The sequence below is a fragment of the Bacillus rossius genome, chromosome 7 (genome assembly GCF_032445375.1).
Source record: "Bacillus rossius redtenbacheri isolate Brsri chromosome 7, Brsri_v3, whole genome shotgun sequence".
Lineage (NCBI taxonomy): Eukaryota > Metazoa > Arthropoda > Insecta > Phasmatodea > Bacillidae > Bacillus > Bacillus rossius.
In genome coordinates, this window is record NC_086335.1 from 36,372,676 (window position 1) to 36,444,764 (window position 72,089).

General features: G+C 37.3%; 1 protein-coding gene across 1 annotated transcript; it reads left to right on the forward strand.

Annotated features, from left to right (window-relative positions):
* The first annotated feature begins 14,666 nt into the window (after positions 1-14,666).
* On the forward strand, positions 14,667-57,925 carry LOC134534444 (octopamine receptor 1-like). The gene is made up of 8 exons (XM_063372910.1): positions 14,667-14,748; positions 22,023-22,155; positions 32,919-33,063; positions 41,771-42,002; positions 46,657-46,840; positions 51,919-52,013; positions 53,514-53,848; positions 57,418-57,925. Exons 2-8 carry the CDS (start codon positions 22,033-22,035, stop codon positions 57,555-57,557), a joined length of 1,254 nt encoding a protein of 417 aa, XP_063228980.1. The 5' UTR covers positions 14,667-14,748; positions 22,023-22,032; the 3' UTR covers positions 57,558-57,925.
* The last annotated feature ends 14,164 nt before the right edge of the window (positions 57,926-72,089 follow it).

The following is a 72,089-nucleotide window of genomic DNA, read 5'->3' on the forward strand; positions in this document are numbered from 1 at the left end:
AGACTGATTTCGGATCCCCCATTGGACAGCCCGGGTTGTCAGTGACGCATCTGTGTGCGTGTGTGTGTGTCGGTTAGCCGCGAACTGGCGGATTTTCTTATCTCATCTCGCTCAGGCTTCGCGCTCCTTGTTCCGTTGCGCCCTTACCTCGATGGACGTCCGTAAATCCCTGGAAGAAAAAAAAAAGGCCGGGTTATATAAAGCTCGCCGTAACCATTTTTAATGGCAAAGTGGTCCGTTCGCGAGATTTAAAAAAAAATGGAGGCTGCTTGCACTGCTATAGAATCTAGTACCTAATTATGCTCTACATTTTTAACATTTCGTGCTGAAAATTTAGCGTGCATTCTTTGAGAAGAGGTTTTTTTTTTTGCCCAAACATAATACACGTTTGTATTCGTCGAAGTAAATATTGCATAAACAGTTGTTTTAAAAAAACATATTCTATAGCCTAGTAGAAAATATTTTTTTTTTCGCCCACAAATTTGTTTTGTAAAATCAGCTTCATACATATTTTGTTTGGGGTACCAAACCAATTTTGTTACACGTAAATTTAGTTAGAAAGTAAATAGGTGTTTTGCCTACACAAACAAATATTTGTTTTCATAGATTAACTCTTTTTCTCAGTGTAGACGTATTATTTTTACTCTATTTTTATTTGCAAAGAGTGTACTATAATGCCACCCGGGACGAAGGCATCAGACCTGTGAAGGCATCACGAAAATTAACCTCCGTGAATGGGGTTGGTAAATATTTTTTTCCCCCCGGTCTCTCTTTGAAATCAACAGAGGACCTTCAGACTGAGGACTGCTTTGTGGGTTTGTTTGTTTGTTTGTTTGTTTGGTGCGTCTGGAAGCACGTCAAAGCTCCTCCGTGTCAAACGCAGAGGAAAACATATTCTTGCCACGACAGCTCGCTCCGTCTGGCGCTAGACGCGTCTGGTGGTAGAGAACCAGTCAAGGGAGGGGGGGGGGGGGTTGACACTGCTGAAAAGAGTTTGAATGATGGCCTCCCCCCTCGCCATCTACAGTTCTGGATGCTATGTTTCGGTCTGAAATAATCCTCCGCCAACAACACTCCGTTCAAGTATCGACTGGTTACGGGTGATCTTCCAGACTTAACCTGCCAGCGTTCCATCATCGCTTGTGTCTGAGCGAACCCATTATTCAGCTTCCCCTGATCTGTACCGCTTTTTTCATCTCCTCGCGAGACTGTCAAGTCCTTTAGTTCTACAGCGAGACGCAACCGACATAATACTCGGTGCGTGTGCGCATGACCACGTAAGGAAAAAATGAAAAAGTGCCACGCTCAGCAGTGGAGCGCTGAATGGTTGAGACGGGGAAGAAGAGGAGAAATCTGTAACTATAAAACAGTACCGTGACTGACTGACTTATTGCGGTGAAAGTAAGCAACATTGGACTAGCCAATGATAGACATGCCCAGGCTGGCAGCACACTGTGTTGGACATACATGGCCGCGGCGGCTGGGGCAACCTGGGTGCTGCGTTCATATAATTATGTTCTTTCAATTAACTTGGCTGGCTGGCAGCCTGGCGTGAAACGACAATAGTCGCCCCCTAACAACCAGTTATGCCCAAAACCCCCAATGCGAACAAAAATGTCTAAGTGCCCACCCTTGCTTTGTAGATATTTTCTACTCTGTCCAACTCTTCTTCCGGAAAGATCCTTCTGTTTCCTATAATCAACCTGCTTGTCAATAATGCATGAAATTTTGCATCCCGCATGTAAGTGCCCAGGGCTTTCCCTGTGTCTATGCAGGTTTTACCTGGGCTAAACATATCTAGTTTTAAGTCTAGAATAGTCAGTGAGGGGAGTTAGTCATGGCGCCAATTGCTGCCATGGCTGGCCAATCCCCCTCCTAGCACATGATGCATGCACCCTCTCCCGCATGGCTTAAACCCTGCATAATTAGAGCGTATAGGCTTCGGCCTGAGACGCACTTAGAGTCTTTCCCTAACCCAGACCCCTCCCAAATACACTTAGTTTTAATTTAGGTTAGGAAAAAAAATTACTGACTTATTGACTGGCTGACAGACAACGCACAGCCGGAACCGGTAGACCTAGAGATTTTAAAATTTGGAGGAAATATTTCTTGAGTGCACTAAGGAAGGATTTTTTTTAATTCCCTCCCTAAAGGGGTATAAAGGTGGAAAATTTTGTATGAAGAAACATTTTTTTTATTATGTTACGATGATGGAATTTTTAAAATTAGGTACTCTTCAAAAGATTAAAATAACACGTGTTTCTTTTTTTATTTTTTTATTTATCTCTTACGGAGGTGAACGGTGGTGATAAATGTCACTCACTGACACTATTCGCGGATTCTCGAAACTATACTACCTACAGAGTTGAAATTTGGCACGTGTATTTTTCTTTTGCTGTGTAGACATCCACTAGAAAGGATTTTTTTTTAAAAATCAGCTTCCAGTGGGGGTTGTGGGGGCGTTAAAAAATTTCATGTTTTTCAACAATATGTTCTACAACATTTTTTTGGGGTGCTCAAAATCAAAATTTCCCGTTTTTCAAGTATATGTCCTACAGACTTTAAACTCGGCAGAGATGTTCATTATATTACGTATTTATCAACAAAGAATGAGGTTTTCCAAAATTCAGCTCCCAAGGGTGGTTTAGCTTGGTTGGGCAACACCTGGTATTTCAGCTAGTAACGAATGAAGTAGAGAATCATACTTACAACTGGAACACTTTTTGCAGGATTTTTCGTCACCATCCATGTTATAATTGTGAACCTCCATTGTATTGTAGTTAAACTTATATCCAGCCAGTAGGGTAGGTTGGGGTGATTACATCATCTCAGCGTAACGAAAAGTGCAACTTGAATTTCTGCTTTGTTGTGTGCATTCTAGCTATAAAATTAATTGCCGAAAAAAAATGACATCAGCAGTACTTGATGGCATGTTTGTAATATAGCACACTTGCATACTTGTGTTCTTGCGCACTTACATACTTGTCTTCTTGCGCACTTAAATACTTGTATGCTTGCACACTTACGTACTTGTGTACTTGCGCACTCAAATATTTGTATACTTGCGCACATATACTTTTCTACTTGCGCATTTACATACTTGTGTACTTGCGCCGACAATAACTTGTCTTCTTGCGCACTTGCCTACTTGTTTACTTTCGCACTTGCATTTTTGTATATTTACATAAATGCTAAATTGCATAATTGTGCAAACTGCAACATAGTCCACTTGCGTACTTACGCTCTCGAATACTTGCACACATTCGTCTACATTCACTCGCATACCTAAAACACTCGCCTGTGCGCTTGTACACAGATAAATATTTTCTGTACATTTAAAAAAAAATTCATTTGAAAACCAGTTGCCAATAAATCTTTTCTAATACTACAAGAAAGATATTGTAACTTTGTACAACTCTTTGCTATGGTTATTTTTTCATACATAAAAAAATGATTTTTCTGAGATAACACCAAGTTTTTCTTACGAAAATTGGCTCATACTATTATATTTTAATCGATGTTTCGTTAAAGCATAAATGTTTGAAACCACGAAAAAGATAATCGAATATTTAATATTTGGACCATTTTGTTTTATTACGCTTATTAAAATGCGCAGTTAAAACTGAAAAGCTATTCAGGGAACGGTTCACAAATAACTATAACAACTATTGTAAGTGCTGGGACAATACAAAGCATAAATGCCCGGGTAAGAATCCGAACTCAGTATACTGCGAACAAGTGACACGTTAGAGACTTTATAAGATTTTAATTTAAGAAGTGTAAAAAAAATGCATATCGGTTTCATGACGTCGTTTCTAGGTTGTCATGTTAAAAACATTCAGTTGTTTGATTAAGACGGAGATATAGGAACCTAAAGAACGCCATCTTATTTTTAACAAGTTACCAAGGCCTTAAAAATTTTTTCTGTCGTTTGTTTTTCAAAGTGTGGCTTCGTTGAAGCAAAGTATATGATTAAATGTAAACCTTAAAGTCAATGTTGACTGGTTGCTGCAAATAGTTTCTGCTGTGAAGTCATTTGCGTTTAATATTCAAATTAGTTTTTGTGTCAAAAATTTTTGCACTATCAAAAATGTTCACATTCAATTTACGAAGAACGCTGATTAAAGATTATCCAGGGATCTTCGTATATTTACGGCTATTTTAGTCAAATACGGACACTGAGTACACTTACTTTGGACATGAATCCAAAAGAAAATTCTGAGTAAATTAACAAAACATTGAAAAAAGGGTTATGTCTACACAAGAACATTTTTCTTTTGTGGAATTTTAGATTGAAACATACAATTCTGAGGTGGAAATAAGAATTAGTTTGTACGACGATTCAGTTATTTTAAATTACGAAGAAGTGTTCGTTTATTTGATCTAAATTCTTCGTTAAAAAGTCCGTAACTGTAATTATTTCTAACTGTGGAAAACTGTAATAACCCTTTTCATAGACCCAGTATTATGGACTTTGGTAATCTCTTATTGTGTATAACATCTGCTTTGATGAAGGCAAGTATTCAATTTAAAATAATTAAAAATTATTTTTAAACTAACATTGTTGAAAGTAACATGCCACCTATGGCTGTTAAAATTCAGTCTGACGGACAAAGATGAATAATGGACTTTTTTGTAGTTAAATTCGCGTTTTCCTGCATCAACAGACATTGAAATACGACCAGTTACCATTTCATAAGCCATTGATGTCCTTCCGCCGAATACACAAGCCAACTTAATTTGTAGTGAAATATTTATAACCTACAGTTCCCCTGTGGCTATACTGTGTCCCTCGAGCTTACGCTGAAACCATTTTTCTCCATGAATGCGACATGTTTCAGACTAAATTAATGGCATTCCCTTGCTTTCAGTGATGCTTCGAAGCTGAAACAACTACTATTTACACTCGTTTTTCTCCTCAGTTAGCTACAGTGATTAATTGTCACTGCTTATTCCAAAGACTGCGTAAACTAAATATTCTTTATTTTATTTAAATAGTTAATATCAAATAAATAAAAAATGTAATAGATTGTCTGATTTTCTGATTATCACGTATTAAATATTTTTTTCCTGTTAGCATATCAGATACCCAAACCAAATCTAACGTAAGAAAACATTTTCTCCATCAGTCTGCTGCACAAAATTATTTAACTTTAAAACTGCTAACGCTATATTGGCTTTCAAATCACAACACTTTTTAAATAGTAACTCCGGATTAAATTAGTCTTAATTTTTTGTGATATCTCAAACTGTTCCGAATATATTATGATAAATATAAGTAGGGCTACCAAATTGTTTTATTTCCCTGCAGATTTACAACAGCGGAGTTGTTAATTCACTGCATCGTATTTTCTATACCTATAGATATAAATAGTGATTCAATTAAATTATTTTCTTCTTGCTTTTTAAAGTAAAACCAAAGTATAAATTTAGATTTAGTAAATATATTAATAAAATGATTGATCATATTTTATATTTGAATAATCTGTAAAAATTATTCTGTCCATGCGAACAAAGTAGCGGGCACAGCTTTTTATAATATTTATATTTTTTTTTGAATAATTCTTACAATGTAAAAAATTTGATTTAAAATATTATTAATGACATAAGTAGTAGAAAATAGCCGGAGCTGACACAGGGTCCAGGGTCTGGATTGTGGATTGGGTCAATGACCGACCACCATGACGTCCCGGCGAGCATTTTTGATCACATCATTCCTCAAAATCCCTCAATAATGACTCAAAATTCCTCAAAATTCATTTCAAAACATTGACTTAACAGGGAAAAATTTTTGTAATTATTTTTATTCAAAGAATCTATAATTTATTTATTCGTGTAGAAAAGAGTTATTTCAATTGAGATCATACCCGGATCCTTATTATTCTCAATTATTAGCCTATATCTTGTTCTATCAAAAAATATTAGTAATTTATAGCCCTCTTAGCTCTCGGTAGACGGCATTCGGTACGAGTAATTTCGTGAATGGAACGGGAGTCACGTGGAAAGAAAATGTGTTACCACAGTGCTGAAAAAGCGCAAAACAAAGTTCACAAAGCCGAAGGAAAACTTTAAAGTATTAACTGTTTAATGGAATTTACCAAAACCTGTAGTGTGTTAATAATATTCTTTGTCGAAAATCAGGTCCAAATCTAACGGTTAGTATTTTTTTTTTTTTTAGTCTTCTTCGCTTTTATCGGAACCGTTCCAGTAAAAAGTTTAAATACAGTCTGATAAACAAATGATTCAATAGTCAGTCGACTTAGCTGCTCCGGCAGCGAATTCTAGTGGTGGCCGCGGAAACTACGTGTGATTCACGTCCATAAATGCAGTAAAAAAATTCAAATTTTCTAATTTTTATCATGCTCGGTATTATTTTTAATGTTTCTAAGTTACATTTCGTATCCGAGTTCCGTATCACAAGTGTATTTGCAACATGAGATCACACGAATTCGCTCGTTACCGAGGTCAGATGTTACGTATCTATTGCCAGAACTGAAAATCTCGTTCGCGTATACTTTATACTGCGCGCGTCCAGTACAAAGTGCAGTTTTGGCGAAGCGCCGCTCCGATCGCCGGGGTCCGGACAATTACCGTTAACGGGGACGAAGGGAAATGAGCTCTGTGCGTCTCGCGTAAAAAAAAAACCCTCCCTTGTTGACGTATTTAGTGGCGTCGCGCGCTGGCCATTAACATGTTGATGAACTGCCCCTGGTATGTGGGGCGTATAGGGGGGACAGGGAGGATTGAAAAACACGGCCGATGACTGACAGCGATAATCGGCTGCAGATGAAAGAACGAAATCACGTGGAAATCACAGGACAAGGAGGTTGGTGGGGGGAGGAGGAGGTAACACGCCGTGTCGAGGTCATCCATGGCGCCACACAGGGAGAAAAAAATATATATCTCCAATTTATTTTGGAAACCAGTTGCCAACATATGTTATACCATAAGAAAGATACTGTAACTTTCTACAATGCCTGACATTGGTAATTTTTTTTATATTGAAAAAAACGTTTTTCGATATAATACTGAGTATTTCTTACCTAAATTGGTGCATATTTTTTTATGTTTCAATTGATATTTCATTTAAACAATTTTTTTAATCATGGAAAATATAATCGAATATCCAACAACTGGACTTAAGTTTATTATATTAAGCTTATCAATGTGACAAGGCAAGAAACTAAAACCCGTAGGGCAAAAAAGATACGAAATCAACAGATATCCTGGTTGTCAAACATATACAACACAAAAACAGATACTATCTATTAGGCAATTCAGAAAGTTTATTTAAATTTGTATGACAGTATACCATCATTATCAGCAATTGCCTTGTTAACTAAAGAAATAAAACTTGGGGTTATTAGGTTTAAAACAAATCTTACCATCGCCCAAAATTTTAATGAACTCGATATAATTTTATCAAAATTACAATTTGTATGACTTTCCAAATTTATGGATTAGTCCTCATATTAAGTAATGAAAAGAAAACCTTAGCCCAAATTTTTAATGGACCTATTGAAATATTTTAATTAATGCAATACATTAAGATTGTAAGATTGTAAGATTGTAAGATTTTCTTTTAAAATTAGTTTTCCCCGTGTTTTCTAAATAGGTTATTTCAATCATGTAAAGTAAGTAAACCTTTAAAAAGTAGTCTTCTTTAACGTTAAAGATTAGAATCTAAACTGAAAGCAACTCTAAGCTTAGCGTCGTACTTTGCACGTAGAGTTCATTTTATATTATAATATTAAATATTTATATTATATAAGATATATATTTATATAATATACAAAATATAATATATAATAAAAAATAAAATAGATAATTATCTACCACTGTAGAGACAATTCCAAACGTACCAACTGTTCGTGGTTAGCAAGGCATAATAAGCAGTGGGACAATACAATCCTCAGGCGAATATCGCAGGCTGGTGAGAAAAAACCAAGAAAAAATTAAATTTTGCTTGTTAATCATATAAAGATTTATTTTGATGTGTAACATCTTAGCTCTCAGTATACGGCATTTGGTAGGAGTGATTTCGAGAATGCAACGGAAGTCGCATGGAACGGAAATGCTTTTACCATGGTGATGCCATCTTTGAGGGATGACACGAACCAAAATTCATAGAGACAAAATAAAACTTTATATCATTAGCTATTTAGTGAAATTTAACAAATAGACAGTATTTTATTAAAATTCCTTGTTGGAAAAACAGGTCACAAGCCGGTGTTTAGTATTTTTCTCAAGTCTTTTTTCACTTTTATCCAAGCCTTTTCATTATATATTTAATCTTTCGCTCTGCAAATAGAATAATTCGATAGTTGACGTAGCTGCTCCGGCAGTGAAATCTAGCGGCGGGTGCGGAAACTACGAGCGATTCACACCAAGAAATGAAGTTTAAGAATCTTGCGTTAAATTTCGTGCCTGAGTTTCGTAATGTAAGTGTATTTGCAACATGAGAACACCTGAATTTGCTCGTTACCGAGGTTAGATGTTACACATCTCTGGCGAGTACTGAAAGACTCCTTCACATTTTTTTTTAATTTGATACTGTGCAAGGCTAAGTGTGTTGACGTAGCTCTCAGCCCATTTTCTGCAATGACGCATGAGGGTAAGATATTTACGTTTTTATCCATATGCCGATTCCAAGGTGAACGGGAATAGCAACAATCGGCAACCTATGAGATTGTTTGAAAATTTTGTGAGCAACACAAGAATTACAAAGTTTCTTGCTACTTGCTTACATGGTAATGCATTACAATATAGCGTACTGTTAAAGTTTGAAGATCAAAAATAGTTACTGAAGCTATTAAAACATCTCGAATTTTACAGTTACGAAATATTAATTTAACCGAATATTTTCATACGAGAACATAAATAATAAAAATAAATCACAAGGTAATTTTATAACACTGGTCGTGTATCAACATTCTTGTGCTTGAAAACAATTTTTAACGTAAACTTTAACAAACATGGCTACCACCGTCGTAAACTACTCGGTTTCTATTGGTCACACGGCATTACGTAAACGGAAGAGATGGGAGTTTCCCAGCTAATAATCCGTTCGCTTCCGTGCTCGCGTTCGTGCCATTGTAGGTAATCTTATTCGAGATCTACGTATCCACGTACGTCATCCGTGTCTGCTTCCGTGACATTGTGGAATGGGCTTAATTAAAATAAACGCACGTACTGGCTATACAACGCAAATTGACCGTATATGGGCTCCACCCAACACGGGAATTAACAGCAATCTTTACTTGCAGTGGCGTGCATTAAAATGGGGTCTTTACACGGGAAAGTGAAATAAAAAAAGCAATTTGTAAAGTGTTACCTCCTCAAGAATAAGTTCATTTTGTTCGTATAGTTTATTAGTGAGGCTGTATTAAATCACGAAACTTGGTACATCGAACCTGTATACGTGTTAAACATTTTCGTTGGATAGGTACCTGATTATATGCATGTTGAATTTATTACATTGTTAACTAATACTATTATAACTAACAATCTACTAGGTGACTTATTATGATTTCCTTTAAAAAAAAAAACGTTAGCCAATGTATTGTTAGACTTAAAACATAATATTTTTATTACAGGTATTTAAAACGATTTTTTTTTCTTTGTAAGACTTGAGTTTTTCAGGAAAACTGTTGGAGGTAAGATATTAATTGTACACATGTACACATTTGTAAATGAAATCATACTATATTTAATTCCGTATTCAAATGTATCAAAATCCAGAATCATAGAAGACATAGCTGTTTTTTTATTTGCATTCATTGCATTCTGAGAAATGGCTGAAGCAGGTGCATATTTATTGCGTGTGTCTTTTTTTTCTTCCGTGCGTTTTCCTTTCAAAAAGTGCACAAATGCTTCGCTCTCGTATTTCTGTCCCGTCTTTGCCATCTATTTATGAATCACGTCTTTTTTTTTTGAGGTTAAACTAAAGCTTACTTTTCATAGCTTGTTTATTTTTTGCAAAATTAATATTTTTAATTGTACCTGATAGAAAGAACAGATAATTTTAAAAAGGGATATTTTGTTACGAGAAGAAGTAATATATATATATTTATTTATTTATTTATTTATTTATTTATTTATGAAACTTTAACCAGTGTACATGCATATATTTGTGTATTTTTACCTCGGAGGCATAAGACACAATGTCACATAAACCATATTTTTCACGAAGAACTTTTTAAAGAATTTTAAAATGTATCTCACATAACTACTCAATTATTTTGAACCCAAAGTATGTGAATTTTGGACATATCGTCAACAACGTCAAGCACTGGTCAAGTTTATTGTAAAAGTGCATTTTTCCCTAAAGTGGGACATAGTGTCTTATGCCTCTGAGGTACAGATACATAGCAATGTGTTCATGCTATTGCATGAAGTAAATAAAAATTTCATAAATAAAAATTAACAGAAAATGCTAATTCTTGCTGTTTTTAATATTCTGCCACCTTTAGGCATAGTGACAAATGTTTTCATCATTATTTTATTTCTTTTTTTTTAAGATAACGCGTAGACCAATCCCCTGTTAGCAAGCAAGTCTTAGCCAAACGCGTGGTAATTTAGAGTTGACGCTTGCATTGAGTCCCGTAGCTGAAAGGGGCTGGCCTCAGTAGCGTCAAACAAATAAAATATTCAAAACGTTTGTCGAAATGACTGTAACGTTTGCATAATATCATTAACTCCAATTAAATGGTTGTATGAGTACAAACACGTTTTCCAGAGCATTATATCAGAGAGGGATGAACATAAAAAAAATTAAAGTAGATTGCGGACAATTTTTTATAAGTTGGCACGCGTTGAATTGGTATATTGCACCTATCACTTACACGCGGCTGATCCTCGAAAACCAAAATATATATTTTTAGAATTATTTTTCTCCATTCGAATCCTCTTGGTAAACGTTCACTTTTGTGTAGCATTATTTGTCATTAGCGGAGGCATGGAGAATTTGCTTTATTATTTCTAGAGAGGCTGGAGTGCTTTCCATTATTCACTTTAACGGCGTCCCCATTGGGCCATAAGCAGTATTTACCCACAACCAAGAACAAGAGACCAAAATCAACATGGCCGATTAATGGGCGGGCCACGGTGATGACAGCCGTGACGTCCCTATGCTTGCCCAGGCAGGATGATACCGCGATGGTCTTTCATCGCCTTCCGCTGGATGAAGGTGAAAGAGACATCACTGAACCCAGGGAGAAAAGGTTTTAAAAATCCCCTCAACTGCCAGGAATCGAACCCAGGCTCTTTGGCCCACAGTCACGCTAGCCACTAGACCCAGTGGGCGGACAATAGCAACATAAAAAATATTAATTTGACCCAATCGCATGCATTCCGACCGAAAGGTGGGATGTGGCAGTAGCCAGCGGACAATAGACACAGACTTATAAGTGTTCAAGTCCATGGAACTCATCCTGATTCCAGAAAATAAGAATAATTAGTCATGTCACTAGTCATTAACCAAGTTTTTTTATTGATAAATACACCGGCTGGTGTGTTGAAGTAGGGCATTTTCCGTGAATGAGAGGTGTTTTGATTTCCCTTAAATGAACAACTTTTTTTTCCTAGCGGACATCATCACTCTAGCTGCAAATTTTCCCAAAATAAAATCTTTCTCACGCACGTTTGACTATTTATTTCACCTTCTCCATTTCAGTAATATGTTGGTTACAAAATCTGTATTTGCTCGGTTCGGAACAAAATATTTCTGAGTTGTGTTGTCTTCCTTGCTTTCGATGATATGTTAATTTGAGTAAAATAAATTTAATTAAATTTCAAACGAATAAGACAACTTAAAAATATTTTTTCAAGTGTTTTCATAACCGTTTTTATCTTCAAACGATGCATTTCAATTTTTTTACTTTTATTTAAGCGACTTTTTAAAAATATATTAGTAAGAAATCTTTCAAATGTGATTTTTTTTTATTTTCAAGGTTAAATAAGTTTCAATGAGAAATAAAATATTTTTATTTCACTAACTGTGTAGGTATAATATTATAAGTGAACAATTATTAACTATAGTCAGAATAACTCACAAATTTCTCATTCTTCTATAAAACAAACAGCTTTACTGCGTATAACGTTTCCTTCACAACGTGTCTTGTTTCTTCCTGCACCCCTGTTCGTTCTTTTCTCCGATCCTCGAGAAACTTTCTTTACCCGTTGCTACCTCGTGTTCACTACTTGAGGGGAGTTTTGTTTTCACTTTTGTTCACTTTCCCACGCCCTAAAGTTCCAAAAAAAAACTTTATTGAGTTGTGCAATCTCGTGAAATGGTGTGTGTCAGCGACAGAGCTTACGAACCCCCGACCCAAGAACTAAGTTCAGCAAATTCCCCGTCCCTTGCTCCAGCTATCTCAACTTAGAGTGTATATATACCTTTGCGTGTGTTTATGTCTGTATTACAATACTTAAAAATAAGGGTTTAGGCATTGAATATGTTACACCTGTACCCTTACCCTTTTCCTAGTGCACGATATAACACTACCAGTCCACTTTTTTTTTGGGTTGGGGGGAGGGGGGGGCGGATTTCGGTTTTCCATCCGTGACCTATCTGTTGCCCAAATTCTGCGCATGCGCAGAACTCACTTTTTCGTTGATTTCTTCCAGATGGCGGACCCGCGTCTGGCTTCATTCACTAGTATATATTTGATTTCCTGAACATCGGAGGACGTACAAAACGTATTGGTGTGGCAAATGAAACTTCATGGTAGCGAAACTATCCTGGAATACATTTTGAACACTTTGATGGTCATAGAAAGAAAAACTCGCAACTTACTAGTACTCGAGAAAATTAGAATTCGCGTGACGGTGCTGCTATCTCTTGGATTTATTTTGCCGTAACAATATTATCAATGGTTGCCAACCGTCCGCTAGAATGCGTTTGTAATATTTTCTTGCCTCGTGCAGGGCACAGTGTATTAAAACGGCTGCCGAGCTGATCACTTACTGGAATATGGTTTGGACACGTTCGGGAATACGACCCGTGAGTTAGGTTACGGTTGTATCCCAATTAGGTAGTGCCTATTCGCTTTCTTGCCCGAACTTCATGGAATACCGCTACTGGTCATACTAAATTGCGCCCGTCCGTAGCGCAGTCGGACCAACCAGTGCTTACGGCGCGATAAGTTCTGGGTAAGGCACTGGTGCCTACATGTATCGTCTAAATGCATCACTAAACATGTCAGATTCAATCAAAATTGTAAGGTTAAACAAAAGAATAGCTCGTAGATGATTATCAATACGTTGGAGTTGCTTAGCTTCTGGGTTGTAGCCGCGTCTTTGGCGAAGATATCACCGACGTTTCGGTCAGCATTGCAATCGCCATCATCAGGGAGAAACTGCTCTCTGCTGATGGCAACTGCAACGCCAATCGAAACGTCGGTGATATTTTCAGTTTCGACGCGGCTACAAGCTATAAACCAAGAAACTCCAGACGATGGCTGCGAAAGCCTGCGATCTTTATTATAAATAAATTACTATATTATTTATTTTTTTTAAAAATTGGCAATAGTTTCCAATTTTTTAAGCCATGGGTACCGTGTAGTTTTACCGTTTGTGGAAAATTCCCTTCCTCTGTTCAGAACTGAATGTTGTTTTGTCCTTTTAGCCCCCATACGACAGAAGGCAATGATGAACCATTGCATAATCATCTCTCTTAGTCCGCCCAACTCACGCCATGTCAATCTCCCCTCAACGTCGTAGTCAGTCTTCTTTTTTCTTCGAGTTTTGAATGTAACAAGTTTTATTAATTTAGGATGTCTCATCCTTAGATTACAGTGTGCATTTCAATAGATATTTACTCTCTCTCTCTCTCTTTCCAATTCACGATTTCTGACATTAGCTATGTTCTTACATCGGTGTGCTTTGTTGTCATTTACACGCCATAGAGCACAAAACATTTAAACGCAAATTTATAATGTAATGTTTTTTTTATGTATCTCAGACGTTGAATTATGTAAATGAATAATTAAAATGAAAATTTTTTAAATACATATTTTGTTGTATTTTATCAAATACATCATCTGATAATTTTCAGATTTTACGTCTAAAAAAGACGTAACCAAAATCTCCCATCTTAATTGAAATGTTTTTTTTTCAACTACCCGTTTGTAATTTAATTTAATTTTAATTTTCCGCTATATTTGAGCAAAGTTCATAATTTAATGGAATTCCTTGTTTATAATAGTAACCGACTGCTACAAATAGTATCTACTGTGAAATAATAATTAGGGTTTAGAATTGATTTTTTTTTTCTTTCAGAATGAGTACAACTGCAATATTAAGAGACACTAATTTATGATCTTAAAAAAATCAACAAATAGTAAATTTAATACTGTTCAAACTCATTATAGTTAAAGATGGTAGGCATGCTAATATATTTAATGTTAAAAAGCCGGGTAGAATCAATCTGGTAGCAATGGACGCAATTTACTGTGTACTGCAAACTAGGAGTGAGACACTATATATAATATATTCACAGTAAGAAAAGTAAACTGATACATTAATTAAAAACCTTCTTATTTTGTGAAGTGTGCATTATTGCGAGTACAGGTCCTGGGACTAGAGCCAAGATTACTGATTACTTCACGAATTCATCAGCTAGCGTTAATGAAAGACACATCCATGGCGACCCTGAGCCAGTTGTGAACATAGAAAGGAAGTGGTCGCCAAATCACGTGAAACCCGCAAAGATTAGTAAATATTTTTCCTAAGATTATAATGCATGAGGTAAAATAATTTTGTAGAATATGTCGATTTTTTTTTATCAATTTGCCATGTGTTTAGGTAAATTCACAGATTTCTAATTCCTCTGTAAAAAAAAAAGTAAAACAAACAAGTTTATTGTGTATTACGTTTAACCTAAAACAATTGCAATCACTTTTTTTCCTTACTCCGCTTTATTTATATGTGCTATTTGAGTTTAACGTGGAGATAAATGAATTTGTAATATATTGTGGCTCTATACATAATTTTAGGGCATGTATTTTTCGTGGGGGGAAAAAAAATATATCTGATCGCTCTTTAGACTTCAATAAGTTATGCCCGTGGTAGAGATTGTTCCCTTGTAATAAATTGGCGGCCGTCTGCGAGAGAAGTCGTCGCCCCTGTTTGGCGCGGGCCATTCAGGACGCGTTTTCTTCCGCGCGCCGGACGGCCGTGACTGGCCTGAGGGGACCTACCATTTGTCCGAGTGTCCACTTCTCCGAATGACCACTTGTCCGAGCTCCTTTTGTTCGAATGACCACTTGTCCGAGTGACCACTTGACGGAGCGGCCAACTCCTTAAATACATCAACATTCAAAATATATATATTTTAAAAAAGCGTGAGTTAAGACACGTTTTGAAACTGAAACGTGAATTTTTATCTTAAACGGTAACGTGTCGATAATGTGCTCAGCCCGAGGATTCGTTCTCGGGGCGACTAGGGCCGTGCCTGCTCGACTTAGCCGCTTTATGTACGTAATTGTACGAGCGGTTTAAGTTTCTGTAGCCACCTCCCAGAGTGATAACTGTTATTGCTGATTGGCGGGCCTATCTGCCGTGCTGGGATTGGACGTCAAGGAGGAGGCAGGGCGGAGCAAGGTCGCGCGGGTGGGAGACACCATCCGCCCCTCAGAGCTCGGAGAGTTGGCCGCTCGGACAAGTGGTCATTCGGAGAAGTGGACACTCGGACAAATGGTATACACCTCGCGCCTGATACGAACCCAGCCAACTACGAAGCGCAGACAACGCTACGAAGTCTCAGCACGCAGCTGGCGTGGACGTCTGGCCCCCGGCCCCCGGCCCCCGGCCCCGCTGTGACGTCCTGTGGGACGACCTCTCGCGCGGCGGGAGGAACATTACAAAAACAAGCTTCTGCCAGCTCGTGAACTCCTCCGTTGTTGAGCAAAGATAATAGTTCTAGTACAAGCAACAGTTTTTTTGACGTGACAACGTCTAATAAATCGATGAACGCCGGCTGCACGCACGAAAAAGTGTCACGTAACGCACATTGTCCCGTTATCGTTGTGTCCCGTTACGCTCATGGTAGGCTTGCGCCGTATCTATCTCTCTTCCATTCGATTGGAACAACCATCGATTTTACTTTTTCGAGGCACATTAAACTTGAAACACTCCCATTCGTTTCCTACTTTTCCTAACATCGTCCTATCCTTAACAGAATAACACAGATTAAAAGAAGTTAAGTAGCAAACATGTATAAAAGTTATAGTTGAATAATTCTCTTCGTTAAAGTAATAAACATATTTGAATTAATGAGTGCAAATAAAAGTAAATTTATTAATTAAATTGTAGATTTCATTTCACTCCTTCTTTGTATCCGTACAAAATAGTGATAATTCAATAGAAATGATTCAATTTTATTCATAAAAGTATGCAATCATTTCATCAATGTTTTGTTATGACGTTGCCACGTTAAACTATCGTCCGTAAACCGACTTTACAGACAACCAATATTTTTTTTTATCTTTAATTTACTGATATTAAGGAAAACGTGCTCTAGTTTCCTCCACGTGCTCCTGATTAATTCTGACAATATTTCGATGGTTCTCTCCGTGCTCGTCGCACACGCGCGAGCGACGCGACGGCGCGATGAACGCGACGCGATGTCCCGTCCGCGCGATTAATGGCGCGACCGACCCCCTTTCCCCCGAGTGGAGATCGCGGCCGGATAAATCCACACGCAGACAACTTCCCGATCGCAAAATACTTTACGTGCTACATCCAAGATCATTTATTTCCCTACGCCATAAATCTGAGTCCGTGATTAAAAAAAAGAACTAAATGCTTTACGATGAAATGTTGGAACCAGAGGATAAAATGGGACGAGTCGAAAACATTGCACGTATGCTTTTTTTTTTTTTTTTTACTTTATGGGTTTCAGTGTAAATTACTAACACAGCCTTGAAATGAAATCGGTTAACTCAAAATAAATATTTCAAAACTTGAGTCGGCGATTTTCGCTTCGTGTTGATTAAAATATCTCCGGCTGAACACAACTTAGTTATTTCGCTTCTTTTATTTCTAGATTTTACAACGATATAATTTTCGACATAGCAACAGCTGTGTGTTTATAAATGGTTCTATCAAGTCAATATGAGTTTATAAAATGTCTTGAAAAGTTATTTGAAGATCAATCCATTTTTAAATTCAAGCATGTATTCATGATATACACAGTTTTTAATTGACCATTTCTATGTCGCTTTTGTCGTAATTAATATTATTTTTGGGAATTCATTCATAAATCTTCCCAGACTAAGGGTTTTTTTTTTTTTTCAATTTCCTGAAAACTAACGTGCTCCAGGATTTTGAAAGAGATAAAATTTCGCAAATGTATCAATGAAATGCTAAATATTAACAGTTTTGCGATAAACTTATAACAAATCATTTATTTAATAATTGTGAACCAAAATTCACACTAAAGTTTAAAAATAAGCCAATATGAAGGTTTTATAATCGTTGAATAAACACCATTGACTTCATAAAACCATTTGTAAACATCCAACCGTAGATGTATAATGAAAAAAATATTAACAATGGTCAGAAAAAAATCAAAATTAAACAAGAAAAGTAATTCATGAAACCACCCTTAAGGTTACATTCACCAGTCAATTGAACTGCGGATAGTTTGCAGATAAAGGCGGGTTCCGAAACACTCTAGCACACACTCGGTGCTCATGCAGTGAGTGGTAACAGAGGCTGGGGTAGTGACGTCATCCCCGGTGACATGGGGCTCTTAAGGTTTAAAATACCAGTGCGACAGGTGTAGCAGCCCGGTTACACACTACACACAATTTTTTGACAGATCACATCAAGAATTATGGAGGACTGGTTGCACATTCAATAGGAACATAATGTATTTTCCGTGGCTAGACGTTTGCGCACATGTCCAGTGAAAGACATATATCACATTCCGTGTACCGAAACAGAACTCTCAGCTGTGTGCTGTGTGTGGCGATCAACTTTCATGTGGAACTGTCCTGAAAACACATGCCAAGGGCATGCAAAGAACTCGCTTCGTACTTCAGGAATACTGAAGAACTCGAGAAATGCTTAGGAATGTAGTAATTTGCTTGTTTGTACTGTTAGTTGTGTAAAATTTATTTAATATATTTTTTTTATGTTTTGTTATATTTCATGTGCATCACTTTCTTGTGAAAATGTTAAATTTAGGTGATATTCAATAAAATAATCATTTTCACCGAAGATTAACTTCATTTGCATTGAAACAGAATCGAACCAAGGACAGTAATCGCTCGAATCAAACAATGTATCAATGGATGATTTATTTTATGGTTTTCGAAAAAATTTTTTAAGAATTTCTAGGTTAATAATTACAGATTTTCAAGATTTCTGCCAAGATGATAGAAAATATGGTGGATGCTAAGACATCTGACTATCTAATGATTGGCACTATTGCACTCTGGCGGAAAAAGATAAACTAATTTGGCGGCAGCGATCTCTAACTAACAAAATGTGCATTACGTGACACTAGCGCTCATAGTAACAAGATGGCACCAGCTCCCTCTAGCATACGATGTATGTACTCTACAACACTTGCGCTCCTAATAACAAGTATTTAAATTTATAAAATTGTTTTACTATACCCTTCATTTTATCAACCCCTTGCAGCAATAGTTTGTCTAATCAAAAATTGTTTCAGACAATAGTCTTGGAAAAAATTATAAGATAAACACATAGTTTGTACGAATTCGATTTTGTGCATACGAAGAGAGTTATTATCTTTTCTTGTCCTCCAACCCTCGTTTTTTCAACACCTTGCAGTTATGGATGTGGTATCAAAAACTTATTGAGACAAAACATTTTGGTACTACTCCTTCGTGTTATAATACTTTCAAACGGGTGTGATATTTTCCATATTATGGGATTTTTCAGTTTTTCGAACAACCTTCCCCATTTCTGCCCCTTTAAACGGATATTGCCCATTAACGAACTCGACCGAGATTTTCCACTTTAGATTTTATGTACCAGTTTGGAAGTGATATGTGAAAAATTGTGACAGTTATTTTGTACACAAAATTGTGATATATATGTATATATAAACGTTTGAGTTAACTATGATTTTGGAGTCTATGGACCATGAAATTAAAAACTATATAAAAAAAATTTCGAAAGTCGCACCATAGTAACGGCTTAAATAGGTACGTGATTTCTTTTAAACCTACCTTAAAAGAGGTGTAATTTCATCAAGGTAAAATGAATCCTCGAACAAACTAGAATAATAGAATCAGATACTTGATATACACTATAAATTGAAGTCTTGAGGGTTACCCCTTTATTTAATTTAACGTTTGTGAATTAAATCATTGATACGCCTGAAAATCTAGTGTGTCTATTTCTTTAGTAAAATTTTGTTTTAATTAATCGCATAGTTTTCTTACAATGGTAAAATATCAGCAACGCCCTGACATTGCACGAGCGTAGTCGCGAGTTATTAACAATTAAAAGACGTATACCAGCCCTGGTAAACACTTTAAGAAATAAGTTGTATATATGTTTTTAACTTGACCTATCTTGTCATGATGAACCTGCAGCTGAATTTTTATGTTGAATCCAGGCCCGTTCTGTATATTTTCCCCCTTTTGTGCAGTCAAGTAAATGCATTTCTTTTTTTTCAACACTGTCGTGTAGTGCTATGAACAAGTCATCACATTCTAGGCGTATAATTAGACTGGCTAACTTTAAATGTACTGTTGATACCGACCCTTTCAGTGTGTTCTCTTTAAAAATCGCCAGCTTTGTGATTTCCATTTACCGTGAAAGCCTGCCCGCGGGTACGTCCGTTCCTCTCTTTCTCTCTCTCTCTCCCTCTCTCTCTCTCTATCTCCGCTCTGATGGCAACATTAATTTCCCGTGTCCATTCAGAGCTGGCGCAAATTACGATCAAATCCCCTTCATTGTTTCCTGCATATTCCCAATCCTCCGCGCATCGCCGGAAAAAATAAAAAAAATCGACCCCTTTTAACAGCTCGCCGTTGTCATGTATCCACGCAGCGTGAGATTTTTCAACCGTACAAAAATAACTCGCTCTGAGTTAAAAGTCACAAAAACAAATTTTTCGGCTTTTTAAAAAAACGCGTATTTACTTATCAGTAAATTTCTTTTCCTTTCTTTTTAATTTTGGTGCTCCTCTTTTTGCAAGCAAAAAAAGTGTTTGTATCTGTTTTATAGATACAAAAAAAATATTTACTTTTAAACTAGATTACTTTTGTAAACTAGAATTTTTTTTTACTTCTACGAGAGCATAAATTATATCACTGGATCCTTATAAGCTCAAGCAACGTTTGTAATAAGTGTGGTTTGATTTGCCTTCTGTGCTGATGAACTTGACGTTTCGGACTTTTGTTTACTTTGACGTGTTGAGATAGACCACCTTTTCATGACTTTTATAAAAGATAGACAATTATCTTAATTACTTACTCGCTATTTTCGTCAACAGTTTCACGTCTGCGTGAGCCAAGTTTTACAAAATTTACTGATCAGCCCCACGATTGTTTGTTTGTAAATAATATCGTTTTAATAATGTATTTTAAATGGTCGTCATTTATATTATTTGAACCCAAAAATAAATCAAATTCGTCACTAGACGTATTTCCAAAATAAATAAAAACATATTACAATGTTTTGCAGTTATCATCACGTCGTTTATAGAGATTTATTTCAATCTTTGCATTGTCTTAAAGATAATGAAATAAAATATATAGGGCCTATATATATTTTTTTGATAAATCTAATATGAGAGTCCAAGAAAAGAGTTAAACTATGGATACTCTATATGAATTTTTCACCAATTGCTGATGTCGTTAAAAGAGTATGAAGTCATCAGTGGATATGATTACTAGCGCTTTACAGTCACGTGCATGTGCTTAAACGGCGCTATTAGGGGAGTAAGGGTAATTTTTTTTTCAAATTCTATTGATTTAAACCCAGAAACCAAGAAAAATGTTAACATCTTAAATTGGTGACATGTTCCTTCGAGAGGCCCTGAATACTCGGCTCAGGACTTGCTGTTTCGGAATACGGTCGCTGCACTGTACATTTTTTTTTTTTTTTGTAAATTGAAAATAAATATTTTTGTTAAATTGAAAATATTTGTAAATTTGTACATTTACATGGAAACAACTTTATCATTACAAAATAGTGCTCGCAGTATTACTGGGTTTGGTTTCTTACCTACAACAGGTAAAGTTATTTCGTAGAGACCTGCAAAGTTCGCTTTTCGATGGCCTTCAGGATAGACTGCACATATCCCTGTACACTCGGGAAAATAACGCAAGTTCATTGGCTGCCAACTTGTAAGTCGTCTCAGCTGGTTTGTCTGTGATTCGATCCTTCTTTGGTTGAGGGTTTATAACTGGTTGAGATTCGTCCAGATGAACAGTAAGCCAATAGCAAAATTATCTAAGAGTTATATGTATTTGAATTCTAGCCTATCACCGAATGAATCCGCGAATTTTGCAGGTCTCTAGTTATTTGTAAACCATTCCCTGAGTAGCTCATAATAAGAATAATAAAATAATGTCAAATGTTTGAATATTATATTGTATATTTCGTAGTTTAGAATATTATGCTTGAAGAATAACATTTAGAACATACTTTAGGAATGACGTAAGAAGTGAATAAACAGTGGATGAGTGAATGAAAAGCCTAAGATGTACATCAAGTTCTGTCCCTGCCCGAACACGCCCGAATATTCACCTTCGGCCAACCTCGGGATTTGTTTTATTTTTGGGCACGAAAAATTAATTCAAATATTAAAAGTTATTGGTTAGGTTAGCTACATTAAAACACTTTAAAAAACTATGGACGGTTAGTTAGGTTAGTATAGCTACATTAAAATAAACAGAGAAATATAAATATATATAAACAAATCCCGAGGTTGGCCGAAGGTGAATATTCGGGCGTGTTCGGGCGGGGACAGAACTTGATGTACATCTTAGGCTTCCCTGAGTGAATGCCCAGCCTGTGCGGATGTGTCGCAGGCGATGACGCATGGAGGAGGTCGGCGCCAGCAACGGTAGCAATGCGTCCAGCGAGGTGACTCCCCCGACCCACCTGCCATGGCAACACGTCAGCCTCATCACCCTTCTGTGCATCGTGATCATCATCACCGTGGTGAGTCGTGCCTCGGGTGTGCACCCAGCACCCAGGGTGGCACATTCATCTTTTTGTCCGTTATTAAGGTTTATTATGACATACAGTATAACCAGCATTGACTTATGTGTATATATATTATATAATGTAGCATGTCTGCTACCCCTAGATTATTTATTTTTATTTTAGCTTTGTAAGCCCGGAACTTGTTATTAAATCATTGGTAATTTTTTATGTTTAGTTTAGTTTTGTTTCCAATTTTCAAATATTTTAATTGGCCATAAGAGGCGGGCCGAAAGCCACCGCGTTAGTCAGCTTTAGAAAATTTTGTATTAATTAATTCAGATTTTTTAATTTGTTTTATTATTATTATTATTAGTTTTATTTATTGCCTGGTTTTATTTAAGTTTTACGTTGAGTGTTTTGAATTGGCATTTTAGACATTATAAACGGACTTTAGTTCCTCGAGTCGCCGCTAGAAATGCAATAGCGCTCGTGCGAACAGCAAGGCGGGGAGTCGGTTTTCCGCAGCCGTGGAGACCGGTCGGCCTGGCACCGGTTGTGATGGCGTCACGACGTGTATGTAGTGAGCAGTACTTATTTTTCGGCCAAGGCGTAAACTTTTAAATTTAACAAGCATGAAGCTTGGTGGATTGCGCTGGGAAGTTATCAGTGGTATTGATTTTTTTTTTAATAAGCTACGTTTTTGTGATGTAAGAGGGCGATGCACGCCACACACCGGTCAGCTGTCCGTCCCATTTGGTCGGTTGGGCGTGACCTTCACCGCAAACGGACGTTTGCTTGAGCATTTACAAATTTATGCAAATATACGGTAAACGCTTTTCAGACAAGTAAGTGCCCCTTTTTGGCACAGGTGTGGGAAATCTACGTACTTTTTTCAAGTTGAATTGTAATGTTGCGGCAGTCTCAACCTTTTGGTGAAACGTAAAATGAACTTAGTTTTTTTTTAAGTTTACCAGTGGAAACAGGTATTCTCGTTGAATTTAATAAGCCTTCCCAACTTTAGTGCGCACGGACCTTTTTAAATGGAATCGCACGGCCGTGTACTTGAACTGGAACATATATATATATATATATTTGGTATTCTGTAATAATAATATACCAGGCTTAATTTTAAGAAATATATTTTTAGTAGGCTTTTGTAACATGTTTATATTGCCGGAGCCGGAATCACTTCACATGGGAGCTCCCTGTGCGCATTATTTGTAAATTTAATATTTTAGTCTAAGTTTTTCTTGACGCCAGCAAAGGTTTGAAATTGTTCTTAATTTTTTTTTTGGTAACGTATTTAATCTTTAAATTTTATGCTCAAATATTTTATAGTTGTATAAATGTACGTTCCGGGTAGGGAATATAGGGAATTTATTGTAGGAAGTAATGATATTTATATGGAGTTTGGCAACGAAGTTGGACTAAATATAATCTCATTTAGCTACTATATAAGGAATTTATGTATTGCCTAATACGTTATTGTAATTGGATCAACTTATTTATGCGACGTGCTTTACGTAATGTAATGTTGTTCTCAGAACACGTCATACGTTTGGCAAAGTTAATAATTTTTTTTTAAGGAAAATAAATTTTACATGCTTATCTTTATTTCGGTTGTAGTTTTTCTTAGTTGTACCAAACTGACCCTATCTTAAATTTTCTGCTGTAAAGAATTTTTTAAAGCTATTTAATTAATTTTGATATTAACATTTTGTAATTTTTTCTTTAAGTCTGCCCCCAGTCTGATTTGTGGGTTTCAGACGTGGTTTTGGCTCTGGAACTGTTAGTATTTTGGGCAGAGCAATTTTTCTATACACGTTAGTACCCAGCTGGGGACAGGTATTGTGACCTTTGGCTGAAAGTGATGAGAAAAGGTTACAATAAATTAAAGAAGTTTTTTTTTTCCACTGTGACAATGCGTAGTCATTTACAGCAGTCAATTTCCTTTGCCTTTTTATTTTAATTGGCTGCTCCTCTTTTACGCAATCGAGGAAAAAATTTGTTTATATCTGTTTCCTAAATAAAAATATATATATAATTGATACAAATGTTAATCAATTTAATGGAATTTTTTTTGTAAAATTGACACTTTTGTATATTTACGAGAACATAAAGTATATTGCTGGTTACTGCTCCTCTTTTACGCAATCGAGAAAAAAGTTTGTTTATATCTGTTTCCTAAATAAAAAATATATATAACTGATACAAATGTTAATCAATTTAATGGAAAAGATTTTTTTTTGTAAAATTGACACTTTTGTATTTTTACGAGAACATAAATTATATTACTGGTTCCTTATTAGGCTCAAACAAAGTTTTAATAACTTAAGGTTGATTTTCCGTCCGTGCTGATGAACTTGGCGGTTTTTCTTTGACGTATTGAGATAGACCACCTTGTCATTACTTTTAAATATATATATATATAGACAATTTATCTTCGTTACTTATTCGTTATTATCGTCAGTATTTTCACATCTGCGTGAGCCAAGTTTTACACAAGTTACTGATCAGCCCCATCATAGTTCAAAGAAGTGTTTTTAAAAAAATATATCGTTTTAAACATTTTATTTTAAATTTTCATAATTTACAGACAAGAGGTTTTTGGGAGGTAGGTATGGAGTCAGAAATGTTGAAAAGTAATAGCCTCTTCGGCTTTTTATCCAAGCATTTCTGATGTCTTGAAAATAATTTATTTTAAATCTCCAGTTAATTTTAGTTGTGAGGGTTACGAGATTATAAGACCGCCACTGCCGAACCATCAGGTTGTGTGTTGTTATCGTTACGAGAAACGCATCACGCAGCAACCACAAGGACCACAGTAGTTTATGAATCACAAAAAGTCTCAGGACGTTAACAGCCCTACAATTTGAAATTGAAACTTTAAAAAATGTCAGTTTTTTTCATAGTTAAAGGGGTTTTTTACAGAAACATGTTAAATGTTAAATTATATAATTGATTATATTAATGAATGAAAGCGTGATGTGTTTCATAAAAATAAAACCCGCAGCCTTCTATACACACAACGTTTGCATCTTTAGAAAGTTTTCGGAACACTTCACTTCAAATGGATAAGATGTAAACGCAAGCCGAAAAAGTTGAAAAAGTTGGCCGATGATTCCATTGCAACATTACGTTTTGCGTAAATTATCAACTGTGAACTAGAAAACATCGTTATTTTTTTTTATTTTTTTTTGCGTCTTGCTCTTTTTGTTTTCGGGCAGTTTCGTGCTAAGTTTATAAACCCGGCCTCCAAAGTGTGAAACATGAGATTTAGTAAGACGGAATTAGTGAATGAATGAGTTAGGAGTAACCGTTCTCGATATCGAAGTCCCTATGGAGACGGATTAAGTGTGAAACGGTGAAAGCGAGCAGCACGGAATACACTGGTGGGGGAAACGTTGGAACTACCAGAAGATTCGCCTACTCGCTGCAACGTCCGCCACGTTTCCCAGTTGCAATCAACCCAATCATTTTATCCCCGCTCGGGAATCGAACTCCCATCTCTGTGGTGGGAGCGAGTGATCTGATCACTTGTATATAATCAGTATCTTTCAGTGAAGTCCCGTTCCGGGTTATTATTTTATTTTTTGCGTTTAACACGGTTACACTTGAAGACTTTTTGAGTGGCCGAACTTCAATAAAATTAAGAGACAAAAAGACTTACCTTGTTGCATATATAGCTGGTAAATTTGAATTTTTGAAATTATGTTCCTTTAGACGCGATATGAAAAAATTGTTGAAAGTGAATTTGTACGATGCGCGCGCACCATGCAACAAAATTTTCACAGGATGAAAAAAAAAAAAAAAAGCTTCATACAATAATGTCTACTTATAAAAAAAGCTACATAGAAATAAAAACGATATATGTGCTTTTAAATCTTATAATTTAATGATTGATGTTGAATACTGATCCATATCATTAAAAACACTTATGTGTTGTGAATATTAGTGATAAAAATAAACTTTTTCAAGAAAATTTATATGGTTATGTTCCCGTATGTATAACGATGTCAGTTTGCATAAGCGTCCATTGACTATCACTCAAGTATTTTATAATTTTATTTCTATTAATTATTTGCATGCAAAATTAAAGTTAGTTTTTTTATTGCGCCAAGTAAGTATAACTTCTAACGCGCGTACATAAGTATACGCATACAATTTTCAAAACATTTATATGCATTGTGGATAAGGAAAACCAGATGGAATAAATAACTGACAATGCTAGTGGTTCCTGCGTGGTATAATTTAAAATGTTCAGAAATTTTTTTTAATTTTTATTTAACCTTTTAAAACATAACACTTCTGATTATTTTTAAATATCGGATATAATTATATCATTTTTCTAAAATAAACTAAACGATATCACATAGCAGACAGTAAAATTGGCTTTGAACAAAAAAAAATTCCAGTTTCATATTCAATTTTTTTCTCATTGCCCGTAGAGCACAAAAACGTTTAAAATGCAACTACGCCAGCTAATTATGCAAAAAGTAGGCGATGTATATTTGTTCAGCCACTCAAAACGTTGGCAAATTAAGTTTAATCGAGTGGAACGTCAAAATAAAAGAATGACCTGGAACGGGACATACACTCTTAAGGTTTTCTTTCAGTACGTATGATGTCTCTTAGATTTCAATATTTTTCACATACTCACATATAGCTTACCCGGTATCCGAAACCACGACTTCTCGCACCGAACGTTGACGTGGTTCGAACCATGTCAGGTAGGTAGGGGCGCATTCTGCCACTGTGGCCATCTGTAAAACAAAGAGAGGCCAGGGATATATTGCGAATGACTCTCTCTCTCTCTCTCTCTCTCTCTCTCTCCGTAAATACGTGCCCTCAAAACTAACTTGGCAATATTATCATCGAGTGATAAAACACACTGGCATTATTTTCGGGAGTGCACTGTCCACAGCAATTCTGATTTCAGATTCCTGTGGTTTCTCCCCAAATTATTCTAGGCAGATACTGGATTCGCCCCCTCCCCCCAACCTCATCAGCTAACTCCACCACAAATCCCACGAATTTAAAATTGGATGCGTCTGTTCACAAAGACCTCGCTGTCAGCGAGAATTAACTACCAAATAAATATCAACTAATAAATTGCATTTGAGGTCGAGCTAAATAAAATTTTTCAAAATGTTACTTGTGCATTTCAAACGCTTAATTCATTATTTCAATCAGATAAATTACGCTAACTGCAAGCGCGTTGGATAACGCTTGCTGTCAACTGGCTATTTATCTGGAAGCGCTGAAAACATGTGCCTTGGGGTGGTGAAAGTCATTAGAGATAGCGAATTAATAGGATTCGTTTAGTTGTGATTTCAGTGGCGCCACTGATGTACAATGCCATCTGCGTTCTTTTGCTGATATGGTAGTGATTCACGCTGATCTTGCGGTAGCTTTCGCAACCGCATACACTATGCTTTTTGAAACCCGCCTATCAGCCAGTCGAAAGTAGCTCACTTCGTGGTATAGTTCAGACTTTCAAAACATTAATTCAGATATAGATTGCAGGTGTGCTCAGTTCGCAGTGGACGAACTTTAGGGGGCTTGTTTTCTCTGGCCCCACGAACGGCACTGTACGATGCGTGGTGTAGCTATAGTCCGTTTCAACTGATCTGAGCATTTGGAATACACTTTCGACAATCATGTTTGTCGAAGACTGCACAAAATTCAAATTAATCATATCCTGTGTTACACCTGTTAAAACTGACAGTCTATTTAGTCAAGTAGTTTTATATCATAATGCCTTCTTTCCGCCTCCTTCCCTTCGAAAGAATTAAAACCTTTTAAGTTCAGTAATTTTTGAAAATTAAGGTCTGTGTTTCATATCATTTGGGTGGAAAACCTGCTATTGAAAGTACACCTCTTTCCTTTCTGATCACAAATTTAACTATGTAAAATGACGTTTTATAAAGAAAAACAGGACAAAATTCTAATTTTTAAACACGATTTCCCCACTCCCTGCTCTTTTTGACGTGACAACGTCTAATAAATCTACGAACGCTGGCTGCACGCACGAAAAATTGTCCCACTACGGATGTCCCACTACGGATGTGTCCTGTTTGCTCATTGTACGCATGCGTGGCATCTCTCTTCCACTCGATTGGAACAACCATCGATTTGACTTTTCAATCATATTTTCGTCGTTTGAATTATTAATATTATGGAATTTTACGGTCGTCCACCAATTTTCAGCACAATCGGTACTGATATTTAAAAGTAATGTTGAATATTCAAATACGTTTTGAACCAAAAATTGTGTTTTACAGTTACACATAATAATTCAAATTACACCCGGGATCTTTTGCACAATGTTTTAAAAAATATTGATACACATTATAAATAAGATTGGTATATTTGGGATGCGTATTTGTTATAAAATTTAGTTATAAAAACAAAATAATTTTATTCCCCTACCGTGGACAAAATTTTTATAAATATATATATATATATATATATATATATATAATATCTGAAACTACAATATTTCAAGTATGGCCTCGTGGCCACGCGGTTAACATTGCTGAAATTCAATTCATGTGTTGTCGGTTAAAATCCCGGCAGCTGCGAAATATTTTTTCTGTACTTGAAAAAATAAATACGGCGCACGCAACATTTCAAAAGTAATAAATATATTTGAATTAATGAATGCAAATAAAAGTAAATTTATTAATTAGATTGTACATTTCATTTCACTCCTTTGTATCCATACAAAATAGTGATACTTCAATAAAAAATTATTCAATTTTATTCATAGAAGTATGCAGAGGTAGATTTTATCATAAAAAAGATAGAAAAATTAAAACAAATTTCTTCCTCAAAGAATATAATATTTTTAATGCCTAAATGGTTTGGTTGCAAAAACCTATTACGGCTCAGTCTCAGGCCGAATATGATATTTCCTTTTCTTCTGAATCAATTATTTCATCAATGATTTGTTATGACGTTGTCACGTTAAACTATCGTCCGTAAACAGACTTTACAGACAACCAATTTTTTTTTCTTGGTGTGTTAACATCTTATCTCTCGGTACACGGCAATTGGTAGGAGTAATTTCGTGGAAATGAAACGGAAGTCGATAAACGTGAATGAGACACAAAGATGGCGGACCCACGTGTAGCAACATAAACCCATAAAGATCACTTTCGTAAATATTAGGGGACATACCAAACGTACTGGTGGGCCAAATGAAAATTTATGAAGATAAAACTACCCTGTAATATATTTGGTGAATTAATTAGTCATAGTAAAAAGTAATTCCAAGTTTTAAAACAACTAATCAAGCTGGTTTTACACACGCTATACATATTCTTCTTATAATCTCTTGTCTGTCTTAGTTGCACAGTGATTCAGTGCGCGGTTTTGTAGCTTAAAATACGGGATTCATTTCTCGTCACACTAGGAACAAATGTTTACTAACAATATAATAGTATACAATAATGTTGAATCAACGCAACAAGGTTAAGGTATGTTTTTGAAAGTATTTACAGACTGATTTCAGTCGTTTCAGCAAAAACAAATATACGAAAGTGTTATACAAATAGTTTAAAATGTTTCAAGTTGAATTCAATAATGACATAAAAGTATAACTTCCAACTTGTGCTGAAACTTTATAGTATTAACTATTTAGTTAATTTTAACAAGATGGGCCGAATTTCAATAAAATTCCTTGTCTAAAATCTAGTTTACGCCGTGATTTAGGAAATTTTTTCTGTTAAATCTTAAATTTTTAATCAGCTCAATAAGGTTAACTTTTGTTTGGAAGAAGTATTAACAGACTGATTTCTATTGTTTAAGCAATATATATAAATGCATATACATAGTGCGTTTTAAAGTGTTTCAAATTAATTCTGTATATATTGGACTGCAGCTTTTAATTTTAAAAAAAACATGAATGATAGCTCCACGCTTTAGTGTTTTAAATAACCAAGAAAATTTAAATATCTTTGACTCCAAGATCGTCCTAAAACAATATTCTGGCTAGTAAATTAGAGGTATATTTAAAGTTGCTATTATATTTTGTTACAACTATTCAAGTTTACAAAATGGATTCCAGGATAGTTTTATTACCACAAAGTTTACTTTGGCACAACAATACTGTGTTCGCAAAACAAATACGGGTGCATGTTGCCACATGTATCTAGACGACTTAAGCTCGTGGCTATAGCAGTTTCTGCATGCATGCGCATTGTACTTTCAACCCGTCAAATTGCCGTTGTGTAATGCGCGCTTATTTCATTGCATTTCTGGTGTATACTAACATTTCACTCTCAGCGTACCTAAATGAAGTATAACCTCAATAACGCATGCAATTATAGTTTTGGTCATGTTACATGTACAACTTTGAGACATTTACATGAGAGGCGTTTGGTACTTATCTTGTTCGACTAACCCTGACATGTCAATAGTACCATCTTTTTAAATAGAATCATCGTTACGTTTTTAAAAATAAGGGGAAAACATTGTGCCATCACCATGAATTTTGTGGCTGTATAAAAATTATTTCACTGAAATATTGGAGAGTAACTTCTACAGTTTCACGTGTTTTTTGCGACGCGTTACTTACACAATATATTTTATATATACTTTATACAAATATTTCGATGAAATAATGTTGCTACAGCGTCAAAAACTCGCGGAGGTTATAGAACTTGATTCAATTAAACATAATCCAGGCGCTCGGTGTTCAATCTTAGATACTTTATCTGTTTATCACGGTAAAAATGTTGTTCAGCTCCAACTTCAAAGACGTACTCCAGCCTTCGGAAGCCCTTTAGGTCATAAGTTGTATGGAAGTTTTCAACTTATTTTGCAGTGATGAACCTGCATGCAGTGTATACGACTATCTACAGTATTTGCCTACACGGACTCCCTCGCGGCAACTGATCCCGTCAGGGCATGTTCCGATTGGGAGATAAGTGGATCTTTTACATGTCCAAGTTCTGACAAGTCCAAACTGGACATGGGTTCCGAGAACGCCATTTCCAATCGCGGCATGGATTCTAACAACTGAACAGCTACGTCGAGAGGTTGAGGAGACCCATCCCAACTTCGGCGCCATCGAACAGCCATTAGCCCGCAGTTTACCCCAGGCTACCAACAGTGCAGTATACCGATACGGGCCCATGCCTATCACCTGCATCTGTGTTCCAACCTATGGTCGGCACCCTCCACCAGTCCTCCCAAATACGCGCCCTTTAGGGTAGATTGGGAGTCGGCTTACAGATCAATTTTTATACATTCCAGAACAAGTTATATTAAGACAAAGATGTCAAGGGATCACTCTCCCCCTTTGATCAGGAAGGTGTTAAAGCTTCAGCATGACAAGGCTAGGGAAACCCAGCATAGTCATCACCTTAGCCCCCTGCCTCGCTCGGCTAACCAGACTGTTGGCTGTGTCCTTAGCCCTTAGACTTAGTCATGATGAACCTGCAGATTGTTCCGACCTACGGCCGGTAATTCTCATGGTCCCCTCCCACATATGCACCCTGCCAGGGTAGGGTGTGGGAGAAATTTCCAGTTCGTCTATACATTCCGGAGCAATAAATTTAAACAGAACTGTTAGGGATCACTGATGAACCTGCAGCAAGAAGTTTCTTTATGCCTCAGATATTTTGTGGTTGCATCCGAGGAGTTTAGGCCTGCGACCGTCCCACGTTCCCGGAGGCTTCCGGGGAGCAGAGCGGAGCGTGCTAATTGCAAGTCGCGACCTTTCTGGGATGTACGGGGAATTGGGGGGGAAGCGATGTTTGTTGCGGAGCCGGGGCGGCCCACTCAACAACCCCCCAGCTAGCGCGCCGCTCGTGGGCCGAAGGGCACTCGCCCATTAGCGCCCACGCTCCTGCGCCGGTCGGCTAATTGCACGGCTCGGGAAAGTGCGGCTCGTCCACGACAAGCTAACCGAACGTGCATTACAAACAGCAGTTCAATTTTGAGATCTGCTCGTGGAACCTTCTGTCCGGAGGTAACCACCTATCTGACCTTAGCCGTGAGAAGGTTTGCTATCCTGCAATTTTTTTTTTACTGCAATGCGTGTGTCACGAGACAATAATCCCTATTTTTGTTTTAATTTTCAGGTCGTGCATTTATTTCGAATATTTCAAATCATTAACAATTATTCTTTTTATTATTCGCATTTGCCACTCCACTGAGGATGGTCTCTTGACACTCGTTGACAGTCGTTCAGAAGTAAAGATTCTGAAAAGGAAAAAAAAACTCATTTGCTCTAGTGTTTAACTTATTAAATAATTATTTTCCTGGTAGTAATAGAAGCAAACGTTTTTTCTTACATTTCCACATATAGGCAAAGACGCTTAGGCATCAATTTAGTCCAGCGAATATTTTTTTTCACTAATTTATTATTTCTGCTTTCATTTCAGACCCGCGTATAAATTTATGCATAACCAAATGCTTCATTAACCAATTTGTTAGTACTTTCAAATGCAAGATTAAATTTTCGTTAAATTTAATTTATTTTTGTCCGATTAAAAAAAATCACTGTGATAGCCTAATCCATGTCCAAACAAATAAAACTAATACTTTTTTAACAGTCGCTTTCTCGTCCAAAAAAAAAATATTTTTTTTATGAAACTGTTTACACACGACTTTCCGAACTCAGTAATGCAATGTTCTCTACTACTTGCACACACTCTGGCATCAACTTGCGCGCGTGGTACGCATCTTAGTAAACAATTTATTAATAATTCAGTAGTGAAGAAGATTCCCATGCCACAATTGCAAATTGCTCCCTGTGCTGCTTGCAGGTGGGAAACACCCTGATCATCCTGGCAGTGCTGACAACCCGCAGGCTGCGCACTGTTACCAACTGCTTCATCATGTCCCTCTCCGTCGCCGACTGGCTGGTCGGGATATTCGTCATGCCCCCGGAAGTTGTGCGCCTGTCGATGGGTAAGAAACTATTGCTATCTTTGTAACGGAATGAATGAACCGTGCTGGAAGTGCTCGGTAATGTTTTGAAAAAAAGTTCATCACATCCAGGGTGTATTGGACTCCGCCATCTTGCTTAGATTCTTATTTTTAACTATTTATCACACTTTTTGGCATTCAAGGCGTAAATCATTTCTCCCGGACCTTTTACACCTTGTTTCAACCACTTATTTCCCAACAGGCTCTAGTATGTAAGCGCCGCAAGGAAATAACTTATTATTTCACGCGAGCGTCTATAACTAACATCATAACCACACAAGTTCACAAGTAGCTAAAGCTAAGTCATATTCCATGTTAAAAAAAATTAGCACGGAAGCTTTATTGCAAGCCTGATTCCCCTTAAGTAGAAAACCCTCGTATGTCAACTTTTAGTGATTATACAATTTCTAAATACTTAATTTAGCAATAATTTCCTTCGTCATATACAGTAAATTCAGCTGACTATGACAATAACTAACATTTGTAAAGACCACTAACTAAAAATGTATATTTTATGGAAACAAGTAAGTTAAAGAAAATGTCTTGAAAGCTTTATCAATTTTACATAAGAACTTTTATATCAGAAACAAAAATATTCTTGCAACGGAGATCTTGTGAGTTATAATATTACGCGCAATACTTTTCAAAATTATATATTTCAAATAATCTACTCTTATAGCATTTTTTTCTGTTTCGAAAGAAACCCTGGGTGGCATATACTATTGTAATTCTGTTATCATAATGTCGAATGTGAGATGGAACAAGAAGTGTTCCATCATGTGTGTTAAATTTTATTTATATATATGTATATATTTATGTATGTGTGTGTTGGTGTGTGTGTGTGTAATTTTGTAAAATAAGCTTAAGTCTAACAATCTTGCATGAAACTATCATCGCAAAACCAAGGACGTGACATACAGAACGTCAATCCCTATTTAATACAATTTTTGGACATACTCGAATTTTTGCATTGTTTGTCATCGAAAAAAATTCAAGAATGCCAAATAAGTAATAAAATTGAAAACATAAGCCTACAGAGAACAAGTCTAAATGAGCTGATACTAACAGGTAAACCCAACGATGAAAATAAACAAGTACTATGGACAACACAACGACGAACAGCACAAACGAACACATTCAAACCTAAAATATTAGACAGCACAAGAATATAATTTGGTCGTGAAAAAATAAAAGCACAGACGAACACAGCAGGTTAACAACCACGAGACAGTTTCATCAAGAACAGTAAAATCAGACAGACAATAAACCTGGACAAGGCAGAAAACATACGAACACAACGATGAAAATAAACAGGTATTACGGACAACACAACTCCGACAGCACCGACGAACACAGCAGGTTTCCAGCGACAAAAGAATTGAGACGTTTCGAGAACTGGCATCTGTTCCCGTCATCAGGTACAGACGGACAGTGCAAAACGTATGTTCAAAAATTTGTGTTGTATCAGAAATTCCGCATGGCATGATTCTCTTAAAGAACATGTCAGCGCCCGAGCTCTGTCATTGGGCACACTTCTGGCGCGCTGCAGTTCCGCGTGACCCCACGAGATGCCCGGACCATCATGGCCCCCACATTCGATTACGGACCCTGGACCCAGGATTGGAGACGGGTCCCCCTCCCCCCCCCCCCCCCAGTCACGTGCTACATTATAATTTCATGGTTATTTCTTACCTACACTCTTTTAGAATGTTATTTAACCTGAAAATAAAGAGTATAATTTTGGTTACTATTGTATAAGTCTAAACTAAACTTTATTTATAAAATTATTTGACTTTAAAACAACCACAGTAATTTTATTAAATGTTTATCATTAATATTTATTTAAAATTTTAACATATAATTAGCCGTAGGTGTAGAATCTTCTAAAATTTCATTCGATAAAAAAAAATATTCAATATGTTTTCCTAGTTTGTAAAACATTATAATAGTTAAACGTTTAAAAATAAACAGGGCTGGGCAGCCCCGCCCATGTGAGGGCCGTGCGGACCATGCTCACATAGACAGACAGGTCCGTCAACTTCATATCCTTTGTCTTGAGAGTCTCCTCCGCTTAGTGAAGCCCGCGGCGGCCTGCGAACTAACGGCGCTAGTAGTAGTTCAGCCCGTTATTAACACTGTGTTAAATGGAAATTTCGTACGTAATATCTTATTATTCCTATGTTATCACTGGGTAAGCAGGCGATAACGAAAATAACACAGAGAGGGTCGCTGTAGCTAAAAAAAAAAAAAAAAACATTTATTCATAACTAAGCAATTAACAATAGTAATGAGTAACATTAAACAATACATCAGTTGAAAGCGTTTTATCTTCATATATTGGACGTTATTCGGTAATGACACTGTAACAAATAAACGTAAAATTACTGATTTACCCTTCACAAAATTTATACATTGGTAAACAGGTTTTCCAACTGAGCAATTAACAGTTTACTAATCATAGTGAATGATGGTATCAATCTGTCTTATAATACCCTCACGGGGTTATGTGAAAAGGTAAACATGAAAAATACAAGCCGTGTGTGTATGTGTGCATGTATTTATATATATATATATATGTATGTGTGTATATATCTATTATTTTAGGTCCTCAACTACACATTTTGAACAACAATTAAATAAAAATTTTAATGCATAATCAACAATATAATACTGATGGGACTTATAACGCTCATACCATTAGCATGGGCAGTTTAAAGGTAAACAACAGCTGTTATACAAACTTCGTTAAATATACGCGCCAGACTACTGGTGCGAACAAATATATTTAAAACAAAAAAAAAACATGTATTTTGCTGGGTTTTGTGACGACGTGTCTTTAGTCAGTTTTCGGCAGTCACTCGACAAACTCTTTAGGGGCACCACCTCAGTTTTCGTGGTTTTCAAACCTCATGGTAACTTGCCTTCAATTCGGCCGCGATGCTAGCGAGTGGCCACTCGCTGGCGCCGGCTCCAGTAGTGACGTGGAGAACGACTCGCCCTGCCAGACGGTCTCTTGGAACCAGGTATCCCGAGAGCTCCACTAACAGTTCGCGCGTGCACTCGTTTCTGCACGTGGATTAAAGCACAGAACGGGCACACCATCTCTTGCGTGCTTCAAGTGTTTCCTCCCTTCACTGAAGACTCCAAACGCGTACTCCACTCGCGTTGTGTATGTGCATTGTCTCTGTACAAGTGCGTGTGCCGTACGCAACGTATCTTATTGCAAACACACTATTCGCACTCACGAAAAACTATGTCAGACATTGATTTACATTAACGCCCTACCATACTGACTCCAAATCAGTATAGAAGTATTTTTTCGTTACGTAAGCGTATCACACGTCACGTAAGGTACCTAAGGACTGGTAACCACCGCAGTCACGTTCAAATAACGAAGTCCAACCTGCGAAAGCCGCCCGCCTCTACCGCAAACTATCGACCAGCTCAATGACTCCAGCCACAACCACTATCAGCCACTTTGTCCACGAAATATGTCACCAACATAAACACGGCGACGATACGCAAAGTTCAAACTAGACTTATATTTTCAACCAACTCTTGCAGCGATGCACCTCTGAAATCTTGTATCACTTTCAAGTTCCGAAATAATTCCATCACCAGATGACCTAGTGCTTCGTTGCCCTACCAGACGTGCGTCGTTCCAGCGGCGATCCGGCAGCATGACGGCGTCTATGGAGTCGGAGCGTCGGCGGACGTAGTGACGATGCTTGGTGTGGCAGGGACCTGCGGACTCTGGCTGTTACTCGCTCTGTAGGGGTGGTTTGTGCCCATGGAAGCGGCGATTAGCCCAGAAGAGAACCTTATAGAACAGTTTTCTGGGTAGTCGCAGCAATGGCGCCTTCCGGTATGACGAGTCGCAGCAATGGCGCTTTCCGGTATGACGTCATCTCCGGAAGTTGACAATAGGAGGGGGTGGGTTATATGCCCATGGAAGCGGCGATTAGCCCAGAAGAGAACCTTCTAGAACAGTCTTCTGGATAGTCGCAGCAATGGCCCCTTCCAGTATGACATCTCCAGATGTTGACAATAGGAGGGGAGATTTTGTATCCCTGGATCACGTTTTTTTTTTCTTTCGGCGAGTTTAACCGTGTGGAACGTAAATATAAAATTATTAACCTGGAACGGAACATCCACCCTTAAATCGTAAACCCCTTTTCAATATATGATGTGAACGTAATTTATTATAATTTTAATAAGAATGTAAACCAAAAAATTATGATAACTTAGCAAAACCTTCTCCGAAGTTTAATTTTCTGGTTGTATTCAAAACGTAGTTATTAAAGCGCTAATTTTTCAAATTCCATTCTCCCCCACCGGTAAGGCCGCTCATTTCCATCGCGTCTCTAGCATTTCCTCGAGCTTCCTCATACACCACGTCCGTGATGCCTGGCTGCTACGGCCAGCTGAAAGCGATACTGCCAACCGTGTTATCAGGACACGGGCTTATTAATGCGGAGTCGCCTACCTACCCCTGCACATAGCCGTTGCCAATTATCGGCTAAACTTCTCTTGTTTTACTATTGGTTCCTCCTTGAAATATGGTCTTTGCTTACTTGGCTATCCTACCCAGTATCATTTAGCAAGAACAACAGCCGGTATACCTATTTAAGGGCCTCCATTAAGTTCTGATAACCTGCAGTTCATCGTTTACTATTTACTTAAAACTCGGCTCTACTTGAATAATTTTTTACTGACGATATTTACATGATTTTTAATTTAAATAACTTTAAAGAAAACTCTCCTTCATAATTAGTTTTCAAAATCCCATTGCTTTAATTTTATCAGGGGAGCTGGAACGGCCGCTTACTAAATTAATTAAATGAAAAATTTAATGTCACCTTCCCAGGTGGTTGACTGAGAATACTTACAATAGCCGGCAGGAATGCACACACAAGCAAGGTTAAACATTTCATATTTGTTTAATCATGGCGTAACAATATTTCCAATAAATACCAAAAGGAGACACTACTATTAATTAATGCATAATTGTTCATAATATAAGTTGTACAGCGTTCCACGACAAAGTTAATATCGTAGGGTCTCAATACCACGAAAACATTAACACGACGAACTTTAATTATGGCTTTCGGCAGTGTTCCCAAGCCAAATGCGGCCATAAAATGCAGTATAGAATGCGCTAAAAACAGTGAAGGCCCTTTTATTTCCTGTTGACATTAAAAGTTAGTAATATTTCACAAAGTGAGATTAATTTTATTTTATTAACAAGGAAGTAAGTTATAGTTATGTTGATAAGGGATAGAAAATAATTCCAATATTAGCCATGTCATAAATTAAAAATTAAAGTGAAAAAACGGTTGAATGCACACTACAAATGTAAGAGTGCACCCAAACGTAAAAAGAAATTTCGTTTTTCAGCGTAAATATTTACCAAGTAGGTAAATATTTTGAAGTTTAGTTCTGAAACATTTTTGTTTTGCTTTCCGTCGTGCGTCACGACACGACGAAATTAGAAATAGAGTCTAATTCTTGCGGACCGTCGAGGTGCGAATTTTGTTGTTTTGACGTCACGGTGACCTCGTATTCCAATGGCTACTGAGCGTGTCGGGCCTGTTGTGTCGTGTTTGTCGTGGCATCGTGACCCAGCTTTATGGCTATCTGGGCTAGTACGTTTATAATGTATCTTTACTGAATCATTCAAAATGTTACGCACAGTTCGGTACTGCACTTCCAATGGTCAATTTACCTCTTTAGCTAGAATCACGTAACCGACTACGTCTCACTAAATCTCTGCTATCTGGGAATGTCCTGTAAGTCGCGAACACCAGTACAAGTACTGATGGCGACCATCTCTTGCCAATATTGACTAGTACAACACTTACTTGGTTCGTGGTAACGAAATACAGTCTATCAAAGAATGTCCCAGTTATAAATTTTAATAGTATCGACTGTAAGCGTTTGTAAAGTTTTTTTTTTTAAGGTAACAATTAAAGAGTAACTCAAAACAGTTTCAGATAAGCGCATGCGCGAATACTGCTTCGTTGTTTCCTCGCTTGCAGCGCCATCCATGTTGAAAGAATGACTCTTTCCTCAAATAGTGGAGGGTTTTTGAGGAACATTCCTGAATGGCCCGATCTGGCGCGAGAGACCGTGCGTCAACAGCGGGTTGTTTTGTGGTCATGTTTTACACGTCAACCGGGTGAAGCCGTTCTTTGAAGTGTAGCATCTTAGCTCTCGGTACACGGCATTCGGTAGAAGTCAGTAATTCCGTGAATGGAACGAAGGTCGCATGGAACGGAAACGTGTAACCACGGTGCTGCCATCTGGGGTGGATGGCGCGAACCAAAGTTCAAAAAGCCGATGGAAAACTTTATAGTATTGTGTTTAGTGTATTTTAAAACGATTGGGAGTATTTTAATAAATCTCTTTGTCGAAAATCAGGTCCTAATTCGGGGTTTAGTATTTTCATCAAGTCTTTATCGCTTTTATCAGAGCCGTTTCATTATATAAGTTTAAAATTTCGGTCTGCAAAACGAATGATTCGATAATCAACTTAGTTGCTCCGGCGACGAGTTATAGCGGTAGGTGCGGAAACTACGTGTGATTTGCGTCAATAAATGTCGTTGAAAACACCATTTTCCTACTCATTTACCAGGCTCGGCATTATTTTAACGAGTTCTACGTTCAATTTCGTGTACGAGTTTCATATTACAGGTGTATTTGCAACACAATGGAATTTTCTCGTTACTGAGGTTAGATATTAAAAATCTCTGGTGATTACTGAAAGACTCGCTCACGGTTTTTTTTTCTTCAGCTCATAATTGGCGCCATGTTGGTTAGACGCCCCAAAAAAGTGGCTGAAATGTGGATTTTGCATTGTGGAAGCAGTTTTAAATGACTTTGTTTCATAGAAGCTACTGTGTTTAACCACGGAGATTCTAATTCGTGCTCACTAACAACGCCGTTGAACAAAATAATAAACGTCACCATGGCCACAGCTGTATAAGTGGGTGGCTCGTATCACACAACTTGAAACATTTCCAATTGATTTTATTAGCAATAGAATTGATTTTTTTTATCGTACTATCAGGGTAAACTCAATCATTACACCTTCCCCCGCCCCCCCCCCCCCCTTTTTTTCAAATCCACTCCGCTGCACTCCCTCTCGACAGCCATGCTTACTTACCAAGATCAAGCGTTTACAAGTACCATTTTCGCCATTTTGTAATGATTCTTGGAAATATTTTAAATTTCCTAAGGCATTCTATACACTGATCAACATAAAGTTCACGGTAAAATAAATTGATCAATAACATCAGTATTACAGAGAAAAAAAGGGCAATATTTAGGACCATTGTCATGCCGGATTAGAGATTTTCCCTGATTGAGAACGTCAATATAGTTTCACCACGAATACCAAAGAACAACATGGCGATAGCTGGGTAAAAAAAAAAAAAGCGCGTTTAACTCTTTACATGTGATAGAAGTGGAACTTCTTTGGCAATTCCAGCCTCGACTAGTAATTTATATATATATATATATATCTGTTTGGCTTCAGAAACGTTTCAAAACAATGTTTCACGAAAACCTTGAATTAAAATTTGGCCTTGAAATTGTAATTTTAAATATTCTCTCATCGCGCCCAAAGATGTTTCACTTAAAAAATATTTATGTACACAATACTGGCACGGTGCACAACAATAAGCTCAAACCCCGTTGTGTTGCACAGTGCCCAAATACTCCCTTACTAGATGCCAGCAAGTCGGATGGCGTCAGGCGACCCGCCTATCCCTACAGCACGGCGGAGTTCAACCTGAGCCGCACGCCGCCACGTGGAGCTCGCGGCCCGACAAGTTCTCTGAACCGTTTGCAAACTATTGTTCGACTTTTTTCACTTTATAAAAAGGTTGCACTCCGAGTGCCCAACCCAAATACTCTTTTCTACTCCGTCCAACTCTTCTTCCAGATCCATCCTGCACGCATAATACATGATTTTTTCACCCCGCATCAATGAGCCCAGGGTTTTCCCTGTGTCTATGCAGGTTTTACCTGGGCCCAACTTATCTAGTTTTAGTCTAGGATAGTCAGTGAGGGGAGTTAGTCATGGCGCCAATCGCAGCCATGGCTTGCCAATCCCCTCCTAGCACATGATGCATGGTTAACAACCTGCATGATAAGAGCGTATAGGTTTCGGCCTGAGACGCGCTTAGAGCCATCCCTCCCGCACACTCATAGCTTTAAGAGGCCACTCCAGTGTTTCAGGGGCACTACGCAACCCGCGTTAACCTGCTAAGGTTCAATGCTATTTTCATTTTGCTTATAACTTATTAACTAATATAGATTTATAAATGATGCTTGCTTGATATGTAAGACAACGATGCTCTTATCAAAGCCCCTTTCTTCAAAAAGTGCATAAATTATTTTTCAAACCTAGACAATACACTTATGCATATTAGTAAAGATTAGTATAAAACCATAATTTATGCACGTTTTTGAAGAAAGGGGCTTTGATAAGAGCATCGTTGTCTTACATATCAAGCAAGCATCATTTCGAAATATATATTAGTTAATAAGTTATAAGCAAAATGAAAATAGCATTGAATGTTATGAAGTTAACGCGGGTTGCGTAGTGCCCCTGAAACACTGGAGTGGCCTGTTGAGCGCCCGAAGGAGTCCGCTGACGCGTGTGCGTGCGTGTGTGTGCCGCCAGCGGGAGCCTGGAAGCTGGGCTGGGCGCTGTGCGAGATCTGGGTGTCGCTGGACATCCTGCTGTGCACCGCCTCCATCCTCAGCCTGTGCGCCATCAGCGTGGACCGCTACCTGGCGGTCACGCGGCCGCTCACCTACTCGCGCAAGACGCGCTCCAAGCGGCTCGCCATGATCATGATCCTCGTCGTGTGGCTCACCGCCGTCGCCATCACCTGCCCGCCCATCTTCGGCTGGTCAGCTGCCCTCCCCTCCTCCCCCCCCCCCCCGGGTCCCGCCCCCCACCCGTCCGTCACGGTTCACGATCAGAACATACACCACTGCACATTCGCACTGTCTGTCATGGGGAAAAACTCAATAATTAGTAGAGACCTGCAAAATTCGCGGTTTCATTTCGTGATATGCTACAATTCAAATAATTATACATTATCGCTGTTTCTGCAATTGGTTCACTGTTAATCTGGAGTAATGAGGGCCAATTAGAGACCCTCGCTCAAAGAAGTGTCGAATCACAGACACTCGGTCGAGACGACTCACAGGTCAGCAGCCAATGAACAGGTGGCATTTGCCTGAGTGTGTAGAGTGTAGTAGAGTCTATCCTGGAGGTCACTGAATCCGCGAATTTTGCAGGTCTCTTATAATTAGGGACCGGAAAAATTCGCGGGTTCGATGACCTGCAGGATGAACTCCACAGTTCTACGTACTCTCGGGTCAGATGTCACCCACTCATTGGCTGCTGTATTGTTGAGACGTCCCAACGTAGAATACTGTGATTCGATAAAGCTTTGATTGTTGGGTGTTTCTCATTGGCCCAGAGTCATCCAGGTGAGTTGCGAGCCAATAGCAGAGGCAGCACTGAGGTGTAACTATGTTTGTATTTTAGCCTATCGCGAAATGAATTCGCGAATTTTTCCGGTGTCCATCAATAATGCAAAATAAGAAATAATATTGAAAACATAAACCCACAGAGAACAAAGACAACACAAAGACGACAGCACCGACGAACACAGAAAGTTTTCCTGTGTCGAAACAGTTGCGAAGTTTTCGGAACCAGCATCTGTTCCCGTCATTAGGCACAAACAGACTGAACTCTGTTCGACATAAGATGATTAAAACTTGTTCTCTGTGGGTATAATTACAAAAAAAGATCATAATTTGCGTACCATGTATACAATAAAATTCGTTATATTTTTATTGTAAAACCTTAAATTATTTTCTACAAAATTCGTCTGAATTAAATTTTTAAAGGACCATTACTACAATAAGTGGAATAAACAAGGGTTGGAGTACCAAAAAATCATTACTCTCTTCGTAAGCAGATCATAAAATTCATTCAAATTGTTTTGTAAGTATGATAATTTTTCACCTAAAACTTTTGTCTGGAACAATTTTTGATTAGACGAACTATTGCTGCAAGTGGTTGAAAAATTAGTAAATTTAAAAAAAAATCCATATCTCCCTTAGTAGGTACACTACCAAATCCGTTCAAATTGTTTGTAAATCTTATATTTTTTTTACTTAAAACTTTTGTCTGAAACAGTTTTTAATAATATAAACTATTACTTCAAGGGGTTGAAAAAACCTCGGGTTGAAATAAGAAAATAAATAAAAATTCCTTACCATGTACTTTATGGAAATAATGTTTATTTTTATTTAACTTTTTAATATTGTAAAAACTTTTGTCTAAAGTAAATGTTATATCACAAATCATTCTACAAGGTGTGGAAATAACAAGGCTTTAAATACATTATGTCATTTTTTTTAACAGATAGAATATAAAATATATTATATTTTATTGTAAAACTTCTAAACATTATCTAAAACCTTTGGCTGAAACAATTTTTAATGAAACGAACTTTTACCGTAAAAACAGGTGTAGAAATTTAAAAACAAAAATAAATCTTACTTAGTATCCAATTCGTCGGAATTTATTAATAACCATCTTAATATTATCTTAAACCTTTGTCCAAAAAACTTAAAACTACCACGTCTTAGTGCATGGGATGAAAAATAGTGTTTGGAGGTCAAAAATAATTGCTTAACTACGTTAGAAGGTATAATACTAAATTAGCTAACACATTAAATGCTGGATGCACTAAGTTAAAAATATTCAAATATTTTCGCTGCATAGCATATGAGAAAATATTAAATCGATATGTTTTGAATATTGGCGAACATATATGATGTGATGTAGGCTACATTGAGTTTTTAAAATGGTCCAGGTGTTTATAGAAGTTTCCAAAATATTTCAAGAATAAGTAGATACGTCTAAATCTACCTACGCCTGTTAGCTGTGCCGAAAGGGAATTTTTACTTCTTATTTTGCATTCTTAATTATTTTTTCCCATGATGAACAGTGCAAAACTGCAATGGCGTAAGTCCACAAATTGTATTAAATCAAAATTCATATTTTATGAATCATTTAAGAATGTATAAAAAAAGTTATCATTGTTTTAGATTTATAGGAATTTTTAAAAAGATATTTATATCATAACCTTGCATCAAATAATTACATTCTGTGACTATTTTTATTTTTTTTGCTAAGCAATCGTTAACAATTCTACGTTTGATAGTTATTCAAAATAAAATCAAACATTTTATACTTTTTATGTTTTTTATGCTTAGGCCTCAGACGCACTTAGGTCCCTCCCTAAATTCGATCATTCCTAAACATGTTTTACTTTAGCTTTAAGTTAGGTAAAATAAAATTTTATTTTATTTTTATATACCACGTTTTTAAAACGGAATAAAGGTAAAAAATAATTTATCCTAACCCCATACAGATTTATAACTCCATACAGATTTATAACTCCATACAGATTCCTAACCCCATACATATTGTCCTGAAAATATGTGACTGTGAATTTTTTTACACTTATGAAAATACTTGTAAAATTTAAAACGAAAAAAACGTGGGGCTCATGCAATAGATAATTGATGCATAAATATTTCACCTAAGTCACTAACAATTTTATTGTAATACAAATGATATGAACTGATGTGTGAGTTTTCTCAGCGAAAGCTACTCCCTACACTCCTTACTATTATATAATGCAAGTGCTCCACTTTTTCGTTTTTAATCTTACAAGTATTTTGATAGGTATTAAGAATTCACAATTCAAATTTTCAGGAAAATCTGTAAGAGGTTAGGGATATCTATGGAGTTATAAATCTGTATTGTGCTAGGGAAAATCACTTTATACTTTTTAGTCCGTTTTAAAAACGTGGTGTTTTAAAATTTATTTGTTATTTAAATAATTATTTTCTGCCTTTTAGTCTTGTGTGTGCATTATCATCCAGTTCCGAGCTATGTTTGAAGTTTTAAGTCTGTAGCTCGGAAGTTAAATGTGTTTATGAATATGTAAAAAGCATCAAAAAATATACCTAAATAATTTACAAAAATTTAGGTTAAAAGTTACATCATGTTTATGAAGTTTTCCGTCCTCCGTCCTATTTAAAACTTTTTTTAAGGCCTGAGCAGGTTTGATGTAGGCAACGCCTGCGGAGGGCTGCGTTATGCATCCCGCAACACTGTACTGTTCAGCTCGTAGCATAACGCCACGAATCCGTGGGCATTGCTAAACAAAACAAAAAATTTGTACCGAACAGACAAACAAAAGACAGACAAGAAAGTGGGATAATATTGCATTGTCATCCAGTTCTATGGCTCATCAGGAATTTAATTTAAAATCGATAGCAAAATTTGTACCGAACAGACAGACAAAAAAGCGAATTAATAAAATCGTAGTAAAAACGTGTTAAATAGAAATCGTTCTCCCAATGAACACTAGATAACTAAATAATTGAAAATAAGTATGTCATTCGAGTATTCTACCCTCGTGTGATGTATACCTATTCTTTTAATCAGGTGCATACGCATGATCATAATTTATCACGAAGGAATATCAAAATATCTAAAGATAAATCAGTAAAACCATCGTCAAAATTTAAGTTCGAAATGTTTAAACGAGTATATTTTTCAAATTTTCACGCAGAGTTTGCAACAAATTCCCCCTCCCGGAAACTTATTTGCGCGCGTAAGAAGTTATTTTTACTTGGCGTAATAAAAAAACCAACTTTAATTGTGCATGTAAATAAATAATATAATAAAATAAACGAACTGGAATTGTATTATAAATACGGTTAGTAAAGTAAGAATTCAATCAAATTTTAACATTTTAATAAATACTCAGTGTTAAATATTAATATAAACGTGTGTAAAAATTATATATAATTTAACTAAATAATCTGAATTCGTTTTAATTAATTAATGTGTATTAAAATTGTTTATTAATATTATTTAATAAATTAAAATTTATAATCCACAAAAATTTTACATACATACGGGAACATAACTTTACTTATATAAATCCATTTGAAAAATTTTACAAACACAATAAATTTGTATCACTAATACTTAAAACAAAAATTATATAAATAATATGCACCAGTATTCAATATCAATCACTAGAGACCTGCAAAATTCGCGGTTTTCGAAGGCCTTCAGGATAGACTGCACATACCCCTGTACACTCGGGAAAATAACGCAAGTTCATTGGCTGCCGACTTGTAAGTCGTCTCAGCTGGTTTGTCTGTGATTCGATCCTTCTTTGGTTGAGGGTTTATAACTGGTTGAGATTCGTCCAGATGAATAGTAAGCCAATAGCAAAATTATCTAAGAGGTTTATGTATTTGAATTCTAGCCTATCACCGAATGAATCCGCGAATTTTGCAGGTCTCTATCAATCACTAAGATACATGATTTAAAAGCACATTTATAATTTTCATTTGCACGTAGCCTTTTTTGATGCTGTAGATTTTTGGAAGCACAGTGCGCGCGCACCGCCTAGAGAAGTAGGGAGGAATGTGTCAACGCGTGTGCCCCCGCAGGTACGACGCCGAGCACAACAAGCCCGACATCTGCCGCTACAACCAGAACGTGGGCTACGTCGTGTTCTCGGCCATGGGCTCCTTCTTCCTGCCGCTGGTGGTGATGCTGTACGTGTACATGCGCATCTCGTGCGTCGTGGCGCACCGCCACTCACAGCTCAACTCGCTGGACAACTCCTCGCAGGTGGGCGCCGGCTCGGCCGTCTCCTCAATGGAACTACGCGTGTTTGTAATATCCAACATCTTTCACGTGATTTGGAAAATCGTTTTAAAACATTGTTTGATTGTTTTAAACATCAATTACTATTTAACGATTTTAGTAAGCGCGACTATGTAAATTTAGCATTCTTTCCGAAAGAAAAAAAACGTATTACATGCATGCAAACAATACCCTTGGCCATGTGCAGTAGAATTTTACAGTAGATTTCTTGTGAAGTATTACAAATTATTTTTTGGCAAACTGGTTTTTTTAAATGAGGTGTTTGTAATATTCAACATCTTTCACGTGATTTGGAAAAAATTATGATTGTTTTAAACATCAATTAATATTTAACAATTTCAGTAAGCGCGACGATGTAAATTTAGCATTCTTTCCACAAAAAAAAAACGTATTACACACATGCCAAAAAATACCCATGGCAATGTGCAGTAGAATTTTACAGTAGATTTCTTGAAGTATTACAAATTATTTTTCTTGGCAACTGGTTTTTTTAAATGAATTTTTTTGTAAAAATACAAACAAAATTTCTGTGTACTGAGTGGGTCTGGATTCGAGCGAAAAACCTTCGGGTGCAGGTACATCTCGATCAAATAAGATTGAAACATCTAACATGACTCAAGTTCTAAAGTGCTTTCCAAGTGTGGTACACGTCTTTGAGTTTGGGTCTGAACAACACTCTTGCTGAAAATAAGGAATTATTTAAGATAGAACACTGAGCGTCTGGATCACGTTTAATTGATTGAAGTCCTACAACTACCGCGAATTTTGTCGCTGTTGTAAAATGAGTTCGCTGAAATAATTGAGGGGTAGAAACTATCACAAGAATATGTGGAAATTAAAGGTGTTAACACCAATTACTTCAATGACATAATTTTGCTACAGTGACTGGTTTTATAATTCTGTTCAACTAAACACTATCCAGACGCTTAGTATTCCTCTTAAATACTTTCGCTTTTATTTAAAATAAAAATGTTGTTCAGGGAGCTGAACGTATACCAACCTTGGGAAGAATTTTAGACCATAAGTCGAAAATATGATTTCAACTTACCTTTTCGTGATGAACCTGCAACCAAAGTTGGTCGAATTCCGACCCACCCTATGTGGTACAACGACCACAATGAACAAGCCTGAGTTGAGTTGAAACTAATGCGACTAACATCGAGGGCTTGGGCGTAAATCCCGGAGGCCCCGACCCATTGCGAAATTGCAATTGTGGGACGCGAATGATAAACGTAAAACTTTCCCACGCTTTCTATGCTCATGGGAATCATACATATGTTGACCGCTAACTGTGGCCAATCAAACAATATTAATACTTAACAAATAAATATATTCATGACTGGAATGTGAAAACAAAGTTAGTTCATACGAATAATGTTTTTAAACATTTATTTTGGAACTAAAGGTCATGGGCTGTGACGAAAGCCAATTGGAGTTGTACTGGATATTAATTTATTTTGCAATTCATAGGATTGGCTCTTTTCGAAAAGAGGTTCACTATTTTGTTTTATTCAAGTCGTCTTTGTTAAACATTTTAAAAAGTTATTTTTAATGTATTTAAAAAATTTTAAAAAGTAATAATTTATTGTGAACTTATTTAAATATTACGAACCTCCAACTTAAGCCGAAGTTATAGGTTCTAGGGTAGAGCTACTTCCAGAATCATCATGGCAGTCGGCATTTGTTAAGTTGGCAGTCGGTAATAATTAAGTGTTCGCATTCAACAGTTAACTACAAGAATAAGAGTAAAAAACATTGGTAATAATAGTGTGAATTTAGATATTAATACTATTTTAATATAATATTAATAGAATGCAGCGAACGTCTTCGCTGCTTTGAAGTCTGTGCGCTTGCCTTCTTCTGGTTCCCCTTCCCCCTTTACCCCCCCCCCCCCCCGGCGCCAATCTTCCTGCCTTTTGTCATAGTGATGTGTATGTACCTTGTGATTCTCTTTTCCCCTTAATTTCCCCTTCAGCGCCTGCGAAGTGCGGGGGAGGGGGGTTGTGTAAACATATTTAAGGCCGTGTCGCCGTTTTGGACTTTCTCTTTCGTCTAGTATGCTTCAGGCTGTTAACTTCGCTTGGCTTCTCGCCGCCGTCATGCTTAAATGCTCCACCTTTTATTCGGCGTCTAACTTCACGCGTCTGCGGTATTGTAACTTATCAGTCTAGGGCTTAGCTTGTAATTCTCATTTACGTATTCTTGTTTTTTGTTCTCGACGTGGAGTGCATTAACTTGTATAGGTTTACTGAAGTGTTTTTTTTTTGTCCGCCTATTTTTCGACGTTCACGATTTCATGGCTTATGTGTGTGGCATTTCACTGAGTCAACGCCTGGAGTAACCACGTGCTAGTTTAATTTGCGTGAGTACAGAGAGGCGGGATCTCATTCGAGGGCTGTGCGCGGTGTCATAACTAGGATGATTTTTTCCTGTTATGCGCATCTTTCCTTTGTGTCGGTTTGGGACACTTCTGGTGTAATGCTCGTTTCTTTCTGGCCTTGCCCGGATATCCTCACTGCATGTGTGGGCCTTCATCCCGGGTTTGTTTGTGAACGTGACTCATTTAATTTTGCCTGGTTTCCCCAGGGACGCGATGTCTGCATCGCGCACGTGACTTGGACAGTTAAAGATTCTGTTTTGGCCGTGTTTTCTCCACAACGTGTTCTCGCTCGCGGGCTCGTGTATAGTTTATTGTATGAATTCATTAAAGCTTTGTATGTTTGTCTCACACGTTGCCCGATGGTGACGTTGATAGACATGTGTGTCTCGAGGTTCGATTACGCGCCACCAAGGTGTCTTTGTAACTGAGGCCGATCGATTGGTTTAAACACGCGACACTTTTGTGTACGCTCTGTGTAGCGTCTAGATTTTTTGCCCAATGGTATTGATGAAATGTAATAAAGGTTTTTTTATTAATGTATTTTCTACCCTTACTCTGTCTATTGATGCTCGTTTTCTTTGCCTAAATGACTATTTGTATGAGCGGTCTGTGTACCTGCATTTGTGATGTCTTAATGCGAGCCTTGTTAGGCCTAGTTTTTTATCGATTACTAATTTTTTTTTAAATAAAACGGTAGTTTGAATTTTGTTTATAATTGACCTCCACGAACGCTGTCCTACACACTACGATCTGTAATCTTCTACGCTGTTACTAAGTTCAAAACCAAACTCGTAAACCCTCTGCATCCTAGTTCTAGCACGAGGCTGCGCTTGTGTGTCTTTGGTGTGCGCGCCGATGTAACTTCCTACAACCGCGGTTCTAAGGAGGCTACAAGAAAATTAATTAATATCCTTAACTAGAAAACTATATTTTTCTTTTGACGTGACAACGTCTAGTAAATCGATGAACGCAGGCTGCACGCACGAAAAAGGATTACTCATTGTCCAGTTACGCACATTGTCCCGTTACGCGCATTGTCCCGTTACGCACATTGTCCCGTTACGCACATTGTCCCGTTACGCTCATTGTACGCTTGCGCCGCATCTATCTCTCTTCCACTCGATTGGAACAACCATCGATTTGACTTTTTCGAGGCACATTAAACTTGAAACACTCCCATTCGTTTCCTACTTTTCCTATCAACGTCCTATCCTTAACAGAATAACACAGATTGGAAGAAGTTAAATAGCAAACATGTATAAAAGTTATAGTTAAAATAATCTCTTCGTTAAAGTAATAAACATATTTGAATTAATGAGTCCAAATAAAAGTAAATTATAAATTAAATTGTAGATTTCATTTCACTCCTTCTTTGTATCCATACAAAATAGTGATAATTCAATAAAAAATTATTCAATTTTATTCATAAAACTATGGAATCATTTAATCAATGTTTTGTTATGACGTTGTCACGTTAAACTATCGTCCGTAAACCGACTTTCCAGACATCCAATTTTTTAAATAAAATTGTATTCGTATTCTGTGAAATACACGCTGTTTGACTTCCTATTGATCCATTTGTGAGCAGTCAGCCGTGTCATTGTCCCTACGAAGTGTACCATGTTGTGAGCTAACTGTACCCTCGCTTCGCTTTGGAAGTCTACATAAAAAAAAACCTCGCTCTGATCAGTAGGCCCTATACATTTACAGAAAAGATTTGCTTAATTTCCTAACGTGAACGAAGCACTAACAATGCAGTAGCTTTCGCCATGGAGACGAAGAAAATCATCAGCGATGCTACGGCCGTTGCCATGGAGATCATCCGGAAAACGTAGTCTAAAATAGCTTTTAAAAAAAAATTGTGCACGTGGAGTCTACGTACGACAGAAGTGAAACTTCTTGCTTTTTAGGTGTAGACAAGTATCAATTATTATTTTTTTATCAAACTATCCACATAAAAATGATTGATATTTATAAACTCAATTGCACAAATCAATAACTATTTTCTAAACGAATAAATAAATAATACATTCTAAAAATAAAATAAAAGAAATATGTAAGGTTTCAGTCGTCAGCCGTTACGAAAACTGAGGAGTGGACAAACACAAGCAGCGTTACGAAAATTCCGTAGCATCACTGCTGCGTCATTTATACCTCTCCCCTGCCGAATCCTCTTACGGCCGTTACAACTAGCATATATCATGCTACGCTGTGTAGCTATCCCCCCTCTTTTTGCCGTCTTTCGATTCTACCGCTAGTGCATGCGTTGGAGTGGCGTCGCCGCTGACGCACTCTCCTCCTCTACCGGTTCCCCCGCCACGCACCTGTTCCCTAAAGCGATCGTAAATTTCGTTACGCTCGATAATTGTTGCCCCCTCGGTAAAAAAAAGTTTCAATTAAAAATAAATAAATAAAACTAAAAAAAAAATAGAACTTCGAAACATTCTCTTCGAAGTTCAAATGTATCACCTCCCATTCCACTTCTCCCTGGAGGACCTAAGTGTCAAATTCCACTGTTCTGGGCCTCGCTGTCTCAATACTATGCGAGCTACAGACAGACAAACTCACTCCTTTATTAACATAGACTAATCATAATTATATATCGATAATTTCCGGTAACTTCTCAGTTCATGAGGTTTATGTTGTTTTTTTTTTCTTTCAGCGATCAAGCAGGTTCATTACCACGAACCATCATGAGGAGTCTGAGCAAGACCATTCCGAGTGTGAGGATGTCAATTTGTCCAGCACTTTTCCCAGGTGAGAAATTGATATCATTACTCAAGGGACATAAAAACCACTGAACATCTGTAAAATAATAGTATTAGATCAATTTTAAATATTTTTATTTCATAAATTTTGTAATCGTCGACAGTAATATGTCAAATAATTTTCCAATTCATATTTTATTACTAATACATCAAATTATGTTAAATAATTTTATCGTACATCTTTATTTTTTGTTTTGTTTTTAACTTGGTAGTATTTTGTTTGTATAGTACTATTGTCTTTGAAAAGTGTTTCAATATTCTTGATAGTTATTTTTATTAATGTTAGCTTAATAATGTACGTTTTGTTTTATTGTGTATCTATACTTTGTCAACATATTTGTAGTCAGTTGATAGACTTCACGTTATAAATAAATCCGTATGATAAAAAATAAATGATTTCATCAAACATTTTTGCACAAAAAAAACAGAACTATAGTAATACAATGTATGTGTGTAGTAGCAGAAATAATACTGATTTGTATTTTGGAGCAAATTCATTATTTTATTAAATAAGCAACAAATATTTTTAAAAATATGGAAATTTATTAATTATAAACACAAAAATAAAAAATAAAATTTTAATCGCATAATAAATCATGAATGAGGGCTGATTTTTTCCTCCAATGTGCTATAAAAAAGACAAATTTATGTAACATGTACTTATTTTTCCACTTAATCGCCAAAACGATCGAGGCATTTGCAATACCGTCAAACAAGCTGCTTGATGTCTTCTTCGAAGAAGTTAGCCGCCCGTGAATAGAGATACAGGGCCAGCGCCTTTTTTCTCCCTCTCCCTCACGACACCGCTGTGAGGCGGGTGGACTAATAGTGCGGCGGATTCTGCCTCACTTTTCGCCTCTCAAGCTATATAGTCTTGACGCGGGAGCCAGTTGACCGCGTGGTCGGCGCATGCGTTCACATAAAACTGTTTTTGGGTTAACTCTTTACTTGTGACCTCGAACCAACAAGTTGATACTTTTAAATTTCATAACTGGGACGTCTGGTAGGGAAGCATGTAGGCATGAGCGTCGCAACCGGGGGGGACTGGGGGACACGTCCCCCCCCCCCCCCAATAATAAAAGTCTTCAATTTCGTCCCCTCCAATAATATATTTAGTTTCGTAGTTATATTAAAAATATGATTTCTGTGATATAACCCTTACGTTGCGCATGGTGCATTTAGTCCAATCGTGGTAATGTGAGCACTGTGTTTTTACAAATTTGTTCTCTGAAAATATTTTTTTATAAAAAATAAATTGTATATTGCAACCCACTATAATTAGAATATTTAGGAAAGAAAAATGCCTAAAAACCACCTTTTCGCACCTTCAAACCCCAAATTTTCCCGGGGGAGGACCCCCGGACCCCCCGCTTTTTTTCCAGGGGATGGATATTCCTCAACAACTAAATCAATTGCAGTTCCCCCCCCCCCCCAAAAAATATATCCTTGCGACGCCCATGATGTAGGGAACATGGTTGTGTGTCGGCAGCATCGCGGGCGCGGACGGCCCCAGGTTCTCGGCGCAGCACCACCGCCGCTCGCTCCGGTCGCACTACACGTACTGCGCGGCGGCGTGCGGCGAGCAGCACCAGCAGCACCAGCAGCACCAGCGGGGAGCCACGCTGCGCCGCGCGCCGCCCGAGGAGTCCTCCGCCAGCCGGGTGTCGTCCTTCCGCCAGGAGAGCAAGACCACGCAGGTGCTGTCGGTGGTGGTGGGCGGCTTCGTGGCGTGCTGGCTGCCCTTCTTCGTGGTGTACCTGCTGCAGCCGTTCCTGCCGCCCGGCGCAGTGCCGTCGCTCATCATGGCGTTCCTCGTGTGGCTGGGTGAGCCCCGCGCCCTGCCCTTTCAGGCGCCTTACGGATGAAATACCACGATGCGCGCGCAGCATGCCACAAAATTGGCAGGTTGAAAAAAAAAATTGGTTGTCTGTAAAGTCGGTTTACGGACGATAGTTTAACGTGACAACGGCATAACAAAACATTGATGAAATGATTGCATACTTTTATGAATAAAATTGAATCATTTTTATTGAATCATCACTATGTTGTATGGATACAAAGAAGTAGTGAAATGAAATCTACAATTTAATTGATAAATTTACTTTTATTTGCACTCATTAATTCAAATATGTTTATTACTTTAACGAACAGATTATTTTAACTATACCTTTATACATGTTTGCTATTTAACTTCTTCCAATATGTGTTATTCTGTTAAGGATAGGTAAAGTAGGAAACGAATGGGAGTGTTTCAAGTTTAATGTGCCTCGAAAAAGTCAAATCGATGGTTGTTCCAATCGAGTGGAAGAGAGATAGATGCGTCGCAAGCGTACAATGAGCGTAACGGGACACAGCGTAACGGGACAATGTGCGTAACGGGATACTTTTTCGTGCGTGCAGCCGGCGTTCATCGATTTATTAGACGTCACGTTAAAAAAAAAGGCTACAAACAAATAAAGATATTGAATGTGCTTTTAAATCATACACTTAAGTGATTGATATCGAATACTGGTGCCTACGTATCATTAAAAAAACATTTATTTATTGTGAACACTAGTGATATGTTTAAAAACTTTTTCAAGTGTAGGTATTTATATAATCGATATTATGTTCCCGTATGCATCATTTATTTGCACTATAAATTATCACATTATTATTTAATAAATTAGAATAAATATATAGCATACATATTGAATTTCATTGTTCATTAAAATTTATCTTCGTTGTTTTACTAAATTAAATAATTAATATTATACACGTGTTTCTATAAATACTGAATACTACGTTTTTATTTAATTCTTTTTAATACGATGGAATTCATACTTTACCAACCGTATTTATAATATCAAATATTCTTTCATAATTTTATTTATTTTTAATTATTTGAATGTAAAATTAAAGTTAACTTTTTATGACGCCAAGTAATTGTCACCTATAACGCGCGTGCATTAGTACACGCACCCTTTACCCCAAGAACTATTCCCGAAATGTTTTGGGCAGTACAATATGGAGATGGCGCTAATCAGCATGGTGACCAGGTACTTGTCCGGCAGGCCAGAAGCGTGGTGGTTGGGACTGTTCCTGGCGCACGGTCAATAGCATGCCGTCTCCCCACGATTCCTAACTCTACGATTACATTAGTTCGGACCACGTGACGAGGCTAAAAAAAACCTTCAGAGCAAGCATAATAATATCATCTCTAACATAAAAATTACTGCAAAATTGATACTAACAATGAACTAATGGCTGTTGAAATACACAGATAAAATATTGTAAAACATGAACACTAAAAGAAAATGCATAGCTATACTGTTATAAAGAGTCTGTAGTGGAGAAATGTGATCCTTTTCTCTATTCAGTTGAAATAAAATATTAAAAGTAAAGTTTCAGTAAGCATTTGAGTAGAGGGAAAATGATGATACAGAGACAATTTTATTCTAATGGGCCTGTGGCCTGGTGGCTTACTCAGTTATGGCTTGCCTATCATGAGGAATTGCCCATGTTCGAGCGTGTCTACCGCTCGTTAACTATGATCAGGACCTTGACGACTCCACATCCGCCATCTTGGAATCCACAATTTTTGAAAATCTGTAATTATTTAGCTATAAATTCGGTAGGAATTCCAAAAATCATCAAAAAATTCGCTTATAAAAATAATTATTAATTGATCAATTTATGTATTTGGTTACATCCTTCCTCGATGCAAAAATTTTAATTTCGGGTCAAAAAAAAATATTAAATATGGTGAAAAATTCCTAAAAGAGGTCTAAATTTCACATCAATCAGCCTCCAATTAATCCGATCGTATCTTGTCCTTGGTTCGATCTTGGCTTGATACAAAAAATATAATTTTATGTAAAAACCACTTATTTAAAGAACATCTTGAAAATTTCTAAAAGAGGTTAAATTCCTCATCCACCAACCGCCAGTATGCTGCAGATTACAGCTTCGTCGTCATCTTGGACATTCGTAATTATTAACCTAGAATTTCGGGAAAAATTTCAAAATTCATTTTAAAATGTCGTTTATTAAAATAATGATTGATTCGATCGATTACAATTTTTGGTTTGTTCCTTGAGCGATGCAAAAAATATATATATAAAATAAGGTAAAAAATATTTTAATTAAACATTGAAGTGACAGATTCGAGAAATAAAACAACAAAATTAAAATTTGATATGTAATTTATACAAGAACGACAAAAAACAAGCAAATTACTACCTTTTTTTCGATTTATACAATCTTCTTAGAGTACGAAGCAAGTCCTTTGCATGCCTTGACATGTATTTTCAGGGCAGTTCTACATGACAGTCAATTAACCAGGCACGTCCTATTAATGGCCAGGAAAATCCAATCGTGGTCATCCACATCCAGTTGGTTGTCTAGGAACGTCAGATAGGTTGGATAGACAATCAGCTGGTTGGTCAGGCTAACACGACAAGTTACTGGTAAGGTACGTTCCTGGTCACTGAAAAGACGTGCCTGACCGCCGACTGGACATCCCTTGCCACCAACTTGACGTGTCTACCCAACAACTCGACATCCCTTGCCCCCAACTTGATGTGTCTATCCAACAACTGGACTTGCCTGGTCGCTGACTGGACATGCCTAGCTGATAACTGGACGTGTCGGCCACAAACTGAATGTACCTGGCCACCGGTTACGTGGATGTGGAGTCGTCAAAAATAGCCGCCGAAATCCTGATTTTTTTTTTCCTAACCTAACTAAAACTAAGTGTATTTTGGAGGGGTCCGGGTTAGGGAGGGACCTAGGTGCGTCTCAGGCCGAAGCCTATACGCCTAGTCATGCTGGGATTAGCCATGCAGGGAGAGGGTCGCATGCATCATGTGCTAGGAGGGGATTGGCCAGCCATGGCAGCGATTGGCGCCTTGACTAACTCCCCTCACTCTTAAATCTAGACTATAACTAGAGATAGGTTGGGCCCAGGTAAAACCTGCATAGACACAGGGAAAACCCTGGGCACATTCATGCGGGATGCAAATTGGCATGCATTACGTGTAGGAATTTACAGGAGACAGAGGATGGTCTGGATGAAGTGTTGGACAGAGTAGAAAAGAGTCTACCATGCGGGGGTTGGGCACTTGGACTCGTGGTCCGCTCTACTAATTTTCCAGTACTGGATTTAGTGACCAGGGACGCAAGCGCCCCTGGTGGTGAGTGGTTGCACTGACCACTCACTCCGCCGCCAGTCAGCACCAAGAAATCCTGATCATAACCAACGAGAGGCGGACACATCCGAACATGACCGATTCCTCACGATTGGCAAGCCACAGATCCATAATAACATTGTTCCCGTTTTAACTCTACTCATGTGTACCTATGTGAGAGTACAGTTATTTATAAATACTTTTTTCTTTTTCTTTCTGCTGCAGGTTGGATCAACTCGGCCATGAACCCATTTATCTACGCGTTTTACAACCCAGACTTTCGGATTGCGTTCTGGAGGCTGACGTTTCGTCACTGCTTCAAGTCGCGGAAGCCAATGGACCCTGCCCTGCAGCGACACAAGTAGCGCGCATCGACACTGCCCCGCCAGCACTCCCGTCTGGCCAGTTCCGGCGCCGTTTGTGAAGTGCGCGGTTCACACGGGACCTCGAGAAACTATCGTGATACTGCCCTTAGGACATTGCTGTTGGTTCAATTCAGAAATCATTCCAAAAATTTTCTTTTTCTATTTCACTTTTTACAAAGAGATGCTGAGAAATTTTTTTTGTAGTAGCTTGTAGAACTTTCTAGTCATATTTTAAAGCGAAACATCAATGTATCAATTAGGTACAATAACCTACCTACTACAGTTTCGCGTCACTTTTATTGTAAGAATTTTTGATTGTATCATACTGGTTTGTATATAAACTGAATAAAAACTATACATATAAGATAGCTTAATCTTGCAATGCAGATTTTCATGTGTACATTTGATGTTCGGTTCAAAAAAAAATATTAAATAAAAATACAACAGTACGTTTTCTTCTAACTAATTCTTGCAAATAAAATTATTTTTATTTGTAATTATGCTGATAGCATTACCATTACCTTCGGAAACATTTTTATCACTCATGAATGCAATCTGTTCATTGTATACGTTTTCTGCATGCAAACTCATATAAAAAAATTATAATTAATCAAACCCTTTGTAAATGGAATATTATTGAAACAATTACAGCCAAACGACTTTTATGCATCCATAATGGCTAGCTTTGATTCGGGCAGTGAGATATTTAAGAAGTATTAAGGTGTAATTCTATCCCAAAAAAATTTTCAGACAATTTTTCATAAATATACTTTGCGAATACATTTCAATCTTTAATGTTGTTTATTGCATATTTCATACATTTTAATTTCAGTAAATAATATGTAAAAGCAGTAGATCCATTTTCACTTCTTAATGTAATCTTAACTAGTAATACGTGAACTCTACCATAATTTGCACAGACCTTATTGAATGAAAGTGGATAGTAAATGCATTACTTCATTGGTTCACCTTGAGCCTTCTTTATGTCCAGCTGATGATATATACCATGTTTTCTGGACACCCAAAACATTGGTTGAAGTTTAGTGTTTGCATTGTAGGAGCAACTTTAAATGGCTTTATTTTATGGAAGTGACAGAGTTAAACGATGGAAATTCTAATTTTTACGTATTAACAATCATCAGGTGTAGTCAAGTATTTTCTTTGCAATGTTTTGGGTGTTGCAATATTACGATGGTAAGGTAAAAAGTTACTTCAACTACGTCACAGAATGCTTTCATCTGACAAATCCAAACTCCGTGGGGAGGGTACAGGTATAAAAAATTACATAAAAATGAAGAATTACCATACCCACAACAAGGATCAAGTCAAGGTAAGAGCAAATCAGTAGTATGTAATAGCCGAGTCTGGCCAGGGCTTGGGTGGGGTGCAGGGTGTTAGTCCATGACCGGCCACCATCTTGGATTTGTAACATCACGGCTGCCATCTTGGATGACCATGACCTTGATCACTACTGACACGTGAAACCTAGGGCGTAATTTGACCCTCAACTCCGTTTTTAACTAAAAACTCAAAAAATTAATTTCATTAAAGTATTTTAAAAATTTTAAGAATTTATTTTAAATAAAATTTTTGTAAAAGAACAAAAATTAAAAAGCTTTTACATCATGGACTTTCGATGTACTGGGTTTGACTCTCGGCGACTATACTTGTAAAAATAAATAGCAGCTTTCTACAAACAATTCCACCAAACGGACTGACTACTAGGTACCAAGTAATTTTTATTATGCCAGTATTATGGCATGCAGACATAATGGCCGCCACCTTGGATTTTCATGTCGTCTGCAGGACTACCACCACTCTGGTTTATTAATCACCTGCTAGAGCACACTAACGTCAATTACCATATCGTCAAGTATCGTAGCGTCCAACATTTTGTGTCCATCTTTATTTTTTTAAATCATCCGAAAATTCGGAATAGATTTAGTAATTGTTTGAAAATTTACCTATTAATATACTAACTGATTCCATCGATAACTATACTTGGTTCGATTCTTGATCAGTGCAAAATGAAGTTTTAGCTTCAAAATTATTAATTAAAATATTTTATTACCTTTCGGCAAGTATATAAATCATATTCACTACTAACAAAGGACTCTGTGTAAACCAACTACCATCCTGAATACATATGTTAATATATTTATGCATACCGTCGAGGTCGTCTTCGGTTTACCTTATGACTACTAGAGAGCCAACAAGCATACAGAACAAACATCTCCTTTCCACGAGACCTTTTTATTCTTTACTTAGTATGACTTTCAACCAAGATGTGACCGATGTCGAGACATTTAGGCCAGGCGTTTCCGAGTCACGAGATCTTCTTCGTCAGTACTAATAAATTATGCAACACGCGAGATGAAGATTTTTGCTCCCTATGGAACAGCACGTCCAACCTGGGCCGCAAGTTGATGAAGACTGCTTGGAGGCGGGGGTGCGAGGGAGGGGGATAGCGTCTCCTCGCGCCAAAACCCACGGAAAAAAAACCATATATAATTCTTATGTGACTTACATGCTAAACTTATTACAGTTCCCTTGAATAAATTCATTGCGTGGGTAACAAATGGCCGAAGGCTTTAAAGTGCTGCTGTTAATTATAATTCAAATAATTAATTTAAATTTTTGAGTAGAAATAGAGACACTCTGTTTCTTGCTGTAACTACTACGTTTATGATAAATTGCGGTTTTAATATTATGTGACACATTATACAAACGCTGGTAAGTTACTTGCGTATTGGCACAGTTGTTTGCTTGACTGGCATGGTTTGGCGAGGGTTGCTTTTCGCCAGTGGGTGTTGGTGCTGATGGGGCGGGAAACGGTCTTTTCTGCTACATTAAGTACAACGTCTACATAAATAGCTTTAAACTTTGAAAACAAGATAAAATTGCATAAATATGCTTATGATGATAAAGATTTTATTGCGTGGTTTTAAATGAATAAAGGTTATTATAAAGGAAAGTGAAACTTGTGTTTACATCAAACAAATATCGCTTTATTTATATATATATATATATATATATATATATAAATAATGGAATATTACAGATATACTTGCGACTGTTGTTAAATAAAAGGATAATTATCCTAATTCATATTTGAATACTTTAGTTTTCTGTTCTAATAAAAATTATCAATTACAAGGTTTACCGTCCTGTAATGAAGGAATAAAGGTGAAGGGGGTTTGAGTGCCAGTCGATGTTACAAGTAGCATAATAACTGTAATAACTGTGCACTGGCTCACAGTCGATGGAGCATGAGACTTCTTAGGGCGAAAACCACGTTTCACCTAAGAGTTTACAATTGTAGACTCGTGCACAACAGACCTAACCCCAGCCGTTGGCCTCCGGGACGCTAACCGCAGAATAACAACTTACTGGGAAACTTACCATAATACTTATTGAGAAACAAGTGCTCAACCTGCTCCTCACTAATGCCTGTCGTATTCACAAGCACTAAAAAATTTTTATATTAAGCACGATGGTTTAGTAGGCAACTGGAGGGGAAAAAAAGGGGGGGGGGGCTATTCTTGACGCTGTCAGAATAATTCCGTTAACGGAATGACTTGATTCCGAAATAAATTTGCTAAACCTAATTCTTGAACACTCGCGAGCAGAATTAAGTAACGAAATGACGGCACAAACTGTCGGAATTATTCCGCCACCTCCTTTGCTGGCGGAATCACAATTCCGATAGAGATTTGAGAGTTTGTTGTCCTTTGGAACTACGATTTGTTGAAAATGGAGGCTCTGTTGTGATTCTGAAATACTTTAAAATCGTGTGGATGTTTGGGTAAGTTAGATTAGCTATGTTAATTTTTTTAAAACAGTGCTGATGGCTAGTTATATTAGGTTAGCTACATTTAAAACCAGCAATACCTATATATCATTATATTATGTTATGTACGTATATTCAGATAAAAATACGTGACGTGATACTGTAGGTAGGCCTATCTCCGAGACGTAGGTTATTTGATTGAATTTATTCCTAAAGGAAACAAGAAATATAAATTCATATACGATGGGTTTAAGAATATGTCCAAATTACTGAATTTAAAAATTTCAGTGTCATTCCAACCTTTAGAACTCGTGTGCTCGTGACGAGAAATAGCTATAATTGAACTACAATTTAATTTATTAGAATAATACATTTGTTTCTGTGATTGGAAATGTCAGTTTCTTAAATATCAGGTAACGAAAGTTATATTTAAAGTTTTTCGTTACTTAAAATTTTGCTTACCGTACATGAAAAATATGTAAATTTGATACGTATTTGCATCTATTTGTAACTATTACATAGTTCCGTATGAATGGACTCTTATTCACACTAAATATTGCAACAAAAAAAAAGTTATCGTGTTTTGATTGGCTCAGAACTAGAGTGGCAAGCATATATATATATATATATATATATATATATATATATATATATATATATATATATATATACATATATATATATATGCATATATATATGCACATTTATTCGTAAAAAAGTACATACATTCGAGGATTGAAATGCAATCTAAGAGAGTTTATTTATATATGAATTTCGCTGAATTACAAATGATTGTGAAAATAAAGGTTGTCCTTTATACCTCTCCCTAGCTTGCAAACCAACCTAGCCAACATTCCTGCCATGCAGAAGATATTGTTGAAAACAACATACACCAATAAAAACCCAAACAATTATTATCAAATAAATAATGACAGAAAAGATAGTTGCTGAAAGATTTTTTGATAGATACATAGATTTGTTTCCAAGAATCCCCTACTCCGAACAATTACAAAATTTCTCCCCGAAATAATTGCCTAGAAATTGTCCATAAAATGAATTATTTTGTAATGAATGCAGTGGTTATGAAAATCTTAATATACACATTCAGAAATTATTTTCTGAACCAAGAAACACTGCATTAAATTTATTTTCATCTCAAAGTATTCACAAAACTATGATACGATTTAGAGCAAATGAAGCAGAAATTATAGACTAAAAATTGTGTATTTTTAAGTTACCTATGAGCATTTTTTAAATACTAAAAACAAATTAATCTGTAAATTTTGTGTTTTTGTAGTACTTTTTTCAACAAAAATAAAGTTTAGGCTTGCATTACACAATAATATTTTTTCCTGCTTCAAACGTATTTTTTATAAGTCATATAATTTTCCGTTTGTCAGGCGTAACTTTACAACTCATTTTTAATTATTACTTATGTTTTTTTTTATTTTATACACACAACTTCCACATCCATCAACTAGAGAAAAGAGATGAATACAATGAAAAAATTAACATAGGTACTGTACTTTCATGAGAAATGGTCCTTCCCTCATTGTGATTAGCCTTCTACCAGTGACGTCAACACTAAAAGCAACGTTGCCACACTTCACAGAGACTTTTCGTCAACCTGATAGCCGCTAGAGCAGTTTCAAAATATACATTTAGCTGCCTATCGGAATGAAAGTAGAGGACCATTCCCCGAGCGGAATTTTTCCAACAGCGTAAAGAATAGGCCCTTTGATAACATGCTGCAGTACTAAACAGGGCTTAGGGCTTGAATTACAGAAATGAGGAGGTTTCGTGCAAAACTTGACATATTCATCACCAGTAAAAATGTAGGTTTCACATGTTTTGAGACCCTTTTTCTGAGGCGAAGAACACTGCCATCTTACGATGATATAAAACCCAACATGCCCAAACCAATTACAAATGTGACGTATGGGTTTTTGTGCAAAAATCGACATGTCCACATGCAGCTGTCCCAACTATCGGATATATTTAAAGAAACTTGCGGAATATGCTCTAAATGAATGTGGGCTGTATCAGGTTGTGGCAGGTCATATTTAATTTATTCTTTCGTAGGAAGATTATATTATTGCATGTAAGGAAATACATATAAAGTCTAAAAGTTACAGAAAGTCACTACAGAGAACAAAATTCAGTCGAATATACCTGCCAGGAGATGTGAACATAAGCAAGTTGCACAAAATGTATAACAATTCAGTTGAAAAACCATTCTATGTAAAAAAAAAAATGCTATGTTCCGGAACATATTTCTCAATGTCTTCAATATTGACTTCAGATCCCCAGCGTCAGATGTACCTATGTACTTGCTGCTTACGATTACAAAATGATATAGGCTACTTAATGAAAAAAATTCCCTAAAGAAACAGGCTTTGATAACTGAGAAAAGAGTTCGCAAACTACAGTATAATGCATTTAAGAGTTTGGGCACTACTTTGACACTGTGCAGCAAGTTCAACCTCTGCCGAAAACTCCTATTCAAGAAGCATTCTATGCACATCATTTAGGGTCCTATGTTTTGTGTTTGGTAGGTATGAATTCAAGGAATCAAAAATTATATACGTAGACGGAAGATTTGACTAGACATGGGGCAATAGAAGTAGGATCAGCACTGTTAAATCATTTGACGAAGGTATTGAAACTGTGCGCTATTTTGTGATGTATGTGGAGCACAAAACCGCAATCCCCATGTTGTACACACATTAATTTGTTGGCTTAAAAAGTCAGCACCAGTGAATTAGAAGGGTGTACTATTAGTGCTTCCAGTTCGGGGCCATAGCTTTCTGCCAGCAGATAGGGTGATTGGCAGAGTTTTTAAAAAAAAAAAAAAAAAAAAAAAAAAAACTCTTCATAAGACAAGCTGTGATTGTTTCTAAAGAAAGGCACAATCAACTATATTCAGTAGTAGGTGATGTTAAGGATTTTGGGAAGCACTGGAATATCTATGATGTTAAACAATTGTTGACGATTTATAAGAAACTACCTGGTATCAGCGAAATGACAAGAATTGAAATTAGAAAATTCCATACCAATAACATATTGTGCAAAGTGAAAAGTCAAACAACTTAGAAAGTTGACTTGAACGAAAATACATATCACTGTTGAAACGAGGCAAAATGGATAGTACTACGTTAAACATACATACATCCTTTATGTAATCGCATAAAACCAGAAAAGAAGAAAGATATCCCTTCCCTGCTAACGAAACAATTCGGTGTCAACTGACCATCACAGGAAAACCTTATTTTTTTACAAAATGGTCCTTCAAACTGCGCCTGTTGACACTTATAATAATGATGTCACTAAATCATATGAGTGCAAATGTCTAGGTGAAGACACAGGTTTGTTTACATGTGAAAATTATAGCGTAGTGATTTCATTTATCTGTTAGAATAAACATTGTGGTTGGGGCACAACTTCAGAGAAGCCACCATGGTGTATTAATCTGTTTACTGTAGAAGAGAGCCACTGTAATATTTCCTTATGTGTATTATGCTTAATAATCATTATATGACATGCTAATCTTTCACTATACCTACTTCGTAAGGTAAAGCGATAAAACGTGTGTAGACGTGTACCTATACATCGGATTGTTTGAAAATGCACACATTAAAATGTAAATACAGTGTATTAGTGAAGAAATTAAATATTTAATATGGCAACTTGTTGTAAGTACTACAGGCTCATTATAATCAATACAAAAAAATCATAAAATTAAACTTGTGTTGTTTTACTATCAAAACTCAACTTGTTCACAATGTCATTCATACTTAACTCGACATATCCATATTTGTTTATTATCTACCAGATAAAATTTGGTATTTAATTATTACTAACCTTACATCAACAAACAATTCAAGTACAGTTCATGCTTAGATACAAATTTTTACTAATGTTTTGCTAGGTATGAGTAACAGGTTTTCTATCTTTACCTCGAAATAATTTCAGGTGGAATTACCAAGTTTTGCACGAGATCTCCTCAAATATTACATTACATTAAGTCATGAAACAATTATAGTTAGTAAGCTGTCACTTACAGGCCGAAGATACCGATACCAATCAGTTAAGAAGCACTACTAATCTTCTATTATTTTGAAGCATTCGGGCAACAAACCGTCAACCACGCGGGCCAAGAGCTGACTGCCTCACAGGCGCGCCAACTCCTACAAATGTCACGCACTCAACTCTCGTGCAAACACAAAGCAACACAAACACTGTGTAGCGCGAACATTTACACAAAGCTATAGTGCTATGAAATGTTAAACATTATAACCAAAACGAAGTACATAAACTTGAATAACTAAAACCTAATTCTAATTAAATGACACAAGTTCAAGTAGAAAGTGTTCGCTGCTTCCAATCTTACACTTTCTTGCACTACACACATTCGTGTTGAGTGGTGACATTCCATATTGGTTTCAAAGATAGTGAGCGCAATGAATTTTTATTAATTTTATTTATTTTTGTTTTTAATAGTACAGAGGCTAACATAATCACATAAAAATAAAACATAGGTTTTATACTTACAATACTGACAACATTATAATATCGTATACATACAAAATCACCTTGGTATACATATATACACCATCCGACTTATAAGTTGGTATTCAAGTCATTGCTATCTTTTGCATAACAAATAGTTTCGTAAGTGTTTCATGAACATTTTTAAATGGGGACATTTCTCTAATGTAAACTAACAAATTGTTGTATTCCTGGAGACCTTTAGCATTGATTGACTATTGAGCTGAAGCAGTCCTCCTATATTGCAAATGGAACTTATTAAAATTACGTGTTGCATAAGAATGTACTTACATTTGAATTTTTTTCTAAACTATATCTTAACTATTTTGGCAAGACTCCAATATTAATCTTAAATATAAAAAAAATTGGTTGTCTGTAAAGTCGGTTTACGGACGATAGTTTAATGTGACATCACAACAAAACATTGATGAAATGATTGATCCAGAAGAAAAGAAAATATCATATTCGGCCTGAGACTGAGCCGTAATAGGTTTTTGCAACCAAACCATTTAGGCATTAAAAATATTATATTCTTTGAGGAAGGATTTTTTTTATTTTTTAATCTTTTGCATGATAAAATCTACCTCTGCATACTTTTATGAATAAAATTGAATCATTTTTATTGAATTATCACTATTTTGTATGGATACAAAGGAGTGAAATGAAATGTGCAATTGAATTAATAAATTTACTTTTATTTGCATTCATTAATTCAAATATATTTATTACTTTTGAAATGTTGCGTGCGCCATATTTATTTTTACATGTACAAAAAAAATTTCGCAGTTGCCTGGTTTCGAACCAACAATCGTTAGATTAAGAGTTAGTTACGCTAACCACACACCCACGAGGCCATACTAAGGTAATGTAGTTTCAAATGTTTATATATATATATAATATATATATATATTGACGCCGCCGTCAGTGCTCCCTCTGAGAGCACAGGCCGTTATGTATTCTCAACACCTGATCAGTGCCGCGCCTCGAACGCGCCCGCGCGCGCAACATAGTGCAGTGCCCCGAACGGCGTGACGTCAGTCACGGCCCCCTACATGTGCAAAGCGCCCGGCCGGGTGTGGCACTGCGCAAGGGTATTATTTATTCATGCATTTGATAAGATGAACAGAAACTCATAAGTCTAAAACCATTAATAATTAATGTTAATTTAATAATCATTTTATAAAGGGTTATCATTCACAAAACTGGCCGAAGTCATCTTCCCGCGCTCCGCAGTTTTCCCGCGGAATTTCCTCCCTCCCTGGCCCCGGCGGCCAGGGAGGTTAGTCAGTCGCCATCCAGCACACGCCTGGGCCGGCAGCCCACGCACGGGGAGCTCTCAACTTTCGCGCCAACATCACCAGTAACTACAATAGGTAATTATAGCCAAATCGTTTTAATTCAGCTCCCCAGTCGGCCCGAATCGACCGTTCGAGACCCCGCGCGGTCCTTCCATAAAATGTGCAGTCCGCCACAGGACTTTTAGTGTAATACGTAAATGATTAGGTGGCCCATCGTGGCACCTGCGCCTCACGCTGTAAAGTCCCAAATCGGGAACTAGTTCATCGCCCCCGCAGGGTGGCACTACGCCAAATGCGAATCTAAACTTTCGGACGAGTCATTAACTGGGACGTGCCACGGTCACGTGTGTGATATCCTGCAGAATTCCACCGGGCCCGTACCCAGCATAACGTGGCCCTCGCCACCCCGCGGAGTAGCCGCGATTAGTTAACCAGCTGAGTGGAACACTTTATCTAGACCCGAACACGGGACTAATCGCAGTGACTATTGTGTAATGTTTGATTTTAAGTAATTTTGTGTAAACAACCACCCCACGCATTTCACGTTGCGTGCCGCGGACATCCACCGAGGAATGAACAGACTTATCGCCTGCCAGAGCATCTCACTCGCAAATCGCCGGGAATAGCCCCTATCAACGTACTTGCCACCGGGCTACCGTGTGGCCGTAACAAGTCCGCCAATAGAGGGTGGCGTGCGTGGAGCTTAGGTCGACGATGAAGCGGCCAGTTACATGAGCGTGTAACGTGTAAAGTGTGCGACGTAATAAACCAGCTAAAAGTATGTGTGTGTTTTTATTAATAAGGCATCCTGGGAGGCCAAAACAGCCCGGGGAGTCCTTTGTCGACGCGTCCCTGCCTGTAGCCACGAGGCCAGGAACCCCGCCCCTGAGATTAAAATTCATCGAACCTACCAAATTCACGTAAAATTCAGATCAGGCAATGGGGACGGCGTCAATATATATATGTATATAAACACTTTGTTCACGGTAGGGGTACAATATTAACACGATTTTATACCAAATACGCATCCCAAATACACCAAACTTATTTATAATGTGTTACAATATTTTTTAAAACATTGTGCAAAAGATCCCGGATGTAATTTGAATTATTATGTGTAACTGTAAAACACCATTGTTGGTTCAAAACGTATTTGAATTTTCAACATTACTTTTAAATAACCATACCGATTGTGCTGAAAATCGGTGGACGACCGTTCAATTACATAATATTAATAATTCAAACGACGAAAATATGATTGAAAAGTCAAATCGATGGTTGTTCCAATCGAGTGGAAGAGAGATGCCACGCATGCGTACAATGAGCAAACAGAACACATCCATAGTGGGACATCCGTAGTGGGACACTTTTCCGTGCGTGCAGCCGGCGTTCATCGATTTATTAGACGTTGTCACGTCAAAATTATACAATTGTAATAAATAAATTCACGGGCACATAGCAAAAACAATTCCTCTAGCATAACATCAATTTTCTCGTACCTATCGTTCAACAGTATAGCTCGCATTGCCCTGTTCTGTAATACAGCGAAACCCCTTATTTACGTTACCGTTATTTACGTTTTCCCGTTATTTGCACTATATTCTTCAGGTCCCGTTTGGTTCCCATATAGTCCAATACAATACTTTCCCGCGAATTACGTCTCAAAAATCGAATCAATCCCGCTATTTACGTCACGAACAACCATAAACAACCAGAAAATACCGTGGAGCTAGTAGGCAATGAACATTTTAAATAGCAAAATATACATATTTTATAACATGAAAAGTTGCTTTTATTTCTAAACATGTAATAATTTAAGCCTAGGCGTGTAAAAGTACGAGTAATTATAGCAGGAGACAATCTAAAATGCACGAGGGAAAAACGTAAACTCATGAATGTACAAACATGGCTGCTTGTAAGTTCTGATACTGTATTTATGTCACAACTTAGCCGAAATACTGGTACGAGACATAAACTTCACAAGATAAAATGAGCGGTGTCTTGGTAACTGTTTTATACGTCTTTTATAATTTGGGAAGTATTGTACAGTTGACGCCATATTTTTTAAACTAACCATTTATTTCTGGGGATCGTAAATAATTAATTATTGGTATCAAGACATCATGATAAACGTAAACTTGAACATGTCACGGCAGCGAGAAAACTGGTGCGTATACCAATAAACTGGTATTAGAACTGGATAAAATTGGTACACGGGAGGTGGAGCTTATATTTTTTTCCGCTAAGCTCGCATCTATTGGTTGGCGGCTGATGGCGTCATGAGTCTGGGCGGAGCATAGAGTGCGCATGCGCCGCCGCGTCGTTACAGCAGCTGACCGAGTACAATGACCTTTCTCCGCGTTTGGCGCGCTATTGACGGTAAATATTCATCAATTTGCGGCCTTTTCTTAAAATTTTTTTTACTGTGAGCAATGTGTATGTAGCCCGTATTTGTTATAAACCCTGCCGGTTGCAACTGTATTTATAATTTGGAGAGGCAAATAATCTCCTTGAACAGCCAAAAAAGCAAGCAGAAGAAAATTTCAAATTTATTTTTTAGGAAGTAATCAGAAAAACATTTTGGCTTTCATTCTTTTTTTATTTTTGTCAAATGTGGTAAATTAATAATTGATTAAATACTAAAGTAAAATTTGTTGTTAGTGTGTTTGTACCTGCATTGTAGTATGTGCTATTAAACAAAAGGAAAAAAATTCTAAATAAGGTAAACTGTACTCCTTTTTATGCTTTTCCCTTTATTTACACTTTCCCGCTTTTTACACTTTTTTACTTTGTCCCCATGAAAAGTGCAAATAAGGGGTTTTGCTGTACTTGCAATCTGGCTTTGTAGCTTTGATCTGCAAAATGCATGACAGAAACACAGTAGTTTAGATGAGGTAGTATGATGGAATTATACACTGTTAATTTACTTTGCCTAGTTAACTTATATGCTTTAACCTCGTTAATATGCCCATCTTATAATAACTGATTCTGCATGTGGCCTCATTGTCAAAAAGTTGTCTATGAGAACACCAAGATATTTATATGTTACACATGCTCAATTGTTCCTTCTTCACCTATCACTATTTCTTAATTAGGACCATTCTCTGCACCTATAATCATACATTTGGTTTACGATATGTTCAATTTGTTTTCACAAAGCCAGTTTTTGATGCATATCATAATATCTTCATTTGTTTTTTCAATAGCTTCACATGTAACCTTTGCTAAGCGATAAATTAATGTATCGTCAGCAAATAGATGAATTTCAAAGTTTTTTATTACATTCTTAATGTCATTTATATTGATGCCGTCCCCGCTGCCTGTTTTAAAATAATGAATTTAAGTTATGAACACTAGGATTTTGACTCGAGGGCCGGGTTCTTTGCCTCATGGCTGCAGGCAGGGACGCGTAGAAAAGGACTCCCCGGGCAGTTTTGGCCACCCAGGACGCTGTATGATTAAAATAACACGTAAATAGAACTTGATTTATTAACACGTCACACAGTACATTACGTCACTTTGCAGTCACCCGCGGTTTTGGCTTCGAGACCTGGGCGGGGCCTAGTGGGAAGTGGTGGTGTGTGGGTATGTTCCGGTGGGCGCCAGGCTAGCACAGTCGCTAACCAATGGTTTTGGGCGTGGATACTTTCTGCCCCGGCGTGGCCCCCTAGGCCTTCGGCTGTGATTGAATTTAAGAGGGGGGTTTTCGTAGAGCTAGTTATCCAGTACTGACGTGTCCCAGCCAGAGACCGTAGGTGATGGAGGGTTTTAAGGTGGGGTTGAAAACCCCCGAGGTGTAGCGGGCTCAGGTGCTACCGAAGAGTTCCTGCTTGTTCGGCTGGTGATTGCCCTGCCTGGAATGTCGTCTGCCTGCCCTCTTGCTGGGCATGAGTGAAGGTAGTGGAGAGGGGGGGGGGGGAACAGGAGCCTAGAGCGAAATCCCCGAAGGGCCGCTCCAAGGGGGGGGAGGGAGTCTAAAGCGTAATCCCGAAGGCCGCTCCAGGGGAGGAAGGATGCTAGAGCGTAATCCCGTAGGCCGCTCCGGAGGAAGAGCAGAGAGAGGGAGAGAGAGAGAAGGGAGAGGAGAGGAGTAAAAAAACACCAATCCAATATTACTGCTGTATTTCCCCAGATTTCTCTGTGGTAAGGATCCCACCAGGTCAACATTGCTGAAGTAATATATCCCCCAGCCTGGTACAATGGTTAGTGGCATACAGTGGCAAAATACAGTTACCCATAAGATCTCGGCACACTTCCCTAATTTAACAATTACTTTACAATATTACTATATTACACATGAATGCTAATTGGTGCCACAGTTTAATAGAGGCCAAGACACACCATTGTTTAGTCTGTATGTGTATAAATTATAGTTGCCATCTATGGGAGCTGGCTGAACTAACATTCCATAGAAGCACCAGGTCGGAGACATGTACAATGTCTTTCAGACAAGGGTCTGTTCCGGAAAGAGGTGGGTTTACTGGCGGGCGGTCGCAAGTCGGGCTTGAATCGGCCTCCGGCCGGACGACGTCAACTTGATACAGAACGCCATCACGTAACTGGCTGTATCATCGTCTACCTTATCATCTCTGCACACACAGCCCTCGAATGGCGGTACTGATTCACGGTTTGCGGAATTCCCTAGAAATACCCCACCGAGGGTTGCAGGCTACAATGAGAGTAGTAGTAGAGGCGATGAAGGCGCGTGGCGCGTCTGAAGGTTGTGGCTAATGATACCCAGGATGGTGAAACAAAGGGATAGTCCTATTAATTAATTAATAAATGACTTAGTTAAACCACTGGGATTATCCGCACGTGATTGGCTGAGGGCTGAAAACTAATACTAACATCGCTACCGGAGAAAAGAGCCTGACCTGGAATTGTCCCATTGGTCGG

Bases quoted from the DNA above. Each gene is read 5' to 3' on its own strand.
- LOC134534444 (XM_063372910.1), top strand. From the start codon at position 22,033: ATGGAGGAGGTCGGCGCCAGCAACGGTAGCAATGCGTCCAGCGAGGTG. The intron at 42,003-46,656 runs GTCAGCTGCCCT...GTGCCCCCGCAG, and splicing joins TGCCCGCCCATCTTCGGCTG to GTACGACGCCGAGCACAACA. The intron at 53,849-57,417 runs GTGAGCCCCGCG...TTTCTGCTGCAG, and splicing joins GGCGTTCCTCGTGTGGCTGG to GTTGGATCAACTCGGCCATG.